General features: G+C 36.5%; 4 protein-coding genes and 1 long non-coding RNA gene across 8 annotated transcripts in view; 2 read left to right on the top strand and 3 right to left on the bottom strand.

Moving 5' to 3' along the window:
• Positions 1–8,790, top strand: part of LOC114539554 — a 13,138-nt gene extending 4,348 nt beyond the window's left edge. The window contains exons 2-3 of the long non-coding RNA XR_003688900.1: positions 7,228–7,315; positions 7,406–8,790. This is a non-coding gene — a long non-coding RNA (uncharacterized LOC114539554). The remainder of the gene's footprint in view (positions 1–7,227; positions 7,316–7,405) is intronic.
• Positions 8,791–15,072: 6,282 nt separating this feature from the next.
• Positions 15,073–27,291, bottom strand: LOC114539552 (hemicentin-1-like). 4 transcript variants are annotated; one of them, XM_028560187.1, is made up of 10 exons: positions 27,042–27,291; positions 23,052–23,085; positions 22,250–22,755; positions 21,131–21,166; positions 20,568–20,809; positions 19,993–20,169; positions 19,096–19,272; positions 18,644–18,820; positions 18,321–18,425; positions 15,073–17,431 (listed from the first exon to the last, which is right to left on the bottom strand). In XM_028560187.1, the coding sequence occupies exons 5-10, from the start codon at positions 20,704–20,706 to the stop codon at positions 17,022–17,024; spliced, it is 1,185 nt and encodes a 394-aa protein (XP_028415988.1). In that variant the 5' UTR covers positions 20,707–20,809; positions 21,131–21,166; positions 22,250–22,755; positions 23,052–23,085; positions 27,042–27,291; the 3' UTR covers positions 15,073–17,021. The 4 variants fall into 4 exon arrangements, with proteins under 4 accessions (XP_028415988.1, XP_028415989.1, XP_028415991.1 ...); XM_028560188.1 differs by lacking the exon at positions 27,042–27,291 and having other exon boundaries at positions 20,568–21,166; positions 22,250–23,866; XM_028560190.1 differs by lacking the exons at positions 22,250–22,755; positions 23,052–23,085; positions 27,042–27,291 and having other exon boundaries at positions 21,131–21,227.
• Positions 27,292–40,133: 12,842 nt separating this feature from the next.
• On the bottom strand, positions 40,134–41,334 carry LOC114539556. The gene has a single exon (XM_028560192.1). The coding sequence runs from the start codon at positions 41,299–41,301 to the stop codon at positions 40,219–40,221; it is 1,083 nt and encodes a 360-aa protein (XP_028415993.1). The 5' UTR covers positions 41,302–41,334; the 3' UTR covers positions 40,134–40,218.
• Positions 41,335–42,861: 1,527 nt separating this feature from the next.
• LOC114539566 lies at positions 42,862–46,670 on the top strand. The gene is made up of 7 exons (XM_028560209.1): positions 42,862–43,047; positions 44,058–44,231; positions 44,358–44,499; positions 44,705–44,838; positions 44,978–45,494; positions 45,714–45,855; positions 46,042–46,670. Exons 1-7 carry the CDS (start codon positions 42,862–42,864, stop codon positions 46,325–46,327), a joined length of 1,581 nt encoding a protein of 526 aa, XP_028416010.1. The 3' UTR covers positions 46,328–46,670.
• Positions 46,671–53,763: 7,093 nt separating this feature from the next.
• LOC114539567 lies at positions 53,764–57,114 on the bottom strand. The gene is made up of 9 exons (XM_028560210.1): positions 57,060–57,114; positions 56,801–56,863; positions 56,589–56,660; positions 56,256–56,331; positions 55,885–55,974; positions 55,189–55,308; positions 54,482–55,113; positions 54,221–54,390; positions 53,764–53,932 (listed from the first exon to the last, which is right to left on the bottom strand). The coding sequence occupies exons 1-9, from the start codon at positions 57,069–57,071 to the stop codon at positions 53,764–53,766; spliced, it is 1,404 nt and encodes a 467-aa protein (XP_028416011.1). The 5' UTR covers positions 57,072–57,114.
• Between the last annotated feature and the right edge of the window lie 14,975 nt (positions 57,115–72,089).

The following is a 72,089-nucleotide window of genomic DNA, read 5'->3' on the forward strand; positions in this document are numbered from 1 at the left end:
GTGTTTAATTAATGAGCGGGCAAGCCACTCAAAAGAGGTACTGGTAAAAGGCGGAATCCACCTTACACAGCAGCAGAACTGCATCAACATAAATGTATACATGTCTTGAATATTGTCTTTGCAATTCTCACTGATGGGCAACACAAGATGTGCTGCCCAAGTGAGCTGATGGTTAAAGGCGGTCTAAACCACCTTACACAAAAGCTGTAAAACAGCAATGCCAGGGGCAATATTCAAAACAATAAACTGCAATGTCACTTAATTCAAAATTTGCCAAACACAATCTCTAGTAAAATTATTTAACATGGTTACCCTTAAATGTGACAGTAATTTGACTGTAATGTTTCATGCTCTTTTTATATGCCTTTATTGTTTATGTTGTCCAATGAAAATGAAAAACCAAAGCTATTACATATCTAAAAGCATGTGTGCTCAAAAAATCAATATATTATACTAGCTGTGAGACCTTTGTTCTGCGGTCATTAGGTAAATAAGGTAATAGGTGCTATGTATAAGACCTTTCATGAAGCCAATATATGTAACTGACACTTTATGTGCAACCTGATTACCTGAATGATCTATTGGTCAAAGGTATAAAATAATAATCTTTTGTGAATTGGTGTTTTGAAAACCATAAGTAAATTACTATTAGTGCTCCAAAATATATAATTTTATATTATTAACTGAACACATTTTTAGTGGCCTCTCAATTGAAATTAAATTTTTGATATGAGTTACTCAATACAAATTCATGCAAGATCAAACAAGGAGACTGCTTACAATCAAAATATCATTTTTTACAGTATATAACACAGGGCCGGATTAACCATATGGCTGAAGGGGCGTCCGCCCATGGGCCCCGCGCTTTAGGGGCCCCGCGCTTTACTCGGTTATAATTTTTTTTGCGCGTGAGTCGACGCCGTCACGCCGAAAGGGCCCCAACCAAAGCCGCATGGCCACAAAATAAAATAACGTTATTCCAAAAAGTAGGTATTTACTAAAAGTTCGTTTAAGGAATTCATTTTAGAATCTTGCATAAACTGCAGTTTAGACATGACTCATTGCCTATTTGTGTTACCGGAGTGCAGGTGTCATTTGACACGACGTCTCATTTTACAAACAACAAGACGCCGGCTTAGGCGTACACTCGTGCTCTAGGGATGGTGTTCTAGGGATTTAATAGCATTACTTGACTGTCTTGAGGGACACAATGACAGCGTGTTGTGGGAACCTATAGCGTAAGTTAAGGCTTTGTGGTTACCCTTGGCCTGGGAGGACTTACACGACAAAAATGTATCACATGCACAAGTATAAAATAACACATTTACATTATCATCACAATTCACAAAAGCCGATTATAGGTAGCCTAACAATCCGCACGGCGTGACATATTACTGTGTCAATGCTTCTATATTGACTGCAGACTGCAGTGTTTAAGTTCCGACAAAAGCTTTCAAAAAACTAGTTGTAATAGTATTGATTCGTATTGTTCGTAATGTCAGTCGACGGTTCAAACATTTAGCCGATTTAGGTATTAATAAGTATAATTTATAAGCATTTGTACGTCTAACACTGCGAAAACATCGATCATATATCTTGCTTTCATACAGGAACTTAGAAATATACATCGCACCAAGGAATATGCATGTAAATGTTGCACCGTAGTAATGTCTTCTGTGCATATATATTTTGCCGTATTGTTTGTAAAATGTGGCTTGTATTGTCGGATAACAAGACGCCTGCTCAAGGCGTTCACTCGTCCTCTACGGATTGTGTTCCAGGGATTTAATAGCATTACTGGAGGAACACAATCATGGCGTGTTGTAGGAACCTATAGCGTAATAGTAGGTTACCCGAGCGTAATGGTGCGCAATGCATTCTGGGTCATCGAGGTACAAAACGCGACCGACACACGACGAAACCTAGACTCGTGCTCTCCTAGAGCACGAGTAACAAGATTACAGTCGACTAGTCGAGACATTCAAATATATATCAACGTTTTTAGTCAATATTTTTATTTTATAAGCGCCCTCCAACAACCCAATGAGGGCATAGCCATCTCCACAGGGTCTGAATACCTGCAACTACATATAAAATAAAATATTGACTAAAAACGATGTCATAGAGTTATTTTTGCACATCATGGTATACATATTATTTTTTGATTTCACGACAATCTGAATTTCGGCCCGCCGGGGGGGGGGTTGAGGGGCCCCGCGCTGAAAAAATGCTACGGGCCCCGCGATAGGTTAATCCGGCCCTGTATAAACAGTATATAAGCTGCCTAAGTCTCACGAGCGAAAATAAGACAAGGCTCCAGAGTTGTTTGCCCCAAATAAGCCGCACTCGAAATTCTCATAGAAACCATTAAACAATTATGGTGTCCAACATTTACGTTCTGTCGTATCTATATGCAATGTCCCTAAAGGCTAAATCCCGCCAATGTCATGACGATTTTTCGGGGATTTACAATTAAGGGTAGTGCAGGCATATGCTATCTTTTATGTAGTGATGAAATTTGAAATATCTACATTTTGTGCGCGATTGTACTTTGGATTTGACAAGAAGAATAAATTACAGAGTATTTGCACACCACATCTCCCGCTATAAACAACAAGCTCAAAAACATACCTTAAACGTCTGGCCAAAGCCAACTGCAATAAGCCATGAGTGAACGTCCTCCACTGTGAACATTTTTTCTCTGTTCACCGGAATTATAGAGCAAAGAAATATTTGAATATACCAAGACACAAAGACAAGCTTATACCGCACGTTGAAGCTCATGGTGATTTGAAACTGACAATGAAATTGGAGTCATTTGAATCGTCGCGCCAAAGGAAACGCAAAACATGATTGGCTCATTATAATTAATTATATCCGTCCGCTTGTATTAGCATTTACCTCCAAAGAAAACGCAAAACATGATTGGCTCATTATAATTAATTATATCCGTCCGCTTTTATTAGCATTCCAAAGGAAACGCAAAACATGATTGGCTTATATATAATATATATATATATATTATATAATATATATATATATATATATTTAAGGGTTAGAGACTGTTGTGAGTGTTTTTTTACAAATAAACGCACGCACTGGCCATACAATGAACGAGAAATTTTGAGTTCATTGTATGATCAGCAAGTGCGTTATTTGTAAACAAAACACGAACATAAAGTCTCTAACACTTTTAATATACAATCTGAGTTCACTGATTGCTGCAATGATGATCCAAGGCAAGGACTATATTTATATGAGAAATTGAGATTGAAAAGACAAATATAAAAGGAAGGGAATTCAAACAGTTCAACAATTTATTATCAAATTATCTGACAAGCATAGTTTAACACAATAAAACATTTTAAATAAGCTAAGAATTAACAAAACAAAGTTTTACCAATGGGGGACTCACCGCGGGAAGCCCGCTTAGTGCAGCATGTCATTTTTTTTGTCCCTGCTTGCCATTGTAAGTAAACGTAAAATTGCAGTTTTCGAAACTTGCACTTCCAAAGTCAACAAATTTGGGGGATGTTGTCTTGGCAAAGGTGTTTTTGTAACTTATTTCATTTCTGTTGTTGCATTCGTTTTGCTGCAATGGTTGGTCCTTTGAGCCAAGTGAAGCCACTGGATTGCCCAAAATTTCCGAGCATTCCTTTTGTTGTTGTATCGTTTGTCTTTCGCAGTACACCTTAATACTTCCCTCGTTTCTGTGGCCGGAAACTTGCATTATACGATGGACAGAAATTCCAGCGCTATCCAGTAAAGTGACTGAAGTTGCCCTTATACAATGGTTTGTGTACACCTGGCTCAGTTTTGCTGCTGTTGATATTTCTTTCATCATATTTCCTAACGTGTTGACGCCAAGAGGCGCTCGATCAAACCAGATTTTTTCACTAGCAGAAAATGCATGTTCTCTTTGGCCTCTGAAAAAGTGCTTCTTCTCCTGGATTAAGTACCTCAATCAACCTCTTTAAATATTGAGCAGGACAATGGCTGTCACCAGTCGAAAACATTTTAGGATCCGCTTCGTCCGCCTTGTCGCTAAGACCGCCAGGATGATTCTTAGTTTTCTCTTGCTCGGCCATTTCAACATACTCTAAATCATTGGCGTCTGTTTTGAAAACAAAACTGTTCTTTGTCAATTTCCTTTGGTTTTCTCGACCTCTTCTACAGAAATATAAGTTTATGTTGAACCAGTTCACTCGCAATAATGATATAGGCGAATCGCTCCCAAAAACACCACTGTCATAACATTTTTGTATGTCTTCGGGTTGAATACTTGAGTGATGTTTCACTTTGGACGACCCATTTTCCTTAATTTTCTTTAGCTTTGCGTTTAAAGACCTATTTGCTGTTTTAAAAACAGGATCAGTTATGATTGAAAACGTCTTTCCTACTGTCTCTGAGGATAAATATCGGTTGATTCCTGCTCTCACAGCGACATGAGCAGAACGACTATAGTCTTTCACGTCGCTTTGTTTCAGTTCTTGATAAAACTTGGTTAGTCGTTCTGCCAGTGTCTCTTTGCTTAAACATTCCAAGTACTCAGTAGGATATCTTACTTGCAGCCATTCTTCAAATAAAAAACGCCATAAATAAGTTTTTCACAAACGTAAATGTGAATTGTCAAAATGTTCAGGGCAAACAAGAAGCAATTATTGTGTTTTACAATTACCTTTTAAGATGGATACACTCCATTTTGTTTGATTTTTGGTACTACCCGGTATAGAATCATCGATAATTTGCTGAATTTCTTCGTCGTTCACTTCGGAAAATCTTGGCGTTGAACCAGCTTCGTTCATGCGGGCTGCCATTTTTGAATAAAATCAATAAACCACGATTATCGTGGGTTATTGCGAATAAACCACGATTTTCATGGGTTATTGCCAATAAATTAGGATTTCCATGATCTGTCGCTAGGCAACAAGAAACCACGTGATCGATTTTGACCAATCGCGTGCTTAGATTTAGGCCAGTGCACGAAGATTGTATATTAAATATATATATATATATATATATATATATATATATATATATATATATATATATATATATATATTTAATTTGTGGTATGATGTGATATTAATGTATGAACCAATAATGCTCTTGGCCTTGTTAATAGCTTAGCCGTCAAAATAAGGCCCAAATACTGGAAAGACATATGTGGCCGGCATAGTTTCGTAGTAAAAGTAAAATTTACTCTTTTTTTTCAGTAAAGAATACGTAATTTTTTTAGTAACTGATACACGTTGTATTTACTCAAAATTTTAAGTAAATTTTACACATTGTGCATAACTCATGATTTGAGTAAATGCTGCGTTTACTCAGGAAAAGAGTAAAACTTTACATTTACAGTCAAATTTTGTGAGTATTTGAATCTCCTGCGTAAGCTTGAGTAAATTTTACTCATCAATTTACTCATAGTTGAGTAAATAGTGCGCAAAAATTCGAGTAAAAGTTATTCTAACACTTTACTCAACATTTTGAGTTTTCGTTTACTCGCAAGAGAGAGTAAAGTTTCTCTTTACCGAATGAGGAGTAAAATTTACTCAAATTATTGAGTAATCGGTAAAATTACTCAAAAATTGAGTAATATTTACTCAAATGAGAAAATGTAAGCTTCGACAAATAATTCCCTTACCTGGGCAGGGTTTAGCTAAACAAGGCCTGTATACGATTGATTCTCCGATGTTACTACAGTTTTTTCCATCAAACTTTGGCTCAGGATTGTTGCAAACTCGTTGCCATGTTTCAAAACCTTCACCGCAACTTACATTACAACTATTTATTAATGACAGGTTGCCAAAATTACCGTCAACTAAACAAAATAAGATAACGTATTGGTGTTGAATACGAACAACTTTTTATACCCTAAAAAAAAAACGTGACACATTGTTATACCGCTACTTCTTTCGGAAGTTTAATCCGTACGTTGAAAAAAAAGTGTATTGAAAACAACACATCTATATTTCCACCTTTCACATGTGCATGGGAAACGAAGATGAACTTCTTCAAACACGTGAAACAAACCCACAATACCTGGTGTACACATAGGGATATCACAGTACTCCCATCTCTTGCTCCTCTCGGCAGTAAAACACCAAGGTCGTTGTCCTGAGTTTTTGGGATTACGACAGTAATTCTTGGCGTTATTTAATTCTGGATATGTGGTGTTCATGGTATGACGATGTGGACATTGTTCCGTCCATGACTGACACGGAATACCGGAGGCTGTCACTGATATATTGCCATTGTAATTGCTTCCACTTAAGTAAAGGCAATCTGGGTAAAAGGATACACATATGCAAAAGTGTTCAGGTTCAATTGGGCACAAGCCGCTTGAACGGTACAGATCAACAAAAAGTGTACTAACACCACTGTATAAGAATGGATGGCATCAAATTAGAATCAGGTATTTTATGTTAACAATGAGTTTAATAAGCTAAAACAACTGGCGTCTTTAAGCAAAGTGAAAATCTGCTAATGATTCAGCGTAGAATATAATATACCAGAAGTGCTCTTGGAACAACATTCCGCTAATAATGTGTTGTATTGTGCTTATAGTACTTCTGCACAGACGTCAGAAATTTCCGCGTTTGGGAAACGAAATATTAAATTATATCTGTTCCATTTGGTGAAGTAAAATGAAAATAATTATTGCATACATTTTTCCACACTTACCCAAATTTCCTGTCGATTCAACTTCTCTGGGTGTATCTACGGAATGTGCAATTTAGAAAAATTGAGAATACTTGCCGCAGAGTCATTGAGTAAGTAAAATTTTGCTCTGGCTTGAAAATGATTAAGTTTCAAAGGCCCTGTTACATGGTGCATTTTTTTTTGCAATTTGAAACGCAATTCTACTTTTGAATGATGTAGACGCTTCATTAGTTTACATCCCTCAAAAGTTGAACTGCATTGCAAGTTTCAAGAGGGTTTGCGCCGTATAACAGGGCAATAAGTGAAAATTAAAAATCGGCTGTACATATAAGAAAAGATTCGTCCACAGACTTTTTCATTTTTAAAAGACGGTTTGTAACATTTAATAGGCTTTATTATAATAAAAGCTTTACAAGCATATTTAATGCAACAGTCTGGTGGAAGCTTCCACAAAGCTTCCTTCGAGCAAGGACCAGGTTTGTAACAATAACTTAATTAGCACTATAGGTAATAATCAAAGCTTTGATTACATAATTTTTTAAAAAATTATAATGAACTTTTTAGGAGCTGAAACAACTGTTTCTAATGTGGGTATCGAGGAGTATATGGGAGCAGTTGACAATGAAATTACTGGCCAAACCAAAGTTATTGTGTAAGTATTTTAGTTTGCATTTTATACCCAAACAGTTGAATTGTCCTTAGATGCACTTTTTAACACATTAGTATTCCAACTTTCTTGCAGCTTATCATGGGTCAAGGTATTTGGCACCCGCTATGCTGAAGGATGTGTCATAGTCACTTCTTTAAATTATGGACAACCATCCTTTGGTAGGATTGATAAGGTTTTTTTGTTTTGGGGACAGTAATATTCCAGTACCATTGTCTCCAGCTGATGGAATATTCAGAACATTTGAATGCCTATGAGGTTTTGCCACTATATGATAAACAATTTATAAAACAGAGAGATTTACAAGATTATCATCCCCTCGGTATTCATCAAGGTTTTGGAAAAAATGCAAGAAAATGTTTTGTCATCTTGCGTTATAGGGTAGACATCTTACAGTAATTTAGGAACTGGATTTAGAACAATTGTGTAAATATGCATATATTCAAATTTGTTAATGTGTTAAAAGTGCAACCTAAAAAGAAAAATTCCATGCATGACCAAATTGTGTATTGAATATTATTCCATTCAGTAAGAACATCTAACCCTCTACCATCCCCAGACAAGGTAAATTTATAGAAGACTGATAGGGCACACACACAAGTAGACACATCAAATCAGCTGAACAGTATCTTTTGATGTTTAGCAAGCGCAAATACTATAGCATGAGATAATTTTTAATACTTTTCTTTTAATTTTGGTGTTAATTTGTTTACATACTCCTGACATAAACCTGCTGTTGCATATGTACGCTCCAGTCTTGGATCTTAATTGATTCTATTGCACTGACAATGTCAATTTTCTTTTCTTCAGTCTCAGTCTCATTAGCAACGGTGTCACTTGTGTCATACCCATCCATCTGATCATATTCCTCAACCACTCTCCTCCTTTTGTTTGTTTTTTTTTCTTTTTTTCTTTTTCTGCTCACATGTTTCCTCTTTAAAGATGCATTTGCTTCTGAAATATTTGCAATCATTCAGTTCAGATGAGCTCATGCTCAGGAGTATTTAAGAAAATTTTATATTAACTTTAATAATACATTGTCATTGTCTGAAGTTTGGTTTTTTAATTAAATATATTTTATAAGCTTAAGCAACCCATATATATTAAAAACATATATATGGGTTGCTTCCTTAACTGGAAGCGCTTGATAATTCAGAATTACATTACAGCCTGAGCCTGGCCTAGGCCTGGAAAATGAGTTGGCTGAAATTCTTCCCCTAAAAAATGAAACAGCTGCTGACCTTGTACGTTGGCGTCTTCAACGTTTAGTAAACACTCTTCGTTTGACTATAAAAAAACCAAAAGACTATAATGGACGCCATAATAAGAGAAAAGATTAATAATTCATGAACTCACCTCTGATTTGTTCGCCATCTTTGAATAACAATACCACGTGTTCAGATTCAGGTCATGTTGACAAATTGCCGAAAAATTTCTCGCGTACAAATTACACGAAAATTGAGCCGCATCAATCTTTCTTACTCATTAGAAGAGTAAAAAAATCCTTTTTACGCGCAATATTGAGTAAAGATATTTTACTTAAACTTTGAGTAAACAAAAGTTTCGCCGCTACTCCTTATAATGAGTAGAAATTACTCCAACAAGATAAGTCGAATTTTTGAGTTATTCTTACTCAAATAAAGGAGTAAAATTCATCTTACTCAAGCAGTGAGTATATTTAACTCAAATATTTGCGTAATATTAGCAAATACTCAATAATGAGTGAGATTTACTCATGAAGCTATAGCTTCTGACTAGAGAAAAATCATGCAGAAAAATATTTTCGTTGAGTTGAACAAAATAAAGAAGAAAGGAAAAAGATAAAAGTTTTAAAGCACAAAATTGATTGGTTTTTCTTACTTTACGCGCCTATGTAACTTCGTATTTCAAAGAGTTACGTTTTAGAATTCACGTAAATAATCAAACACTTTATAATGACGTGCACTGTACAATATAAATTACCTGTTAAGTTTTCAAAATCTTCGTACAGGCATTCTGGGGAGTCACCAGCATTCCTGTATGGTTATAGCTCCCCCCGGAGCAGTTTCTTCTTTTTCGGTGAGCGAATTATCTCATATGTTATAATTTTTTCCGCTATTTCATGACATAAATGTTAGCAGCATTATACGATTCGCGGCAAACTTTCTGCTCTTGATATTGCGCTCTGCGTTCGGTCACAAATCGGAAAATTGAAATGACAATAGATTACACTAAGGACGTACATTTTCGTATTTCGTTGATATTGATATTAAGAAAAATTCTAATTTTGAGGTCGCCCAGCCTTTTGATATCATCTTCAAGCCCAATAATATTGTCGTTTTTACGAATTTGATAAGACGGAGTACTATAGACGTACTTTGGTAACAAGATACCATGATTTTCACAATAAGGCCGGGTAAAATTTACCAAAGGGTAACAGGAACTTGAATTGAGTAATCGGCTCAGCTTCGGCAGGAATACACGTTCTAAACAACAAACAATCGATCTTTGAATATTTTTCTTGGACATATAGCTCTGACTTATAACACGGTTTGCATAATCAGCAGTTAGGGTGTAGAAATGTCAACAAGACTAGTATAAACTGGCTTCTTTCAATAAAACTGGCCTTTACGTTTATGTTACCATTAACATGCACTTACAGTAAGTTGGAAAAAACAAAATAACTTTTACCTGTTGCTAACGCTCTTCCTGACAAACGATGTTGAACTACAATTAGTAGATATAGAAACATAACCGTATTGCATGATTTCTCTGCAATTCAAGCCAGGTAAAAGTACTAATAAGCATTTTATAAGAAAAAGAATTCTGGCAAAATCATGGGTATGAAGATGTAATCTATAGTAACGGTTTATGGAACCATGTTAGATATGCTAGTTTTTATTTTTGCAATCACGGATTCTCTTGGTGATGTGCATATCATGCAAAGGCAGCTTTCAACACTATTTATAACATGGGCTATCTTTAAAACCAGGAACAGGGAATCGAGGAAGGAAACGGGGAAGTGAATGGGGAGCGATAACAACAAGGAATGGAAAAGCTGAAACTTTAAACAAGGAATGACAAAGGCGGAATCTTTAAAAGAGGAATGAAAAAACGGAGTCTTTAAAACAAGGAACGAGAAAAGCCAGAATCTTTAAAACAAGGAACGAGAAAAGCCGGAAGCTTTAAAACAGGGAATGAGAAAAGCGGAATCTTCAGTTAAAACAAAGAATGAGAAAAGCCGGAACCTTAAAAACAAGGAATGGGAAAAGCAGTAATCTTTAAAACAAGGAACGAGAAAAATCGGAATCTTTAAAGCAAGGAATGAGAAATTTTCGATTTTTGTATGCGTTTGTATTACGGCTGGAAGTTTGTAACTAACGTAACAGGGTTTGTAATACGGTTTGCAAATTACTTTTACCTGTTTCTCGGACCAGTTTTATCGAAAGAGAGCCAGTTTATACTTGCCGACGATTACATATACACTCTAACCTGCTGCTATCATGTGCAAACGGGTTACAAACCATGTTGCATTAGTTACAAACTTCCGGCCGTAAAACAAAAGCATACAAATTAGTTACACAATTTCCGCGCGTAATACAAAATATGCCAATCTAGCATGACTATATTATCCGTATTTTACCCAATTTCGCAGCCAAACTTAGCATTTGCACTAATTCAAGTACGCCCTATTCTTTTATCTGGCATATGGAACATAAACTGAATTATTTTGGGGGGGAAGGAATATATAATACATATATAATTATGCAAACGATGAAACGAACACAAGGTTCATAAATCCGCTCCGGTGCTGTGTAAACGTATAGCTCCGTTTTGATACTTTTTTGCACCGTTTTCAGACCGATACGGAGTAGTGTATGTAGTGTACTGATATTGTACGTATTTAAGTCACGTGGTTAATCTAGTAACCCGGATGACCACGAGGGATTTAGGGTCTTTGGGAACGAGCTGACTAGGCGTGTAGCATAGATATGTACTAAATAAAGACTAAGGAAAACCTCTAGAGTGTAAACGTAGCCTAAAGGCTGTTTCACACTTAGTACGCGTTTTTTATACGCACTTACACGTACAGATAATTTTAAATGCTTTAAAATGTTATTATTTAACATCTATCGCAACTAATGCATACTAAAATATGTAGAAAACTAAGTTATTTGTGATGATGCCGTGAATAAATCCTGGGAGGCGGGAATTCAGGACACCTGGCACATCAGACGACGGGAGTAATGGAGATTTATGTCACGAATACAACAAGGATATAAAGCAACATGTCATCAGCCTCGTACCCGGGCGCTTTATTGGAAAACATAAAGGCTGCATTCAGCGTAATATAGAGATCTGTGGCTGAGATGTGCGAGCGCGCAGGAGCCACAGATCTCTATATTACGCTGAATGCAGCCTTTATGTTTCCCAATAAAGCGCCTGGGTACGAGGCTGACATGTCATTCAAACATTGAATTAGCAACGAAACTTGTAGAACTCAGAGGAGCTCGGGACAAATTCGACAAAACGGAAAAATATTAATGGCGGCGAAAGAGCTTGCGATTAAGAGACATGTCGAGACATTGAGAGAGATAGTAAACGAAGCCAACAAGCTAGTACGAAAAATCGAGGCAGAGAAAATTACAGCCAAACAAGGAAGCGACGAGACTGATGCATGGATCGAGGAAATTGAAAGAGAGCTTAACGAGGGCGATGAGAAAATAAGTATTTTGGAACAGTGGTTGAATGAAACGCGAGAGAAACGAGAATATAGCGATCACAAAAAGAAAATGGATTTTGAAATTGAACTTCACGATGGCAAGATGAAATTACAAGCTCAGCAGATTGACGAACCGTCAAAGAACAGACGTCAGATGAGATTTCTACCCCAAAAATGCAAAACTGCGGAAACTGACAATCACAGTATTTAATTGATCGTATAGAGACTGGCAGAGATTTGGGGGGCAGTTTTCGGATAGAATTGACAAAACTAATATATCCCCTGTTGCAAAACTCACTTATTTGAGGGAGTTCTTATGCGACAAATTCAAACGTGCGATCGAGGCTCTTCCATTTAATGTGGAGGGCTACAACAGAGTGGTTTCAATTCTCAAGGATAGACTTGACAAGGAAAGCGAGATAGTAAAAACGTATGTAAAAGAGATCCTTGAGCTTCCACGTACAGCAACATCAAGTCCTGAAGGGATGTATGAATTCTATAAGAAGTTACCATATTGTTTACATTCACTTGAGACTATGAAAAAGTTGGACGCTGTGAATGGAACTGTTGCCATGGCATTGGATAAACTACCAAACATACGGGATGACCTAGTAGAGGTGATTCTGGTTGGGAAAACTGGACCTATGTTCAACTCACGAAGCATGACTTTGGACTCGAAGGAATCCTGTCAGTGAAGCACAGAAACCAGATGATTGGAAGAAGATTGTGGTGTAACCAAATCAGATGGTCATGAGATAAAGAAGACAGCTCATGCTGGGGGGGATAATTGAATTATCTATCCAATAGTGCTAGTGGACGTGGATGGGATTATAACACACGCACTGCTCGATACTGCAGCTGGAAGCAGTCATGCCTCAGGCTGTTAAAATAAAACGAATTGAAATGATGTTAGGATCTACCACCATTAGAGTAGAAGTTTATGCAGCCCGCATAAAATCATTAGATCAGAAATTTGAGCTTGATATTGAAATGTCGAAAGTCAATAAGCCTGAACTAATGAAACTCAATCCAAATTATGCCCGCTTGTTAGAGAGATGCAAACATTTGAATGGTTCAAAATTTGAAGTGTTACCTGCAATGCTTGAATTGAAGATCGTTGCAAGAATCAGTACAGTACAACTGCCATAATACAACGGCGCATGGCGTACATCAAAACCATTTAGTTCCCGTTTATCAGTTTATTTATCTTCACCGATATAGCCAGGCAATTAAACTTCACAACAAGTCCGCGAGTACAACCCTTTTCAGCCAAGTTGGGTCTACTATACAATATGTTGTAGGCTTACTTTTCGACCGTTGTATGCGTCTACCGCAATAGTTTTCTCTCTATAATTGGGCATGATTTCCGGTGGGGATTTTTTTATTTACACTTGAATGACGTATATTTGATAAAGATTATTATAGTTGACACAAGTCGGCGAGGCTACTTCCATGTGCAAATATTCAATCTCTTCGAACTACAGGGGCGAAGACTGTAATCTGCAAAGTTTTTAAAGCAAATTCCCATGCAAGTGAAATGTCAGATAGGCTCGTGAATTACCTAAATTTAAACTGCGATCAGTTTCTCTTGGTTTGCTGATGCGGTTCTAGTTGGCAAGTGTAGTGTTACTCCATGATAACATATCATATGTCACGTCCTGTCAAATCTGGACCACAGGATCTTTTCGTTGTTACGCAACTTGGGCCGGTTGTATGAAAGCCGGTTAGCGCTATTCACTGGATAGTTTTTTTTCAATAGCTTTAAAATTGCCTGTTGCTGGGTATAACTCGGATTATTATATTTTCATATCACATTTCATAAAGCAAAGTTTCCGCATTCCACGAATAAATAATAAGATGCGGAATGCGGAGATATTCCTGCCTGCATGTACTTGTGTTTATACACAGCTGCATGTCGATATGTCCACCATGTTGCAAAGTAATTTAGTCCGTTCTGTGCAGTGGTTATGCGAATGAATATATCCATTTCATATACCTGAGTCTTACGCAATATTAATAGTAGCTCAGTTGGAAGAGCATTGGACTGGCAAAAAAAATTTCGCGTGTTCGATTCCCATTGTTGTCAAGCTAATTTTTTTAGCTTTCCTGGTGAGTGACTCAGAGCAACTTTATAGTTCATCACAATATTCATTTTTGCACAATTGGTCTTTTGTACAATTACAGTACTGTCAATTAATGCAAACCCTCTGGTGTAAAAATCGCCCTAAATTTGCATGTTTTTAATTTTTCAGAACATAAGCTTTGTTCATACTATTATACTGTCAATGTCTAGACAGTGTGTGTATTTTAAGTGTAACACTATATAACACAATAAAGTAAAACTCCGTAACGTTTTCTCCCGGCAAGTCGAGTAACTCGGTTAGCCGGGTAACTCGGCTCCATGTAAACAGATCCAAAGTTATATTTTCAGCGATGTAGCCAGGCTAATAAATTATTTTACACCAACTCTCGGCAAGTACAAATCGTATTAGCCAAAGTTGGATATGCGTATAAACTGCTGTAGAATTACTTTTCAACCGCTGTAAGCGTTTCTACGGCAAATGTTTGCTCTGATTTCCGGCGGAGGTTTTTCATTTTCATTTTGATCACGTATGTCAGCAGGCTACTTCAGTATAAATATCAAATCTCCTCAAACATCAGAGGCTAAATTAAACGTCAAATAGGCTTGTAAATTAAAAAATAAACTTATTATTTCTTAAATTTAGACTGCCATAAATTCCCAACGCTTCAGTTGAGGAGAAGTGACACGACGCTTGCATTGTTTTGGATCAAATGCAAACACGAATAATTCATGCTTTACGGTTAATAAATTATCATGAATAATAAATTACAAAGATATTAAAATAATTCTATAAATGACAGCTTATTTCAGATAAATTAAGAAAATCTCAATTCCCAAGATGATTCAAAACAATGAATGGATTTCACCGAACCTGAGGCGAATACATGTTTTAGTATAAATTTCGAGGTGTTTACAAATAATAAAAAACACAATTTCAAAAAAATTCATAATTGCTTCAATTTTTAATTTGAAAAAATTATATAAAAAATCTGCACTCACTGACCAGTGACTATCACTTCAGAGACGGTGAATTTTGACCAATCAGAATGCAGGAAAACCACTAGTCACCTCGAAATTTATACTAAAACTAGGTCACCTGCAAGGTAGTGATTGCTGCGAGCATTTTAGGGTCCAAGTGAATTGTTATATGAAATGTTAGTAAACTAAATCCGTTTTAACTAATAGCAATAGCAGGCTTAAAAAACGCAAAGCGAGCCTCTATTGAGCGTTAACTCGCTGGGGCTGTTGATGAATTAACACCTATTAGCGAGAACACTGTCAATGACGTCAATATTTAGGTCAATATATGCTATATCAATGCTGTCTTGCGAGTTGCAGCTCGTTTAATCAAAGTCTTTAGAAGCAGCTAGTTTTAAAAATATTTTAACACACGAATCACAACAGGAGTATTAACAATAATAGTAATATTAAGTAGAATTTTGCGCGCGTAGCGACATTTTCCCCGCAACAAAGCGAAAATACAGGCCCAGTAGCACATGTTTAACAAAATAGAACATTTTTTGGTAACATGGATATTTGTTTTTTAAATATGCTATTTGTCTTTGTTGTGTCCATGTAAATGTTTGGCTTCATGTGAAGAGTAACAAAACATCACTTAATACTTTGAACTTTGAACGCGCTCGAGAAGACGTGTAATCAGAAACCACGTGAAGATCCGGTAAAAGCACTAAATAACAAAAACATTTAGCTCATTGTAAAATAGGAATAAAAACATATGCCTATGCTTACAGTAACCTAATTTTAAATGAGTCAAACATTTCACGAATCTGAACGATTCAGTCAGGCAATTTAGACGATCAATTGCATATTTTATCTGCGACTCTGTCATGTTATTAAACACGACTCGCAAGCGACAAGCCGCATACTTGAAACATCATTTGACGCAAAATATGGAAATCAGCAAAAGAATACAAATGTCAATGGATAAAAAAGACTTTAAGGCATCTGTATGTATAAGACTTGATTTGCTTCACAGCACTGACAGCTCAACTGCTCAAACAAAGCGAATTAGAAAATTGTATATAGTACACCCTAATATTCTAGAATAATTTATATAGTGCGTATATAAACAGCATGAATCTAGCTGTGATCGAGTGTATGCTTTTGGCGTTTCATAAATATACAAGTTAAAATTGTAAACAACTGTAAACGTAACATATGAACAAAAGATGAAAATATCTTACCTTGAATAGTCAAATAGAACAGAAGCTTTAAAGTTTAACAAAAATTTGAAGATCCTGTCCATCGAAATGAAAAAGCACATGGATATGAGCGAGTTTAAAATTTGTCTTCTACGCATAAAAACGCGCACGACCACAATTCCTTGCGCTAAATAAAATTTAGTTCAGAACCCCCTCTCTGCACAAATTAGACTGCTGCTACGCTCGCTCGCTTCAGGCTCGCTCGCTCCGCAGCAATAAGTTATAGAATTATCAGCCAATTATTTTTCGCAAAATTACTTTCCAGTAACGCGTTATTCGTAATATCGGTGAGGCGTTTTCTCCTCATGTAAGGATCGTTTGCTCTATTTCCTTACTATTACGATAACTTATACAAAACTTGCAGGTTTCTTAAAGTTTCATTGCTAAAGGTTTTTGATTTTACTAATTTTCGGATGCTCTATCCAGCTGTGCATGTCGCGATGTTGCGTTGCATGAATAACCTTATTTTAACATAAAATAGACCCGAAGTACGATAATAAAATCTCATTGAATTTGCTTGGTAATGTTGCTGAAGATGTGCTGCATGAGAAATGAATTCTGGAAATTTTCCCAAGCTTGGGGAAAATGCAAAAATGAATACCAAACTACTAACGCTGTAAAGAGAGAGTTCTTCGATAAAAAAAAACTAGACGACTTCTAGGGAAGAGAGACAGATGTTAATTATTAAGCAATCTGGGTTGTGGGATAGTTAGCAATTTCTGTGGGTAATATGACTGCTGAGGATCTTTCTGGAGTGTCGTAAAGTTCTGTCCCATTTCCCTCTTGCACCGTATTTGTTTTGAAACACAAATCGTCGTAAGGAACGAAGACATTTCTGACATGACGTCCCAGGACGTCATATACATGGTTGCCAGACTCATCAAAATTTCCCCACGCGTTTCGAAGCCAATCAACAGCCAATGGTGGAAAAAGCTGGAGTCTGTCATACCAAGAGCTCTGCGAACAACGTGTGTTGACATAATCTCTTCTCCACAGCACAACACCACGTGAATAGTGTGGAATCGGATTTCCATCAGGTGTAAGATTACCGTACTCTCGAGGACGGTTTTCCGGAGTTGCTGAATGTGAAGAGTCTATAAGAATGAAAATTTCTGCTATAATTATACCATGATTATTAACTCTCTGATTGTTTACAACCTGCTTGGTGATTGGAACAGTGGCGTCGCTAGACCTCGCGGAACGTAGGGCGGGGACAAAACAATGATGTAATGACTTCTTCTTAATTATCTGTAGCAAAATATGCAGCGACATAAAAATGACCCTAACTGCAGGAAATATAGTAAAATCGAATACAAAGTGAGAGAACACAATTTACTTTGTATAATATTAAGTTTAGCAGATTTTGGTTCGGGGCACATCGGAGTTTTATTCTATTGGAACTGTATGCTCTACATGCGGGCCATTATCTTAAAGGGTAGAAACTGAACATGCATGATAGGATGAGCGTTGAATGAAAAACGAGGGTAAATAATGTAGTGAATCCATGTTAGATATGCAGTCTGTGACTATAATTAAATTTTTAGCTCCTACATTATATATATTATTCCTTAGTATTTTGGACACTTAGAGATTAGCTTGTTAATGTGTTTTCGTAACACTATTTTATCGCACATAACATTAGTCCAGTTTTTGCTTGGCCCCTGGTCTCAGGTCCCGGGTAGCTAACCCATTCTCCCACGCTCTAGACGTTACTGTTCGTAAACTTCATTCTTTTTCAGCGGAGTGAAGATCATCTCAGCTTAAAATAAAACTAAGAGGCACGTCCCCTGGTTTTCTTTCTGGGGATGCCATTTGAATCGATAATTGAACAATGTGCTTATAGCCAATTCAAGGCGATTATTTTATGCATGCACTATTATATTAACATTCCCTGCAGTTGAAACGACAATGTGCTGGGTTGTTGTTCAGAATGAATCAGTAAATTAAATCAGTATGAATCAGTAAATTAAATCAGTATTTCACCTTCTTTGGGTTTTTGTTTTCGAACGATCAAAACAAAAACTACGACGAGAAACACAGAAACAACAGTAGCAATGATAATAGAAATCGTCCGGGTTTTGGAAAGATCTAAAAATGTACAAGTGATGTTGTCAAAAAGAAACCAGAAAAATTAAGTTGTAGGCGATATATACGTAACAAAAAAGGTATATTTGGAGACACTCCTACATGAGGCGCGCGTGTCTCATCGGAAGGAACGCATGAAATTGTGCATGTTATAAAAAGATTGTTAGTATATTTTTGTCTTAAGAGAAATATTGCGATTTACTGAAACAAATAATGGTTACCTGAGCAATGTTTCATCTCACATACTTGAAACCGATAAGCTGCTCCCAGCTTACTACAATTCTCACTGAAATCAGCTCCAGGCGGTATATTACACAGTCGCATCCATATTTCAACACCTTGACCACACGTGACACTGCAGGGAGACGCCTTTGTCCAGTTGCCATAACTACCAGCAACTGCAAAATGAAAATTAGAATGAGGCACTTCCTCCCGGGTTGTAATGCAGCTAAAAATTGAAGTATTTTGTAAAGAAGCTACTCCAGTTCTGTTGGCACATGATTAACAATAATTAGTGACCTCCACTGGCGGTCTAAAGTGGAACAATTTTTGGTTTTGATTGATAGAGCTGAACATTGTAAACGAATTGAATATTTCATTGCCAGAAGCACAGAGAGCAAAAAACAATATCATGTAGTTACTCTTCAGCACGTATAGTTGGTTTAATTCTTACTGTGACAAGTTTTTCTTTTGCATTTCCTTAATTCAATCGAGTTTCCCTGCCCACTGCAGTTACTGCCGCTGTAATTTGGTTCTTGATTATCACAATTACGTTGCCATATTTCAACTCCTTCACCGCACGAAACATTGCAAGGAATAATGACACTCCAGTTGCCATAACCGCTGTTGACTAGAATTACCCACAATATAAAATTCAGTGAATAACGTGAACATTTATGAGTGTCATAACAAGTTTGAAAAATTTTCCCGTCATTTTCTTTGTTGTTGCTGTATAAATGCATATGGTCTTTGGTTCGTATTTAAAACGAACTTTACGCTGGGACGAATCGAGAGCACTTAAAAGTCATTTTTAGATAAGTAAAATTTATTCCACTATACGCTATAATTACAGAAATATCAAAAAACCGCGGTTAACCTAGGTCAAACCTCGGTGATCATGGTTGAACTCGGTCAGACCAAGGTCGAACCGCGGTGAGACGGAGGTTTATAAATGTCGGCCTAACTCGGTCTGACAGACATTTCTTAAGATGTTTTCGATATGATTATTGTGTTGTCGTTCTGTTCATAACATTCCGTTCGAAAGCGATCCGCAACTATGCACAGTGTTAGGTTATTTCTGGACTGTACTGTAATTTTCATAAGTCTTAACTACCTTCTGCACGTGTTGATTTCAAGTGCTTCATCTTTTATTAACTTCGAAAGCTTATAAATTTTCCGGGGCACAACCTACTCATTTGCAGTTGTAATTGCAACCAATGAAATTCTGCTTACGCTTAAGCTGTCCAGTTTCAGCTATGTTAAAACAACAAGATAATTTCCAGGGCGTTACAGCACTTGGCAACAATGTCAGCGGCTCATTTTTTGCATGCATGCTAGGTAATTTCCTTACCTGGACAGGGTTTTGCCCTACACGGTCTGTATTCAACTGGTTCTCCGATTTTACTACAGTTTCTTCCACCAAACTTTGGCTCAGGATTTTTACAATCTCGCAGCCATGTTTCAAAACCTTCGCCGCAACTCACATTACACTTTTCTTTTAATGACCAATTGCCATAATTACCGTGAACTAAATAAAACAAACAACTTTTCATACTTCAATTGTTAGTAAGGCATTGCGATGCAAACTTCTGTACTTCTTCCGTTGTGTATTTCAAGCCGTAGATCAACCTCCTCCAGACATGCATCTCTTCCTCGCACTAATTATTGTTGCGTATTAAGCATGACCATGCAGTAAAGGGGTAAACAGAAATTACAACATATAGATTTCCGCCCGGCACATGGGCGCGCAAGAACGATAATTGGGGGCAGATATTCACGTATTTTAGTTAGCTAACATGCTTTAAGAAAAATTGATCTCAACATAGTTGATCTCAATATAGTTGATCTCAACATAGTTGATCTCAACATAGTTGATTTCAATTGATCATCATCAGGGCTCCCCTCATGTGTATTGAAAACGAGTACCTGGTGAACACTTAGGGATATCACAGTACTCCCATCTTTTGTTTCTATCTGTAGTAAAACACCAAGGTCTTTTTCCCGAGTTCTTGGGATTGCGGCAGTAATTCTTGGCGTTATTTAATTCTGGATATGTGGTGTTCATGGTATGACGATGTGGACATTGTTCTGTCCATGACTGACATAAATATCCGAGGCTGTCACAGATATGTTGCCATGGTAACTGCTTCCGTTTAAGTAAAGACAATCTGTGTGGGAAAAGCACAGCTCAGCTTAGCAGGTTAGGCCACTCGCGTGTTAAAATAGCGTCATGAGGTGCGTAGTGAAAATAGACACAAGTTGCCCCTCAGCCAGCGTAATGGCGCTTGTATATTTACACCTATAATGCTGCAAATGCGAATCCAAAGTTATCACGCAAAGGCAAAACGCACAAGTTTATAAAAAAGTCGGGAAAAAAGTTGGTAAAAGTTTGTTAGCATATATCCTTGCAAGTTTGTTTGACAACTATGACATAGTAAAGGAAAAAATAAATTGACAATATGTGTGCATGCTCATGTATGCATGCTTACCCAGAATGGCTGCCGATCCAACTTCCGGAGATGTATCTAGAATCAGAGATTCAGAAAAAATTGTAACTCATCTCAGAGTCGTAGAGCAGATGAAATATTACCAGGGCCGAAACTAGAACGATAATTGGGGGGTTGTTTATTCATATATTCAGTTCTGCCCTGCGGATTTCTTTTGTAAGTGCAAAAGCTCACAATGGAAATCCGTCGGGCAGAACTGAATATATGAATAAACACCCCCCCAATTATCGTTCTAGTTTCGGCCCTGAATATTACTGTTCATTGTTGCAATAAATATATATGACCACGCATGTTCTAACAACTTTACATTTAATGTTGTGTAACGATTATATAAACTGACTGACAAAAAAAAATTTCATTGTTGATTATACTTGGGTATTTTCCTCGGAGGTGAAATAGAGGGAAATATATTTCCTCAAAATTAACGCTGGTTGGAAACTGAAAAAAATCGAAAAGTGAGAAATCGTATTTCAAGGCTAACATTAACTACTAAACTCAACTTTCACTAAACTCAACTTTCACTAGACTCAACCTGCAACTTTTACTAAACTCAACATTCACTAAACTCAACTTTCACTAAACTCAACTTTCACTAAACTCAACTTTCACTAAACTCAACTTTCACCAAACTCAACTTTCACTAAACTCAACTTTCACTAGACTCAACCTGCAACTTTTACTAAACTCAACCTTCACTAAACTCAACTTTCACTAAACTCAACTTTCACTAAACTCAACATTCACTAAACTCAACTTTCACTAAACTCAACTTTCACTAAACTCAACTTTCACTAAACTCAACTTTTACGAAATAGGATCAGTGGCCGGCGCCGTTAGAAAAAATTCTGTGGCTTCGATCAACCGGCCTAGGATTATTTCAGCTTTGAACCAACGGAAATTTTTCTGTAAAGTATTTCGTTTGAATTAAACGAAATTATGAACAGACTGAGCGGTAAAAAGTGAAAAAATGAGTTTTCCTTGACCTTTCTGGCGGTTGTAACGTCGCATATGTGAAAGTGTTTTGTTTTTCAATTCACGTCAATGAACAAATCACTTTAATTTAAACTTGTGCACTCTTAAATCTTGTTGTAATCAAATTACCTGTCAAGTCTTCAAAATCTTCGTACCAGCATTCTGGCGAGTCACCAGCATTCCTGTATGGTTGCAGCTCCCCCCGGGTCAATTTCTTTCTCTCGGGATAGCGATTTATATCATATTTTATAAATAATTCCACAATGTCATGGCATATGCGTTTAATGTTAAAATACGTTTCGCGGCAAATTTTTTGCTCTTGATAGACGCTTTGCGTTTGGTCGCAAATCGGATAAATGAAATGACAGAGAGATATACTAAGAATGCGAAAACATTGTTGCATTTTACTGATATTGATATTGAACCAACTTCGAATCTTTGACTCGCCCAGCCTTTTAGCTCTTTTTTCAGCTCTATTCATTTCCTCGTTTTTATCAATTTGATAATCCGGAGTTCTATAAACGTACTTTGGTAACATAATACCATGATTTTCACAAAAAGGCCGGGTGAAATTGACCAAAGGGTAACACGAACTTGAGTTCAGTATCGGCTCAGCTTCAGCAGGAATACATGTTCTAAATAAGAAGTAATCTATTGAGGGGGGGGGACTTATTCATATATTATATGACCCCCCCCCCCTCAGTTATATAGTGCTTCCTCTACGCCACTGCTACTAATGCCTGGTTTCCACATCCGGACTAATTCTAATCGGTGAAAATGACCTGTTCATGACATTTACGACTAGGCTTAAGATAAACGGGATTCTTCACGAGACGTGATTTTCAACAAGTATGCTTTCTCTCTATAAACAATTCAGTTAAATGCATGCACTTACAATGAATGCTGGAAATAAGAACGAAACTACTTTTACCTGTTGCTATCGCTGTCTTGAAGACGATGTCTATCTACAAAAAATGGAGTGAACAGTGAAGGATGAGTTGTTGCATTATCTTCGATACAGCTAATTTCCTCTGGTGTCGAATTGGAAAATTGTTTTAAATGGAATTAATACAAAAAACGTATTTCACGACCTATTGATAGTGTATTGCATCATATTCGAATTTTCGACTTTTACAGAGGCCAGTCGCTTTGTATTGCTATAAATATTAGCTTTTAGACTATAGTCTTTTCATTTGCCTTCCATTTTCATATTGTGCGAGCCTGGCATAAGTAAAGCCACAATGCGCGCGCCATCCGTGGTCACTCGTAGCCATTAGTGGTCCATCCGTGGTCACTCGTGGTCCATCCGTGGTCACTCGTGATCCATCCGTTGTCACTCGTGGTCACTTGTGGTTCACTCGTATGTACTTTTTAGAACTACTAATTTTTGTGTAAAAGTAAATACGAGTGACCACCGATGACCACGGATGACCACGAGTGAGCACGAATGATTTTTTTAGGACTGGATATCTATAAAATCGAGGAACAGTAAAAACGAAAAACAGGGAAGTCAGGGAAAAGCTTGCTTGGTTTAAAATTTTGTTTCACGTTTTGTGGAATTTTTCTATCCTGTTCCCTCTGCTTTCCGTCTCCCCGATTCCATTGTTCCATAAAAAAAGCTTTTTATCTGAGGTATTGCATCGGGGTCATTTCTCCCTCCAGGTGAAGTGTCACAAAACAAAGATGGCGGAAAGTCTTCAGCGACTAGCGACTAAATGAAGAACGTGCTCCGAGGCAAAAATTCAATACAATGCAGGGTGTATCAGAAAAAACTAGAAGATTTTAAAATGTTCAGAAAACTATCATTTTATCAAGATATCTCAAAAATATATTTACGTCTAAGTATTTTAGCATCTTCTGGCTTATCTAAGAGTAAAAACTAGCAGAAAAATTAACCTCGAAAAGCGGGAGAACGGTTCAGTTAAAGAGATGAAAGTTTGGAATCTTTTGTGCAATGTATCACAATTTCAAAAAATATGATAAACATTAGGTCCGCCGATTTTTTTCCCCGTTTACTCCGCTCTCTCGTAACTTTTTACACGCAAGAATGATTACATGCATGAGTGATAGTTGGAATGACGTAATTACGAGCACTCTTTGTTAAATGAAAACAATAAAACAAGAGTATTCATTGTTTGTTATGTTTAAGTACGTCATTCCAACTATCACTCATGCATGTAATCATTCTTGCGTGTAAAAAGTTACGAGAGAGCAGAGTAAACGGGGAAAAAAATCCAATTTTGAAACGTTTCGCGGCGGACCTAATGTTTATCAAATTTTTTGAAATTGCGATACATTCCACAAAAGATTCCAAACTTTCACCTCTTTAACTGAACTTGGATTTTGAACGTCTCATTTTCTTTGCACAAGCGGTTAAAAATGAAGCTTTTACAAACCGTTCTCCCGCTTTTCGAGGTTAATTTTTCTGCTAGTTTTTACTCTTAGATAAGCCAGAAGATGCTAAAATACTTAGACGTAAATATATTTTTGAGATATCTTGATAAAATGATAGTTTTCTGAACATTTTAAAATCTTCTAGTTTTTTCTGATACACCCTGTATTTGATTACTTCATGCATCAACGGTTACTCGTCTCTCACGCGCTAATGCTTGTGCGCGCACCTAAAACTTCCGGCATTAAACTTGTTCCTATGGCAGCATTTTAAAAACAGTTAAGAGCGCTTGTTTAAACATTTATTTTCATCTGCACGTATTATGCACAGTTTTTCCGCAAAGTATAAACCACATCGTGGAGCTCCAGGAGATCTTAGGATGGCTTGTTTCAATATTGACCATTTCACACACACTTTTCTTTCGCTTCTTTTCAGTTTCCAAACATACTTAGAAAGTTCCGTTTCAGTTGTGTACAGTTCGTTTTTAATTGACTTCTTATGGTTTCTGTAGCGCAAAGACGAACTGTACGCGACTGAAACGGAACTTTTAAGTATGTCAGAAAAAAAAAAAAAAAATATATATATATATATATATATATATAATATATATATATATATATACATATATACATACATATATATATATATATATATATATATATATATATATATATATATATATATATATATATATATTTTAATATGTATTTAGAAACATATATGAGTAGAGTGCTCGATATACCAAAGTATAGAGTTAGTATAAAGATAAATTAAAATAAACTTGGTTTACTTCATAAGATTTTTAGTGAATAATATATAAATATATATATATAATATATATATATGAGAGTGAAACAAAAAGAAACTTCTACAGGAACAGTTAAAATTCTTTAATATACAATTAAATACTCCAGACGTTTCGCCAGTTATGGCTTCTTCAGTGGACTAATAACATATCAGATAATCTATCCCCCATTTATACACAAAATATCCCGTAATACTAAATAAACTAATTTGAAAAGCAATGTTATATGCAAATCGTTCTTCCAATGCATCCTTGCTTTATCAAATTGCCTATATGTTTCTTGATTTCTAATGCTTCAATGATTTCGTTCATCATGTTGTTGTTCATATATATAAAAAATATGAACAAGTATAACCAACCGGGCAAGCAGAAAATTCTACTTGACCGCGGTGGGAATCGAACCCGCGACCTTCGCATTTCTAGAACGATGCTCTACCGTCTGAGCTACAAGGCCAAGTTGGGAACGACTGTTACTTAAGTTGTTATTGACATTACGGAGTTTCGTCCTTACGTGTCGTTATCCAGTTACTTCTGCAAATGTTGATATATTTGTACTTTGCTCTTAATTGAGCCATGTGTTCACTTGTGGGGTTATATGTGATCTGTGTTTTATATGTTCTTTCTACACAAGTATAAGTGCATACTTGTGTAGAAAGAACATATACACAAGTATAACTGCATAACGACACGTAGGGACAAAACTCCGTAATGTGAATAACAACTTAAGTAACAGTCGTTCCCAACTTGGCCTTGTAGCTCAGACGGTAGAGCATCGTTCTAGAAATGCGAAGGTCGCGGGTTCGATTCCCACCGCGGTCAAGTAGAATTTTCTGCTTGATATATATATATATATATACATACATATATAATATATATATATATATATATATAATATATATATATATATATATATATATTTATACACATGCACCTATTTGCAAAAACGTTGGCCGCAAATAGATATAGATAGATACTCGAAATCAAATTAGAATTGCTTATGATTGCATTTGCATGGGATTTCAATCATATTACACAACATATGCAATTTTAATTAGATTTTGAGTATCTATATATGTGTGTTTTTACTCTATTTGTGTTCACTTGTGGGTATATTTATGCATGTGGACATATAAAACACACACCTGACATATATATCCACAAGTGAACACATGCATGGCTCAAATAGAATAAAAACACACATATATGAACATTTGCAGAATTAACTGCACAACGACATTTAAGGACGAAACTCCGTAATGCAATAACAACTTAAGTAAAAATCAAGTGTCGTTCCCAACTTGGTCTTGTAGCTCAGACGGTAGAGCATCATTCTAAAAATTTGAAGGTCGCGCGTTCGATTCCCACCGCGGTCAAGTAGAATTATATTGATATGAAGTATATATAAATCCTTCCTGCCGGAGGACCTATATAGTTGACGCATTATTCCATCAACTGTTCCTAGCTTGAATTTGAATATATATAAAACAATCACATCGTTCGACAAACGTCATAAGCGTCTTTAAAAGCCTCATTCTAGGTGCATGCTCTTTCACGGCCCTTTTCGTGAAACTTTCCACAACTCAGTCCAAAAGGCATAACGCACAACGCTGAACCGATAGCGACACATCAAAGCCTGGGCCACAGCGAGCGTTATAATTATACATGTGTAAATTAAGCTGCCAGAAAACACAGTATAACAGAAATTAGAAACTCCCTGATGTTACCTGCAATACTTGAGTTGAAGATCGTTGCAAGAATCATTACAGTACAACTGGCATCAAAATAACGCTGCCAAGCGTACATCAAAGCCATGTTGTTCTCGTTTATCCGTTAATTATATTTTTACTGATGTTGCTCGGTTATTAAATTTCACAACAACTCCGCACGTAAATCTCTTTTCAACCAAATTGGATATTTACAACTGTTGCAGAATTATTTCACAACCGTTGTAACTTGTAAGCGTTTGTACCGCAATAGTTTTCTCCGTAAAAGCTGATTTCTACGTGGGGATTTTCAATTGTACTTGAATGACGCATGTTTCCAAAATTAAGTATACTTGACACAAGCCGGGAGGTCTTGTGTGTGGCACTTCCGTGTACAAATATTAAATCACCTCGAACATCTAATACTGTAATCCGCGAAGTTTTTAAGGTAGAAATGCCCACGTTATTATTTCCTAAATTTAGACAAGAATAAGTTCACAGCGCCTGATCTGCTGATGAGGTTTCAGTTCGCAAGCGATATGTTACTCCTTCAAAACTTCTCATATGTCACGTCACGTCCTGTAAAATATTGGCTGTTACATATTTTGTGAATTATTTTTAACCCATTTATCAACTCAACATTTAGCCTAGACAATTGATACTTTTGTACTGACGCCGAGGGAAACAGTGTGTTTTGCTAACCCGAGACCGCTGTTGCTAACAGCATAGCGGTCTCGGGGCAACAAAACACACTGCGTTTTCTAGGTGTCAGTAAGTAAGTGCTGTCAAAGTAAGTAAGTGCTGTCAGTCAGTAACTGCTGTCAAAATGAAAATAAACTGGAGGCCAAAGAAGAGCCAATCCCTGGACATTACCTGTATAGATTAGAATATGAAGCAATATCGGCAGGGTGGATCTCTTGGCCAATAGGAAAGCAGAAAAGAGAAATTTTGACACTAGGTAAATAACAAATTATTTATATTGTTATCTTTAGCACATATTATCAGGTATATGCTAAATTAGACTGTTGACATACATGCACAAAGCTTTGGATCAAATGTAAATACGAACTCATATGCAAACATTGGATGCAGACGGATATATAGAGATGATTTGTGAAAGATTGTGAATAAAATGCTGATGAAAATGAAGTATTTATTAAGGGCTGTTCACATGAGCCCGTTTCCGGAAGCGTAAAATGGATTCTCAGGTATTGAAATGAGTACATAACATGATCCTGGTAGTCGTGTAGTTATCCTAACAATAATTATAGCATGTGCCTGTTTTGTTTCAAAAAGACATATTTCAATACCTCAAAGAACATTTTACGCTTCACTAAATAACCTCAGTAACCGGACTCACGTAGCAGCCCTTTAGTGACTTAGTCTTATATTCGGAAACGTTCCTATATCACAAAGGAGCGATGGCAGCGTTTGCTGCATTGCCGTAAATGCATGGAGGGTTAATAACTTATAATATTATATCTCAACTGTAAATCATCCAATCAGAAAGTTCGATTTGTACCACGTGATCAGTAAATTAATCATGGAGTCCATCGAATTTTTTCACATTATGCTATAAAAGTCGAATACCCCGCTGCAGCGGGGTATTCGAGTTTGCGTGTACCACGCGTGGATGCCTCGCACACGACTCGAGGTTGTCAACAATTTCAAAAATAGAGGCAAAAGAAGCCATTTCACCCACACGTTGTTGCGATATAATATATAATTTATAGACCTTCCGCTCGGGGAATTCGACGAAATATTACCCCCTCGGGAAGATATATCCCTCGGGCGAAGCCCTCGGGTACAAGAGCGGCCTCGTACCCGGGTGCTTTAGTGGAAAAACATATACCTCCATAAAAGGTAGATAAATCATTATGGCGGGCAGATCGATATTTGCGGGATTTTTTTCTTTTTTAGCATATTTTTCTTCGTTTTTTTGTCCGAAACAAGTATTTTTCAGTGCTTTAACATTATACGGAGAGTCGATATTAGAGAGCTTTAGATTGGACTAGGACTCCCGCTACGGCTACGAGATTCGTCTCATTGACGTGATATTCGTGAAACTTCGTACTGACGCCAGAGGCACGTAGCCCTCGCTCATCTGACTACGGCATTTTAACAAAACTTCGTAGTCCTGACTACGTGATTTAAAAAGCAATAAAAGTTGACATTTTTTCGGTTTTTTCCAGAAAAAAAAATTAGAGAAATGTTTTTGAATACGTGCATATGGCCTTTGAATACGTGTATTTTTGGAAATGGTGAGGATAAAATTTCCGAAATATTTGACGGGATAAACATGCGTTTATTATTGTGTTTGCAGAGGTTTATCATGCCAGCACAAAGTGGCGTATGCATACAACGTTTGTTTCGCGCCACGGTAACGAATCTCGTAGCCGTAGTCAAATCTAAAGCTCTCTATTACTTCAAGCAATGTGCTAGTTAAATTCTCTGAGCTTATTCTATTTCAACATATTAAAATGTCTATCGAGGGCGTATACCTTCTACAAAGTCGAATTTGTCCTTCGCTATAGTCAGCCAACAAAGTGGGGAGTAATGAGTTAACAATCTATATGGATATGGCGCCAAATTCTGGTCCGAATAACGAGCAGCATACACGCAGCCGAAGGACTCAAGTTGTGAATACACAACATCGAGTACATTTGAATGTAAGATCTTTAAAGAACAGACAACATTACACTCTTGTGAAGGATTTTACTTCAGAGAATGACTTTCCTCTTAAAATTAGAAGAACAGCAGTAATTTTTACAATCAGAGAAGCAAAAATACCACATGTAATTTTGGTAACTTGTCAGCGCTTCAATAAATTATGACTTTAATCAGTTAAAGACTGACAATGATAGACATTGTATCACCCGAAGAAAATAACCAGGCCACAAATGAAAAAAATTAGCGGGTCCATACCTTCGCACGTTACCATGTTGCAAGGCTTATTTCTTGTGTCTTTCCCATATTTGGAATAATCACCCCATATTTGGGACGTAGATTATCATGCTTCCTGGGCCACACTTCATAACCTGCACTACATATTACATTGCATAGCTTTTATGTCGTTGAAGTTTCTACTTCAATATATTCATTTTCCTTCATATCGTGACGTAGTCATCATGATCATGGAAATTTGTGTTTAATGGCCGGGAGATTTACGATCCCCGAGAAATTCGTGCGGAAATCGTGAGTCGCTGCAGTAGGAACAAGTGCCGCAGCAACTAACCACCCCGGGGGATTAGTGAAGACAATTCGGAACTCTGGTGATTGTCAACAAGGAATGTCAAAGAGACTTCATGTCAGTTACAGTGTCGTATAAAGATACATCCAAACATATTAATATCCCAAAATACCTTTATCTTCCACGTTCTCTTTCGTAGCATACACAATGCATTCCACATTGTCTCCAGCAGTAACGGATTTTCCGGATGGCTTTCCTGAACATTGAGAGATTTCAAGAGTACTTTTTACATGAGATTCTCTCGCCATGTTATCACCGTTTGTTCTGTTTCCATGCCCATGCAAATAAAAATGTTTCATAGCATTTATATACACACTACATTCATTCAAAACCCGCAGACAGGTTTCCTTGCAAATCTGCTTAAGTGTGATTGCATTCGTGGTGAGGTCAAAACTTGGGAAAAATAATAGCAGGCAATCAGGCAAATTTTCATCATGCACTCGGCTGAAATATTACTTGGTTTTAAGTTTTTTGCACAGTATACCCCTTTGTACATATTTTCTTGTACATCAACAAAAAACCATTCAACCGTTGCATATCGCCATAATATCCACAAAGCGTTTCGGCCACTACAGTGAAAGGAAGTGAAATGATTTTCTTATTATCAGAAAAAAGAGCAAGAGAGTTGGTTAATTAAATGAAATCAAATTAATTTATCTTCCTGAGATATAACTACAAAAATGCACATGCAATATCCGGCATGCACATGATAAACAATGAGCTCAGCAACATCGTAAATGGGCCATAGACTTAAGTCAGAAACCGGCTTCTAAATATTTTTTTGTTTTAAATTGTTCTTGTAAACATTTCTGTTAAAACAATTCGGCAATACCTAAATCTAAAAGCGCTAAACGCGTTGCATCAGGTATGGGTAGTGAAGTGGTATGATTTAATAGGTTTAAAACTTGCATCCGTTTTGGACTTTCTTAGAGACGTCATGACTAAACGTTCATTTGCGCATGATCAGCCGAAACTTCCGGGCTGAATTAATTAGAAAATGTTAAAAAAATTATGCATTTAGTTCAGCGCATGAGCGGAGCAACGTATAGTCCAATGTCAGATAATGCATCAACCGTACCGATGTCGCTCCAACGCTGTTTAGCGTCGCTTCAAATTGATTTTGCTTGACTTTGCCCGAACCAAACGTCACTCTCGTGGGAAAACTAATTCGATAACTAAGTTCGGCCATAGTTAATTGGCGCATGAAAAGAGCGACGTGATTAATAAAAAATCAGTGATAGCAGAACCTTTTTTTTAGGTCAATTGTATATATATTTAAAAATTATGCACACATTTCAAAATTGCGCGTTAATTTTGAGAAATTTTCGTTAAAAATATTCGTTTTTATAAACAGATTTGATTTCCTGGATGGAATTTTGCTGTAAATTTGCCCCACAAAAAAGCCTGGAAAGATTTTTGTTTCTTGTAAAAACGGTGAGAATGTCCTGCCTGCATCACTTTAACCTAAAATCATTCCAGATATCACCACCGCACAAATGCTTTTTTTGTATAATCGTGCTAGACGCCATTCACTGTAGCAAGCCGTTTAGAAAGCACCACTTTGCTGACATGTTCCTGGTCGAATATATTAGTTCGTCCAACTAAGCTGCGAGTCACGAAAAACTTTTTACAAAGTCTACGCACTTGCTTCGGCAAAGAAAATCATAATAATTTCTTCATTTATCGTAATTTTCTTTACTATGGGGTGCATTCTTTTGTATATTTTTTAAACAAACATCTGACATATCTTGCTTGGTCACATTAATCATAGTTATGCTTGTTCTTGCCATACACTTGCAATTCTGGGGCATTCTAGCGAGAACGCTGTTTACCCAGCCTATCATTATATCGACTAGTTTACGTTTTCATCGAATTATAGATGTCATGTCATGTCATGCCATGTCATGTCGTGGTTGGGTGGAACTTATGGCAATTGCACTTTGTGTCTGAGTTGTTCTCTTTCGCTATCAAAAGGCTTTTGATCTTGATAATCATAAGACCCTAGTATGTAAATTAAAGAATCTCAGTTTGCCAACCGCTACCCTAAATTGGATCGTCGATTTCCTCCCTACAAGGCAACAACGAGTTAAACTAAGCAATGATTGCTACTCTGCATGGCGGAAGGTGCCCGCTGGTGTTGCACAGGACACAAAACTTGGACCCTGGCTCTTCATCTTAATGCCAAATAACCAAATAAAATCCATGGATGACCTCACGACTTCGGAAGTAGTCTTAAAGCAAGCTGTTAGTTCTACTGTACAGATCTAGTGAATGATGATGAAAATTGTATAGAACTTAGAATCGATTATAAACGGAAAACCGTGAATGGGAAACCAATTGAAATTGTCCAAGAATTAGAATTACTTGGCTTAACTATCTCACACACGACTTGAAATGGAACAAGTACGTAAATAAGATGATATCGAAGTGTACAAGGGGCCTATACCTGTTAGTCCAATTGAAGCGAGCCAAAGCGCCAGATAATGATAAAATACAATTCTATAAGACTTGCATACGACCTGTTCTAGAATAGGCATCCGTTTTTTTCTATTACTCCTCACCAAACTATCTGTGTAAGGACATCGAATGAATGAATCCAAAGAGAGCCTTTTCAACTGTATTCAGTCAGAGATATGAACTATGAGGATTCCCTAATCCAATGTGGAGAGCTCTCGTTGCGAGATCGAATGATACAAAACTGTGAAAAGCTTTTTAATGAAATTTTAAAAGAAAATTTTATCCTAAGCCGAGAATCCTCTTTAATAATTGTTGGTTCCAAATCTGAAATTTCATTCCTTTTTAAGCATTTTTAGAACGGTTAAAAAAAAATCAGTATCTGTTGGATCTCGCTGCCCCCTGTCCAGCCTTCGTCCAACCCGCCCCTGGACTTCATTTAACCAAACTCCTAGCATAAGAGTTAACTTTCCCCTCATGTAACTACAAAATAAAAAAACTCAATCCGCTCTAATAAATGCAATTTCAAAATGGCTTAATTACTCAACAACTCAAATTACATAACGTTATAATAACGTCATTTCTAAGATTAATAAATAAATAATATCAACAAAGAAAACCTGTAACTTTGAAATCAGTTTTAAATATTAAAGTGATTGTTTCAGTGTTTTTGAACAATTAAACTTCAATGTTCATCAGTCTTAATATTATATCACTACTTCTCCAGACCTGATCATTTCCAAAACAGAACTCCCTGTCACACCTCGTTCACAATCTTCAAGAAATTTGTTAATGAAACTTTGCATTGTCGAAAAACCTTCTCATAGTCGGCTTTAGTCCCACAATATGGGTCCTTGACAATTTCTTGTGCCGGATCGTAAAGGCGAAGCAACTCCAGTTTTGCCTTACAATCATTTGGTTTTTGTTTAGCCAACTTATCCATGACAGCTTCGTCCAGCGTAAGTATGTAATCGAAGTCATCAAAATCGCTTTGTCGTATTTTCCTTGCACGGTGTTCCCCCACAGGAATTGAATTCTCCGACAAGACAATTTCAACGAGTTCTTCAGGGAAGCAACCCTCATTCCAGTCGACATAACCTGCGCTGTCTATCCTCCAAGATACTTGTTGTGAAGAAGTCCTCACCATTTCTTTAAATAGAAATTCTGCCATCGGGGAACGGCATATATTGCCAAGACAGACAAATAAAACCGATTTTGTTTTGGTGGCCATGTTTGTTTCAATCAAAGCGCTAGAGGATAACAATCGTCCGCAGAAACACTGAGCCCTATATAACTGGAGAGAGGTTTTGGCAAAGTAAGGAACTTAAATCTACATTGTATACGTTTTCTACGCCTTACATTTTTTTCCACCAAAAGTATAATTAATGCACATTTTCGGGTAACCTATGGCTAAACGTATAAAATTCCCTCGTCTACATTTTTTTTTACGTTTTAATTTTTTTTTCTGGCATTAGCAAAACACGACTTGTAACTGAAATAAACGCCTTACTGCAAGCCTTTGTAGCCCAAAAATAAGTCGAAAATACAAAACAACAAGGCTTCACGGCAAAAACAAAAATATTGATAGAAAAGCAGGGGGGAATATTGTTGTTTAGATAAACGATGGGGGAGCAACTCTTGTAGCAGGTTCAGATTTCAACCTGGTCAGTGGTAATTACCATGGGCAAAGGAGACCATATGGCGTTTATGGCGTCAGCAAAACTTCTGCAGAAGGCGAGGTCCGCCATGTTTTTTGCTTCAAAAACATGGCGGACAAGTGGGACAAAGTTACTGAAATCATAATGAAATGGAGGAGCAAGTTTTTCAGGAATGATAATATAGCTGAGTGAAGTTATCATTCCAGATATATAAATATATGCAGTTCACTGGGAGGTCTATGGATGGCTATGTAGTGTTATGGAGGGCTATGGTTGGATATGGAGTGTTATGGAGCTTGGTAAAATTAGGAATCACGATACACTTCAAAGTTCAAGAGGGGTCACTCAAAGTAACTACCTATATTTGTTTACTTGCGAACACGTTTTTTGTAATTTCGAGGTTATTTCGGCATTTTTTTGGCGGATTCTTTTGCTCATTGTCATCCTTCTCATTGCCATTGGTATTTCGTGAATTAAAGATACTTGAAGATTGACCCACTAACCGACCCTCACAGAATCATGGAAGGTATGTGTGCATTTTTGCGGATTTTTCATACTTTACTGTCATCAATCACAATGAATCATAGCTTGCAATATTACTTTGACATTCTAGTTTTGATTGAAGGCATCTTATATGAACTTTAGCGTGGTCATTGCGATGTAAATATTGCGGAGCAATTATAGAATGCCTGGCCAACGGCCAACAAAATTCTTAGCACCAGTGAATACCATATACAACTACCTTGTTTATTACTTGATGCATGAATTGGACTTTCACAGAACAAGAATAAACACTATTTTCAAATTTACTAGCGATTTAAATTTTGAATTTCCACCAAATGCAGTCATATATAATCCATATTAATTTTGCTCTTATCTTTCGAGCTATTAAGTGTTCATATTATAATTTATGACACTTAAATGTTTAACTAAGATATATTTTGTTCCGACAATTGCTCCAATCCTAAAATCTAGGCATGAAATTTACTTAAAAAGTTATTAATATCTCAGTCTTAATTAAGTATAAAAAGTCTATTGTAAAACTGTTGTTCATCACTTGTAAATTACTCTAGAGCTGTTTCAGATCAACCTAAGGCATATTTCATGATTTGCCCTAGGTATGCTAGTTTACAAAAACCATCATTTTATTAAAGTTGGTTGGATGGCCATGGGTAGTTTTTCAACATTTTTAAAATGAACCAGATTTGCTGTATTCACAACCTGTATGCATTGAACATGCAACCTCGTACCCAGGGCTCTTTTGTTGTTTTTACTTGCTGCGGAGGGAAGGGAAAAAGGGAAGAGCCCACTGAGCTATATAATAATTCTTGGAGGACTTGCTCCTAATGTTTTGGCCTAAAAAAGTGAATTAAGCAATAAACATGGCGGATTTTGGCAGCTGTGACGTCATTTTCACGTCATTTTGATGGTACTTTGCCCATGGTAATTACCACTGACGATGCTCAATTCTGAGCCTGTCACTAAACAGCATTTCCCCCTGGTTTTTATGAATATTTGTTTCTTAATTCTGCCCTGAAGCCTTGTTGTTTTGTTTTTTGATATATTTTTTTACCTATCATCAGTAACCTGTAATAAAGCGTTTATTTCAGTTATGTATACGTCATAGTTGCTGTTTTCGCCAATGATGAAACAAACAAATATTCGCATACCAAAAAATGTAGACGAAAGCCAAAAAATTTACACTATTTTAGCTGACAGCTTTATATTTTATTTTATTTATATGTTTTCAATTTTCAATATACATTACTGTATAAAGTTTTTCAAATGCTTGAGTTTTTTTTGTATTGTTGTAATTTTTTAGTGTCTTTTATGGATACCAATCTGACTTTTCTTAAACCCTGAAATATAAAAGGATTGCAGGAAGTATGCAGTTTAATATGTTGCCCTGTGTCCATGTTTGTGCATAATCCAAGGAAACAAAGGCCAAAGCTCGTGCTAAATACTGGGCAGCAGATTAGCTATTGTACTAAGTAGGGGGATACAATAATTATAACCAGAAGTGATATTTACATAATGGCATATATTTATTTATGTCATACCTTGTGCCTCAATGAGCTATGTTCAGGCAATGTTTATATATGCTTCTTGAAATGTACCTTAAAATAGTTTAAACCTGTGTGACCTAAGAAATGTCATTGAATCTTTGCATTTGATATGGGAATTATACCTGGTAGCAGAAGTAGTACAAATATGATAGTACAAATATGATAGTCTTATGAATTAACAAAAATGCAATTGGGCTTATCCCTCCATTAGTCCAAAAATCCCTGATCAGCCCAATAATTATAGCCCTTTAATGGTGGGGGGTGATAAACTGCATTATCAGGAATTGATAAAATTTGTTGCAAATTGAAGATGCCCTACTCAATGCATGTTTTTATGTATTTATTATTATTCCCCATCGAAAAACCATTGTAAAAAATGTCAGCCAACCACAAAGTTCATATAATCAAATTAAAAATACAGTGTTCCAGTAATTTGCATAACAAGCCATCTCTTGCTAAATTCTATAGCATGTTCATCCTGAAAAATTGAAAAATTAAACGAGACTTACCTGTAAGTCGAAGTTTGATTGTGATTCTGCCGAATCACCCAGAGCGCTTAGGGATTACGTGAGAAGCATAGCGACCTCGCGACATTAATCAGACTTTAACGAAGAGATTGCGTGTATTGCAAACCACCAAACCATCGGGTGGGAGAAATATCCTAAGAGGAGGGCACGTAATCCCTAAGCGCTCTGGGTGATTCGGCAGAATCACAATCAAACTTCGACTTACAGGTAAGTCTCGTTTAATTTTTCAATTCTACCTCATCACCCGCTGCGCTTAGTGATCACGTGAGACTTTAAAGCATGCAAACACGCAATCTCGGTATATGAAAATACAAGCTCTCGAAAAAATAACGCGAACGTTACGATAATGAAAATCACATTTGTTACATCAAGTTGACAAAATAGTATCGGCATAGCCTGAAGTTGGCTTAATTGGCTTGTTATAAAATTTGGCAAAAGTACAATCGGACCTCCAGCCCGCTACGTTAAGAATCTCACTAATTGGCTGTTCCGCCTGTGTTGCAGCAGACGTTGATGCTGCTCGAGTGCTATGAGGTTTAAAAATGTTTATATCTATGCCAGACAATAGCATAACGTGTTTGAGCCAACGTCGTATTGTTTCCCGACTGACTTTCTTGTACGGCTTAATATAGCTGATAAAGAGCTGTCCATCATCGGACCGCAAAGTACCTGTGCGTTGTATATACTCTTTCAAACAGTCATAAACACATAAACACCTATCTGGGGCAAATGCCATCAACTTTATGACCTTGGCGGGATCCCCTGGTCTGCTTGTTTTTGTCAGTTCCGGTATTGTGAACGAGAAGGAGGAATCATTTTCCGTCATGTTGTGAGTATTCAGTAAATGGATAGTTTGTCCTCTTTGAGCGGACACCAAAGCAATCAACATGACAAGTTTATAAGTTAGATCTTTTAATGACAGGGATGAATTGGGCGACATTTCTTTTAATTTGTCCAACACGATACGGACATCCCAAATCTCAGTATATCGAGGTAAACTTGGTCTCGAGTTATACACCCCGCGCATGAAACGAATGACTAATGGATGAGAGCCAAATGAATCAAATTCCGTAGAAATTAGAACCGAGGACAAAGCTGATCTGGCAGTGTTCAATGCGCTATAACCCAGGCCATTCTTGTTGTACAAAGCCGTCAAAAAATCTAACGCCTGCGCTAAAGGCGCTCGAACTGGATCAATCTTCCTTTCACCACAAAATTGAATCCATCGTTTAAGATAGCCTCGGTACTGCTTCCTGCTCCCATCTCGCCAAGAGTTGAGAATGATGGCGATAGCGTCAGGCGAAAGGCCTCTTGTTCGGAAAGATTGCTCGATAACTTTAAAGCCATCAGTCGCATTTTCTTGGCAAGAGGATGACGAGTTTGACTGCTCGAAAGGCGGAGAAGGTCGATGCGTTGGGGTAGGAGCAATGGTTTGGCTACTAGCATTTGCAGCGCACGCGAAAACCAAGGTTGGGTTGGCCACAGAGGGAGAACAAATATGCCCGTGGTCGCGTTCAGATCCAGTTTTTGTAAACAGTTGGCTATCATGCTAAACGGTGGAAATGCATAGAGTAATTCAAATTGATGCCAATTGATAGAAAGTGCATCAATAAACTTAGCATTAGGGTCGGGCTGCCAGGAAGCGTACGGAGTAAGCTGGGCTGTAAGGCGCGAGGCAAATAAGTCGATGCTAGGCATGCCAAAATAAGTTGTAATAGTTTGGAATACAATTGGATCAAGCATCCATTCAGTGTTATCGCTAAAATTACGCGACTTTCTGTCGGCGATAACATTTTGCGCGCCCGGTAAATGTGTCGCGCTGAGCCAGATATTGCGGTCAATTGCCCATAGCCAAATCTGTTTAGCGATTTCATTGCATGGGGGAGATTTACTGCCTCCCATTGACTGAATATAAGCAACAGCAGTTGTGTTATCAAGTTGCATTTGAATATGAATATTAGCATCAGTTTTACATAAGGACTGCAAAGCAAATAAAGCTGCTTTCAGTTCTAGCACATTAATGTGGAGCGTACTTTCCACCTCAGACCAGCGACCCCCGGTGGTAACACCCTCACATACGGCGCCCCAGCCAAGAAGAGAGGCGTCAGATTGAACACACTTGTGTGGAGGGTCACGATTTATAGGATTGATGGCTGATTCTACATTAACAACCCACCATTGTAATTCTTGTTTTGCCTCAGGAGGCAGGGCAATTTTAAATGAATAGTTTCCCTTGGCGGCTCGAAGCCCAGCGCTCTTAGCTGATTCAAGAGCGCGATAATATAAAGGGCCGTACATTACGCCCGGAAAACTGGACACTATTAGACCAATAACTTCAGCAAGTTCCTGAAGGGACGGAAAAGTGGTTGAAATTAGTTTCAAACACATATCTTTGACTTTAGTTGCTTTTTTGGGTGTGAGACGCACAAGCATGAGCAATGAGTCTAGTATAAACCCGAGAAATACCAGCCTCTGTACTGGCTGTAAGACGGATTTGTCTGGGTGTGTAATGAACCCAACTTTTGTGAATAATGCTACCGTAGCCTCAATCGTACTAGAGCATTCAGTGATAGTATCTCCCTGAAGATACGTATCATCGATATAACCAAAGCACAAATGGCCGAGTTTCCTTAGGGTTGCAAATAAAGGTTTTAACAACTTGGTAAAAACTCTTGGCGCGCAAGCTAACCCATTGGCAAGCACGTAAATTTATACATTCCATCACGCCAAAAGAATTTCAAAAATTTTTGGTGCTCTGGAGCAATGGCACAGTATAATAGGCATCTTTCAAGTCGACAGATGCCATATAACAGCCCGGTCTCATCATTTTAATTGCCGTTGTTAATGTGTCCATCTTAAAATGGTGGTATTCAACAAAGCTATTAAGCCTTTTTAAATTGAGGATCATGCGGTAAGTTCCGTCTTTCTTAGGACGCAAAAAGACAGTAGAAATGAATTCGCCCAATTCAGGCACACAGGGTTCTATGACCCCTTTCGCCAACAATTTCGACACTTCAGTGTCAATTACCCGCCGTTCAGGCTCAGAGAACGAAATCTGATTCGGAACGGTATGTTGGATAGGAGATACATTGTCAATAAGATCAATATGATAATGCGCGGCACAATCTAAAATCGTTTTATCTGAGGTGAGCTTGGCCCATTCGGGCAAAAAATATTTTAGCCTGCCAGCAATTTTTGCGGCGCAGACCTGAGATAAAGGTAATGATGAAGGATTACTCACGGTTACTGACGTGGTAGCAAGGGTTTGGAATTCCCTCTCTTCCTGTGCTGATGGTGGCGGCGCCGGTCGAAAAAATTATTCTGGCCGTGACGACCCCCTCTTGGAGCCTTTGACTTGTAGCTAAAAGTCGACGTTTTCTCTTGAAACCGACTTTGGGCCACGCGCTGACCAACTTTGTTGACCTCAGTCATGTCTTTGACTTGTTTCGACAAGTCATCCCCAAAAAGCCACGTAGTGACAGGATTCGAGGTTGAGCACAGGGGCCGAAAATCTTGGTGTAGCTCCGGTTTGATACACTCGCGGCGCTTGTTGTTCAATTCGTGGTTGGCGTATGTCGCAAAAGCCACGGCGTCCATCATTTTTCGGACCAGATCTTCTGTATTAGGGAGATTCGTTTTCTCCGCAGAGGCCGCGAGTGAGTTGGTCAGGCAATCTGTAACCTGAACCATGGCAATTAAACTTTTGTTTAACGCCGTTTGAATTTTTTGAAACCTCAAGTCACTAGACCTGGTTTCGGACTTCAGTTTGTCCCATATAGGGGGGTTAACTTTGACCGGCACCAGCGCACCGCAATTTTCCGGTCGATCGTACAGTTTGTACTTCGTTGCAACTGTATCGTCAGGCAATCTCTCGCGCGCCAAATTATTGACGATCGTCGCGAGTTGATCGTGGACCCGTGGAGCACATGGTTCCTCCATTTGGAGTTCCTGTGCAATGTTGTCGAGGATCGATGATGTGCTCGGTTGTGCTTGAGCGCTTTCGACCGTCATAGGTTGCCCGCTTTCGGCAGAAGTGGAGGGACCGTCGTTCGTAACTGCGGACGAAAGTAATTGCGAAACCGAGGTTTCCAGACATGGTCTCTTAGCTTGTGGTTCACCACCATCATCCACTTCGTCGTCAAGCCACGAGTCGTCGTCGTCTTGCTGCGACTTTTTGAATGCCTGCGACATTTCAGTCATGCCCTTTAGCAATGCTTGCATTGTGGACAAAAGAACATTATTTGTCTCAGCGTCCGTGATAACACTGGAACGCTGAGAATTATCTGAATCTTGAGACACAGTAATCTCAGGAGTTTCTGAACTCATTTTTTCTACAACTTGAATGAAAAAATCACAAATTTCGAGAGCTGCGATAAAGACGTGTTAGTCGCAAAAAGGATCGTTATACACTGATTAATGTCGCGAGGTCGCTATGCTTCTCACGTGATCACTAAGCGCAGCGGGTGATGAGGTAGAATGGAGATCTTATCAGGATTAACTGTACTCAATATTGTACACCCAGAAAGAACAACAATAATACTAATAAACATCAACAGCAAGTTAAATGTATAATGATTAAACTATGATAAATTGACTTTGGATTAGACAAGGCAAAGAAGATAACATATTATTAGCCCTTTAACAGGCTGATTATAATAACAGCCACTACCAGAGGTTGAAATCTTACAGTGAGATATTTTGTATCAGTACTTCAAAACTCAAAAGATTAGCTATTGATTAACTTTCGCTTGACATAAATAAAATAATAAAGTTTTCCTATCGTAATTAAGTCATGTACCAAAGATCAAAAAGGCTAAAGCATATAACTTTTTCCCAGACGCTTTTCCAATTCTTTATACTATAGTCCAAAGGCAAAAAACGAAACTATTTTGAAAACCGGCTCACCTGAGGCTGAGGCGAAAATGGCTTTCCCGATAAGTGAATTAAGCCAATCTCAACGTCATATGCAAAGCAAGAAGCCGCTACTCCATATACTTTTTGAACAGGGAAAAAGAGAAAGAATTTTATCTTTTTTAGCATAAATACGAAAAACTATATTCCAAAAATCAAAAATATTTTCGTAAAAGCCAAGAGGGAGACGGCATGGTTTCTCGAATTCGGATCGCGGTATGTCAGTTGTAATTACCATGGGAAAGGGGACCAGGTGACGGTGTTGTAGCTATATATAAATAATAATATTCTTGTACGTTTCGATAAGTAATTAAGCTTGTAGGTACACCACGTAAGTATATATTACTGTAAAGCTTTCGGTCCGTTAACCCGGGCCTTCATCAGTGCATGCAATCACAGTTTAATGTAGACATGTAGTCCTCTGTGGTGCAATTACCTGAATACACATTCACACGTCATCCAGGGAAGTCATCCGTTTACCTGCTGCATTACGTTGCATGCAGTTATAGACTTTCACAGTTTAAGGGCAATTAATACTTCACTATAACTAGACCATCAAAGCAGCACAAATGATTTTATTCCCCAAGGCAAGGACATGCAAGCACCAGCCTTGCGACATGAAATGAAATAATTGTGATCCCGAACTGTCTGTAATACAACGCGCTAATGTCGCATATCATTAACATTCCAAAAGTTGCTTCCCCACTGATGGAATGTGTTGCTGCGCAGAATATATGCGCAGAACGGACTTACATCATCTTTAAATAGGTAAATGTTTTAGCTTTGAGATAATAGAATTTCAAGTTGGTTTGATAAAATACTTGATAAAATCGAAATTATCTGCGTGCGTCGTTTATAACGAGGTATATCCGTGGCTAAAATGCCGTTTTCAACCACGGAAAACAACCATGGATTGCGCATGTCCATTGTAGTTTCTATCCCCTATTATCCCCTATCTCACTTTTGAAAACAAAGATGGCGGAAAAAATACAGTGGCAGAAGGAGGGAGAGCCGAAACACCATACTTTCGCTAAGAGGAAAAGGAAATATAAAGGGAAATTACCGCAGCAAAGAGCCCAAGAGGACATATTGCCAGATATTCGCGAAGAAGGAAGATGGGATAATTCGTCACCATCAACAAACCTGGTTGACAACATGCAAGTATGGTTGATATATTTAAATATAAAAAGTTTATCTCGTATAAATTATGTTGGATATAAACTTACGGCACTATATTTTTAGTAATAATAAATATATAATTTTAAGATACTTTTCCGTCACTAAATTATGCAAGGTTGTTCATTTTGGTCGTTTGGTAATGGGCAAAGTGGAAACTGGAAAGATTTAATATAGATAATAATATTTTAATAAAGTAAAGACTTTAAGTATATAAGAAGATCTGTAGACATATTTGTCTTATAGAACAACATGGTGGTGATGGTGGGTTTTTCTGGTTTGTTTTATGTCTTCATTTGATTAAATTTGCATATGCACAGGATAAGGAAGCCCATGCATGATCCTAATATATGCTCTAAAGTTATTGTTTATCATCTTAACATTGGTGGGTATGCTGCCATGCAAGATTCTGAGATTCCCTTTTGACAACAAGCCATTATATGTTCAAAATGTATTGAAACGGACTTTGTCTTGTTCAGTTGTTTGATGATTGTATTTACCCCTCTTACTTAAGCTATTACAGGTCATTTGAATGCCTGGAGGGAGTATGTTTTTGTTGTAATTCCCTTTAATGCTATTCCCTGTGAGAACATGTCTGCAGTAATTTCAGATGCAAACAAAGTCAGAGCAATGGAACTCCATTTCCATAAATTATGCAGAAATAGACTTAAGGTGCACATTCAAGGCTATATTTGCATCCTTTGTATGTATGATTTATGAATTTGATTCTATAATATTTGATCATTCTCTAAAAAATATCTGGCATTAATAGCAAAAAAAAAACGAAGAAAAAAACACTGGCCATGAATTCTTTTCCTTTTCAACAAACCCTAGGATTTAGTCCAAATTTGACTACATTGGCCAAAGAATTTCATTCACAATGAAAAATAATTCCAAACTTCAGTAAATAGTCTGAATATTGGAATTATTTTATGATTATACATCCATAAATCTTTATATACATGACCCAATTATACATATATACTAATTATAAGGAAACCGATGACGTTGGCTCTGATCATGAATCATCAGGCATTGTGGTTGGATCATCAGCTGTTGGCGACATCGATTCTTATTGCATGGAACTAATTGGGCAAAATGCCATCACAACATTGAGCATTGTTTGTTTTCTTCTGCGTGATTATTCTTTGAAGGAAAAGACATTTCTGGTAATGTACCATCAAGTGTGACATGTTTATTTTTACTACTACAGACAAAATTGATAAAACATACTGGTACATATAACTATAATATTGTACATATGCTTTTTTGTGTTATTTTACTTTTTACTATAGAGTAAAAAGTTTGTTTTAGTAACAAGGAGACCACACAAATTTTCATGTGGAACAAAATGGTGCTATGCATGCTCTTGTAATAAAAGGATCACAGAGTTCTTGACATCTGGAGTGGCCTTTCTTGTTGAAATGAATTATCCTGGTAAGTTTACTTTACATGCCTGAGTCCTTGTTAATATTTCTTTTTCTAATAATTCGCTATTATTATGGGACCATATCCTATGTTGAAGTAATTAATATGATCAGAAAGAATGCATACCACCAGAATTTTACAAACTAAACAAAATATTGAATTAATAAAATATCAATATAACAGTAAAAGACTATCCCTAATCATTGTATTTTAGATTTTGTTGAGCAATATGAATCATGTTTTCATGTGAAGTCTTTGAAGAAAATATTGTGTGGTTTTGACAACCAAAATGACATTGATGCTACTCAGTTTGCCATTAGTGAAGTTGTTCAACGCAGCACTGATCAGGTATAAAGAACATGATTTCTGTTCTATGAGCTATGTTTTTTTCATAATTCAATTTTAATATGTATACCATATGCATAGATACATGCAGAACATGTACTCTTAATTTTGTGTGTTGTGGAAATTGTATCTTTCAATTTAGCTGCCATTGACTGTTCATTCAGTATCAGGATCCCCTTCCCTCTTATGTGTCGTTCTGGAGAGCAGTTTTGGAGTTGTATGTTGGGAGCGAAGTGAGTTACAATGTTGTTTGTGTTCTGGTATTTTATCTGCTTCATGTGAACATGTGAAGGAAGTGAGCAAGCTCTTGGAAGATGATGACGAAATGCCTGATTTTGTTGAATTGTTCAATGAGTGCAGGGATGATCATGTGGGTGTACGTGCAAAGGCTTCGTGGTATTTGCGTTCCAAATCATATATGGCTATACCATTTGTTTTACCGAAGCAGCTTAAACAGGTAATGTTTGAAACGTCAGAATGCCAAATCCTTATGGATGATGGAGGAGCACGTTTAACCCCTACTTTACCGGACGTCGATAGTAAATTTACTGCCTGTCCATCGTGCGGTTCGGCGTGGCGAGCAGACTCACCAATTGCCTATGAGTGGTTATCTGAAACCTGCAACCTTATTTTAAGAAGGTTCATTCTGAAATGCTTTGGTGAGTACATAATTAATCACAGTAAGTACTCTAGTACATTCAGTCATTCAACTTCATAGCACCGTATGTTCCTAAAAAAACAAAACTGACATATTGGTAGAAATGGAGATATAATCATTCCTTATTGAGCTGATTGAGATTGAATTGTGCGACTTACATAAGGCCAAAATGCTTTATGCATGGAAGTTTACATCTTTGTATATATTTTATGCTTTTCAGTGTATTACCGTCCCTGTTCCAACACTTTGTGTGGCCAACGTCTTGAATACGATGGCAGTGATGTTGCCCTTTTGAACATGGGTAAATTTGTCATTTCGTATGACGTTTTACGCGACTTCATGTTTCACTTTTTGATGGGGAGGTATGTTTTAATGGTTACTTGCTTTTTAAAATGTATATCATTTATCAACATATATTACCATTGTTTTCATTTTTGTCGTTATTAACGAAGGTTGAGTCGAATCAGTAGATGCGAAGTTATGTTTCAATGATATCGAATATAACATATTAATTACTTGTGTATGCCTTTCTGTATCTTTTATTGTAGATGTACAATGTATACCTACTATAACGTTTGGTCTGAAGTGATGAATGATGGCGGAAAGGCTGATTTGCGAGAGATCATTTCTCTGAAGCAATGGCAAGCAAGTTGGTACTCGTTTCTGCAACTGTTAGATATCGACTATAACGAGGGTTTTTGTTGTCCAATATGTGGGACCGATTCTCTGGATGTCATTGTTTGTGATGGAACCTCGCTTGCCTTCAGACAGGCATTTATCACGGGTCTCGCTCAAGACTATAGTAATTCTATTGATAGAAGAACTGGAAGATAAGTATATTGGCTTATACAGAACTAGTTTTACTAAGTTGGCGACTAATAAAATAGATCAACTTTTTTTCAATAGACCTTATGCATAATGACGTCAAGCGCTTCTGTGTGACCACAAAGACTAGCATTTCTTGTGAGACTTACGTTGTTTTTTTTGTTAATTCTCACCGGTTTTTGTGGTCATTGCAAAAGTATTTGACGTCATTATGCACATGGTCTATAAGTCACATAATTTCCTTTTTACCTCTTATACTAGCCACCGTGAGCGAGTTTACGTGCTGGACAAGAATCTTCGAGAAGCTATAAAAAGTGTTGCGAGAAATCCTAGCCTAGAAGCACTTGAACTAGCATATACATTAATCGAGTCTCTTGGAGAAAGATACGATGAGCTGAAAACATTATTAGTTTGGTGTGCAGCGACGTATGGGGGAGAATGGCCACTCGGAATTCGTGAATTCATTGCCGCGATTTCTAAGAATTCACCAGTTTGCGCTATTTTCCACAGCAATAACGAATTACTTCATTTGTGCGAAAGGTTAACCGAAGGATTTCAAATCAAAAGATACCCAAATGAGTTACAGATTCTGCACAACAATTGTCCTTTGCTCTTTAAACTTCTTTGCGCTGTGAATGGTGATAGTTTGCCTGAAGATGTAATCCCCATTATCACTAAACTCCTCAAAATGGCTGTTCAACCGTTTCAAGATCAACCTTTCGTCCATGATAACGTAACACCTCGGGACAACCATTACTCCCAGTTATCATTTTTCCCGCATCATCCAATAATTCGAGGTCGTGGAAACTACATGCTTGACCACGAAAAGAATGACGAAAGCAGCCGCATATGCACCAAACGTCACGGGCGACACCCAACCCTCCTTCCTGGTATTTTTCTTATTCAGTGCCGGCATGGTAAGGTGTACAGAGATAATTAAATTATGGACAGTAATTGTGATAAAATGTGCATGTAAGACGATTGTTTCTCAGATTGTGCATGTCCTATGCTAGTTCACAATAGTATCACAGGAAATGTGGACGAATTAATGTTTATCCCCGTAAAAGTGAGTAAACGCTTACTTTATGAACATTGCATTTACCAAAAAAGTTTTTGATTTCTGTCTATACAAGGATTTCCTTTACCGCTTCGTATTTGTTTTGCAGGCATAACATATGGGTTCTCTATTATGACGTCATGTGAGTCCCCAAATATACCTTTTACCGTCTTTCGATCCCGATTTCTCCAAGGTATGTTGATTGTTTTATGTTTAGTATTTTGTCTAATCTTGGTGGGGCCACTTGCGTGTAGGGCTAGGAATAATACCGCACGCATTCTGCTAGTACAGTAAACAATATAGCCAGTATATTGATATTGTCATTTATTTCATTGATATTAGCACCAGCAATTGTTGTTTACGACAACGCTTGTAATCTTCACACGTATTGCCTTAATCGGGACCCAAGTTTCTTTGAAAGAACAAGATTTCTTGTTGACAGATTGCATTGGCGAGACCACACAGGTTTTATTTTGTTTTTTTATGTATAGGTTATATATATATATATATATATATATATATATATATAAATATATATATATATATATATATAAATAATATATATATATATATATTATATATATATATATATATATATATATATATATATATATATCTGACTTGCTGTGTTTTGTAGGTTGCTCTCCAGCTTACGATCTTGCATCTTATCCAGATTTGGACTTCCCTTTCTTGAATAGCCAAGGGGCGGAACAACGGAATTCTTCCCTGAAGCGAATTCAGGCGTCCTTGTCATACATGAACGACAAGAATTTTATGCACCATACCAAGTTCTTTTTGCATTTTCACAATAAAAGATTGGTAGAGAAACTACAGAACTCCCAATCACAAGTACATTAAAAGTGCACGTGAATTTCAATTTATGGCGGCCTTGTGTGGATGGCATTCTAAAGTTTCCCTAATAAGTAGTTTATAGACGTTAGATTAGAACGGTCAGGCTGGTTTATTTACCAAAGCATGGGCCGGTTGTATCAACCCCTTTAGCTTAAACGGTGGATAAGTTCAAAATGGAAACCAAGTCTATCGTTTATTCAACAAGCAAACTGAATGTTTTTAACCTTAATACAAAGATACTGTTTTCAACTACATATTCAGTGCATAATATTCAAGTTGACCCGTTCAAGAGAGATGTTAGAGTGTTATTTAATTTTGACTTATCCGCCGTTTAAGCTAAACGGGCTTGATACAAAAAATTAAGATTTTTTCATCATGAAATCACCATTTTATTGGATTGGAATTTTTCAAGTGTGTAATTGACACATAGCCGCAACAAATGCATAATACTAAGGATAGAGAGAAGTTTTATGTTAAGTTAATTTGTTATGCATTGTTTCCCGGGAAATTGCTAATTATATCATTTTAAGATAGAGCTTTCATATATAATATAATATTATAATATAATTATAATTATATATATATATATATATATATATATATATATATAAGCTTTTCAGTATAAATTATGTTTATATGTAAGGTGTTGTATTCAACAAATTCATAAATGAATGAAACCATATTAATTTATAGATGACATGTATATATGATGGGAAGGGAAGTTGCACAAATATTCTCAGTATATATGGTGGGAAGGGAAGTTGCACAAATATTCTCAATGTAATCTCAATGTAAGAAATATGCAAAGGCACAGGGACAGAGGGACTTTCTGATTATATGCAGTCTGCTAACAAATGTATAGTAAAATTAAAATAGATCTACTTATCCAGTTGTAACATGCAGAGTTCAATGGTTTGCTCTAAAGTACGCTGGTTCGATTCCAGTGGGACTCTATTGCAGCGGAACGCTAGCTATATTATGAACTGCATGAAACCCTATATAATAAATTTATCTTTATTTAATTTAACACATTAGATATAATTTATTAAAATAAAAAACCGAACAGTTTTAATGCACGCCATCTATTTATATATACCCGGTATATCCTACGGACGTATAACGTTGTTTGGTAGCATTCATTGGAACATTATTGCATCTGCTCGACCATGCATGGTTGTTTCAGAACCATTTTATCATGGTTGAATTGTACAATGACAAAACCCATGCAATCAATGTAAGATTGGTCGTTAATTATCAAAGGATATCAAAATCTATATAGACTATATAATATAGACTGTGTAATATTGCATCATTGATATATATAAGAAACGTTTCATATTTATTTATCTAAAGAAGTTGCTCGACCATGCATGGTTTTTTAAGAACCATTTTATCATGGTTGAATTGAAAATAACAAAACCCATGCAATCAATGTAAGATTGGTCGTTAATTATTAGAAGATATCACGATCTGTATAGACTATATAATATAGGCTGCATCATTGATATATAAAAGAAACTATTTCATATTTATTTATCGAAAGAAGTTACTCGACCATAACCATTTTATCATGGTTGAATTGTACAATAACAAAGCCCATGCAATCAATGTAAGATTGGTCGTTAATTATCAAAAGCTATCAAGATCTGTATAGACTATTATAGACTATATAATATAGGCTGTGTATTATTGCATCATAGATATATATAAGAAACCAATTCATACTTATTTAACTAAAGACGTTGCTCGACCATGCATGGTTGTTTAAGAACCGTTTTATTATGGTTGAATTGTACAATGACAAAACCCATGCAATCAATGTAAGATTGGTCGTTAATTATCAAAGGATATCAAAATCTATATAGACTATATAATATAGACTGTGTAATATTGCATCATTGATATATATAAGAAACGTTTCATATTTATTTATCTAAAGAAGTTGCTCGACCATGCATGGTTGTTTAAGAACCATTTTATCATGGTTGAATTGAAAATAACAAAACCCATGCAATCAATGCAAGATTGGTCGTTAATTATCAAAGGATATCAAAATCTATATAGACCATATAATATACAGGGTGTCCCCAAAAAACCGAAAACTATTGAAATCACTCATTGTTAAAATTTGAATGCCGTGTTCACGAATTTCAGCCCGTGGGGGTTTAATGCAATTTATAAAATGCTAAATGCTTTGTGTTGCTAGAGAAAGGGGACATGTCGAAGGTCATGGTCATAGTCGTAGTGCGTGAAATATTGATATTGTGCATGCATACATTAGAAAAGGAGACCTTTAGAAAAAGAATTGACGTTTGTACACAATATTGTCTGCTCCTGGGAATTTGAAAATAACTTTAATAGCATAAAGAAAAATAACGACCCAAAAATATTCAAATGACTAAGCACAAATGACTAAGCACAAAAGCGATAACAGTATGCATGGTAGATTGTTTTAGCTGTTCCTTCAAAACATGAAGAAATCTTTGCCATTAACTTTTAACACTGCGTGCGAGGATTGGAGCATTTCATACCTTCCAGAGCATCGCTGGAATCGAACCAGCATACCAATTCACATGGTAAACCGTTCTACTCTGATAAAGGAAGGTGGTATTATTTAATTTCATTAATAGTAGCAATCAATTACTGGTACATGAGGCCATTGTTTACATAGTATGATATAACAGTAACAAAAGCATGTTTACAAATTAATGATATAGTTACTGTATATACAATATATATTAATTATTTTTATATCTAATCTGGATACAGTACAATTACAAATAATAATTATATACTGTATAATATCTATATATGTATATATGTATAATGTATATATGTATATATGTGTGTATATATATATATATATATATAATTATATATTATTATATATATATATTTATGTATTGGCTACAGCATTTTAACAATACTTTTGAGGGAAAACGATTGAAACCAATATTCATAATCCATAAGCTGTATATAATATGCGAAAAAACCTGAAAAATACAAGATAATCACATTTATTTTTTGTGAAAAAAGCTACAAATATATATATAGTTTTATGTATAGCTATATATACACCTACCTAGACATTCGAAAGCGGGCACAACGAAATAGAATTTTCAAAGAACCACTCGGCCACAAAGCGACTCACTTTTAAATGGTTTTGAATAATAAGGATTAAAGCCTTAAAAGTAAATGTTGATAAATATGATTACAAATATGGAAATAGAGCTTGACATATGCGATAACATTATAGGACCGGACTGGTTCTGGGTTTATGTTAAATTATCATCATCATTTGTATGGCTGGCCCCTCTGTCCTTAACATACTGCAATCACAGCTAATTGAGAAAAAAATGGAGTATAATCTATACCTCAGGTATCAACACATCATACACCAATCGTTCAAAAATGTACGACTCATTCTTATACATCAAAGAGAGTTCCGTGTCCTTCCGCACATATTTTAATAAATGCATTGACAACTGCTCCACCTGTGTTAATTATAAAAAATACGGTGTGCAGTAACAAGCATGTTGAATGTTAAGATAACTCTGATGCCTATAGCTTAAAGTTACTAAATACTCACGCCTTCCTCTTCAAACGAACCACGATAAAAACTGTCCTCTTTGATCGATTGGGAGTTTCGTTCCTGTTGAAACATCAAATATCTTTGCGAGGCGTACTGCCCAAGAAGGATTTGTTTCACAACACCCTAAATATAGCGCGTTGATCCATATACATATATATATATATATATATTATATATATTATATAATATATATATTATATATATATTATAATATATATATATATATACACCCATTTGCAAAAACGTTGGCCGCAGATAGATAGATAGATAGATAGATACTCGAAGTCTAATTAGAATTGCATATGATTCCATTTGCATGGGATTTCAATATTACACAACATATGCAATTCTAATTAGATTTCGGGTATCTATCTATATATCTATCTGCGGCCAACGTTTTTGCAAACGGGTGTATAAATATATATATATATATATATTATATATATATATATATATATATTATATATTATATAATATATATATATATTATATATGTTTCCCAAAAACTATCTGTTGAATACTTACAAGTATTATCTGAACTTTAGGCTGTTTCAACCACGACTGCAGAAAGTTGGCTTGAAACATGTGTCGACTACAACAAAATTTAACCATGCAAGAGAAAAAATGTTTACTGCCCACCTCAAAAATGAATGTGAAACATATAGGTATGATTTCTGCCGGAGGACCGATAGTTTTTCTCAACTGCTTCTGGCTTGAATTTGACTTTTGATTCCACTTGAAATTAAGAACCTTTTGAACCTTTATACAGAATTTCTGCATCGAGTGAAGTGCCACAAAATTGTAATAGCCTTATATTGGTAATACATCGAATGCACATGCATGCAGTACACGGTTAGCTACAAATTATTTTATATCACAAACCTAACTGCTAGGAATCCACATTGCATCCACATGACTTCCACTCGCGCTGACATTGCTGATCCACAGAACCTAAGACACACTCAGGATGAAAACACTGCAAACAGTACGAACACTTTATTAAATTCTCATCACCGCCACGTTGAAGTTGACAGAATCTATAAGCATTGCACGTGTTTTCACAGTTGAATTCTATAAAATATAAAATGACCGCATGTATATGTACGTTCATTTATGTATATCGCTTCGTCGAATGTATGCGTGACCATGGAAGTTAAATAACGCGTATTTGACACGTCCAATATTTATACAGATGAACGCCGCATATGTTTAGCCTACCGTCGTCTCGTGTTTTGATGAGTGGCACGAGGTGGTTAGCTGTATCAGGCACACTATTCCCTTGCGTTCCACTCAAATCGACCCAAAGAATATGGATTTCTCGGTCCCAAAGACGAGCTCCTACATTGTGGTCGTATATATCATGACCGGGGATGCGACAATGCATGCAAATCCGCGTCTCAAGTGAATCTGCAAGCCAAGCTACTTGTAATATTCCTGGAACAATATAAACGTTAAGACTTGCCCACGAATATTTTAAGAACTCCAAAATTACGCTTACCGGAATAATTTCCATCAATTGCAGTGGCCTTTACCTCCTCCATATATACAACTTTAAAGAAGGTACGTTCATCAGACAATTCCTGAATGGAAACCTTTCGCAAAGTGTCCTCCGTTGTGACAGTGTGAGCAAGATTTTGAAGCTGGCCAGGCTGGCAAAATTTCTTACACATCTGCAAGAAACAATGCCACTGCCTGAAGAGCATTCACGTACATAGAGAGGTTTCTAGCTTTAGCTGGATGAAACTGTAAATTATGCACATTGCCACAATGTTTACATCAGCACTCCAGTGTTTACATTTTATATGTTCAAATGCTTTGCTAAATAATGGTAGGTTCAGCCAGTGGTAAAAAAAATAAATGGTAAAAATGTTACTCATGACATGTTATAATGTATATATTATTGCAATACCCTTTCTACGAATCCATTCATTTTTGTGGCACCGTTCACAGTCGCATATAAGCGAAGTAGATTAGCCAGGTTGAGGACTGGTTAAGAGAATCTCCCAGAGTTATTGCCATTGCAACAGCATGAAAGAGGCAATTGCCATCACTCTTCACTTTTCCCGGCTCCAAGTGCTGATCGAGTAATTCTTGCGGAACTTGGTTTCGTAAACTACAAAAGATAAATATTTAAGGTATAACTAGTTGACCTTAAATGTTTTTAATGCCATTCCGTACTGAAGAAAACCAAAGTAATTGAATTACAATAAAATCATTACATTTTATAACATAGCTACATATACTGCGGTGTCTAATAAGAACTGAGCGTATCGCGGGATGCAGTACGCGTACCCCAGACTCCCGCTTTAGTAGTGGCAAAGAAGTGATTTACACATTGTCAATGCAAGTCGAAAAAAATATACGTACTTTAACAAAATGTTATGAAAAATAAATTACTAACCATTTATGGACAACGTCTTTTGTGATAAATCCAATATGACAAATTGCCAGGGGGCGCAGATGTGGGCAGATTATGTTACATATATCCAAAAATCCTTCCCAAGTCGATTGAGTCTTCAGGCAGTTTAGTAGCCCCAATGTGCTAGAGGGATCTTTACTTGTAGAAGCATGCTTAAAAAAAAGTTTGTTAGTAACAAGGTGACAAATACCATATCCACAAGCCAATGTTTGTCAATATCATGTTTGCATTCTTGGCACTAACCATAGCTTTTATCTGTAATTCTTTTCTTTGTATTGAGCTAAGAGGACTATGGATTCCAATTTCCATCACGTCAACATCTTCCTTTGCACCAGCAATTTCTGATGGACCTCCTCCTTCCACACACTCTTGGTTGCCAAGTGGACCACCACCACCAAATCCTCGACTACCATTATTAAAGTCAGCACAACCATCACCATCATCACTACCTCTTCTATCATCACCATCATAATTATCATCACCATCATCATCACTACCTCTTCTATCATCACCATCATAATTATCATCACCATCATCACTACCTCTTCTATCATCACCATCATAATTATCATCACCATTATCACTACCTCTTCTATCATCACCATAATTATTATCATCACCAGCATCACCTCCTCTATTATCATCATCACTACCACCACCATCACTTTGACCACTCTCTGAACCACTTTCAACTCTATGAATATTCCTACTACTACTACTGATGCAACAATAATCATCATTAAATGCTTCCATTATTTTGACTAACTCATCAAAATGCGGCTTGTCTTTTCCCCAGTTCACATTCCTGTATGCAACATCTTCTGGCCACCATGATGGCTTCATGGTTGGATCATTCCACTTAGATGTTTTCCGTCCTTAATAAAATTAAGACAACATAACTTGAATACCAATAGGTTGAATTATTAAACCTGGATAAATATATGACACACCATCCAACTTAATGGCTAATGACACCATTTTCCTTAATGCAGGCACAGTGAACTCCTCATAGTTGGTTTCTTCTCCAACAGGGAAATCGACATCTTTTTTCTGTGGCTTTTCTGCTTTTTCTAAATCAGTAAGGTGAAGATAAACAAGACAGGCTTACACGAAATGAATTTACATAGCCATACAGATTTCATTAATTTTATACGGAAAGTTTTTACAACAAATTAATATATACAAATTAATACTATCCTAAGAGAGACAAATTTATGGAAAATGTAAAAAGAGGAAAGATAATTTATGGAAAATGTAAATACGATTAATTCACCTATACAGGGAAGTAATGGGCACAGTTGCAAGGTCCATTTATATAAATCCTTATTATTGTTATTATTATTATTATTATTGTTATTATAACATATTCATGTATTAATATTTGTGTGTCTGCATGAAAGCATAATTTTGTCCCTAGTTTATGTCTGTATGTGTTTTGGTACACCATATTGCTATAATATAATGTGGAACATGTCAGGAAAATGGCTAATTAAATGGCATGGCACAGTGAATTAACTGCACTCCTCTCAACCAATTAGCATCAAGTAATTTTAGCAATTTTCATGCAAATTATATATTTATATTAAATCTTTTAGTGATCAAGGTACTGAAAATGTATCCTTATTATACTGTACAGTATTAATTACCTTGGTTTTTGTTCACTGTATTAATGCAGTGTCTGACAAATTCTTGCTGGACAATTGGACTTTTGGCAAATCTGTCAAGGCCTTTTGAACCTACAACATGAGTTATTGTATATATGTAAGAAACATATAACTAGAGGAAAATGTGTTTAATAAATTATTCCATGGCTAAACATGTTATTTGTACCTATACCACATAATTACACCTAGGCGCTAAAACAGGATTCTATTATCTGATTTACAAGTATATTATCCATTTCAAATAAACCAGTATATGCAATATAGTGCTTATACCTGGGTGAAGGATAACAATTAGGTCAACAATGAAGGCAAAAATTTATAAAAAAATTTACATTGTACAAGTTTGAACGTACAATCATACCACACCGCATTTTTTTTGAAAGTTAAAAGTAGAACTGGTATCTTTGTTCTAGTATGCCATTCTTTAACCTTTACCCCAAAAAAAAAATATAAAATATTGATAATTTAAATATATATATATATATATATATATATATATATATAAATATATATATATATATATATATATATTTATTTATATATATATATATTATATATATATATATATATATATGTATGTATATATATGTATATGTATATGTATATATATATATATATATATATATATATATATATTCTACAGGACATGGGCTACAATGCAATATTGGAAATGTAATCATAATTACCAAACGACTCATGCGCTTCTGGAAGTCCCTGTCAATGCGAGTCCTTCTTTTGGGATTTGGTTCATACGCCACCTATGTGTATTATTACTATTATCATCATCATCATCATCATCATCATCATCATCATTATTATTATTATTTATATAGGATGATAAACATTGATGGCACAAGCTTATTCTTTTTGGGATGCCTATGGATATTAATATAACTACCTTCTTCCCTTTACGATTTCGCAGATCTCCACTGCCAGTCGGCATAACCCCAGCTTCGTGACTCTGTGTATAACAGCATATTAAAACAGCATAAATTCAAACGCTTTTTAGTTAAATACAAAGCCTAGTCGAGTTACATTAACGATTTGGCGACAGTATAATCGATTATACAATATGTTTTTCATTTTCCCTCCTTGCCTTATCTGCTTATGCAAATTTATTCAAATGAACTAGACATAAAACAACCAGAAATACCCACCGTCGTCGCCATGTTGTTCTACTTGAGCCGAAATATGACGCAATGCCGAGAGCATGGACATGCGCAATCCATGGTTGTTTTCCGTGGTTGAAAACGGCATTTTAGCCACGGATATACCTCTTATAACCGGATAGCAACGAGTAAAACATATTAAATGTTTAGTTATGATAATGATCAAAGGAATACAATCATTACAACTTTATAGACCAAACCAAGAACGCTACTTGAAAATTTAAGTGGTTTTTTTTCAAAGACATCAGTCTGTCGTATAGTTTTGTCAGCACTGTTAGCCTTTTCCCCAGTCAACAAAAAGGCAGTTAATTCTGCCAACTGTTTTAAGCCTCCTGTATATATATCTTACCAACGGCAGAAGGGTTACAAGACATCGCCTCTCGCTAGGGTAGGATTTTTTAGGGTAGTAAGATGGACCAAACTGACAACGTTCCTTGACTAGGTTAGTTGACTAGTATTCTCACGAGGTTAGTTGACTAGTATTGTTTATAAGATTAGGCAAGATATTAGAGACACTTTGTAATTTTCTAAGTGAAAAGATCTCGTTTTATTTACTTTTTATCTCATACTTTCCTCTCCAACACACCTAGATTCAGTAAACATGGCTGAACTTACAAAATTAATCCGTGAGATTGCCAGCAGGAATGGAAGGAGCATAGATGACTGTTTTGACTTCGGTTGGATGCATGCTTTTGACCAAACTGATGAACAGTCAGTGATAAGAACTTTAGCCAGTTATGTCAACACACAGACCCCAGTTGAAGTAGCACATGTCTTAGCGGGGAGACTCCAGATGCTGACAGGACAGACCTATCAAAATGCAGTCACTGAAATTCTCGGGAATGTTAATTGTCGTGGCATGGCAGATTCCCGTTCATCCTCGGATTCCTCCTGTTCGTCTTCGGATTCCTCCAGTTCAGATGAAGATGATGAAAACACTGATGAATACTCAAATCCTGATACGGATCCAATTCGGAGTCCTGGTTCAAGCTCTGATTCAAGGTCTGATTCAGGCTGGATTGATCAGCTACTACCAAACATTCCTACAGAAATTTAGTTTTACCTGTGCTTACACGCGGAAAAGTGCATGCGCAGTGTGCGTAATACAACATGTGTAAAACAATGTGCCCTCCCTTATGGAACACTTCGAACACTGTTCAAGTTGCCTTGCATGCAGGTTATTTTTCATGAAATGGTTAAAGTTTCGTGCTGTATGTACATGTGATCACGCAATACTGTATTTAGTATAGCTATTGTTTTTTCGTGTTCTCTAGTTCGAACCTGTTATGTACTATTATCTACTACGTATCTACATTTCTGCTGCCTATCTACCAACTGTGATAACCCACCATACAACCTTTGCTACCACGCCGATCTGATATCAATTTGCATGGACAACCAATCATTTCGATATTAAAGTCATCATTTATTAACTGACTGTGTACGCATTTATTGCTTATTCTATTCTGTCGAGTTCGAAATATCAGCGCACCACCTACATCTCGCGCGACCCGTGACTGCAAACTATCGTTCTGTCCGTGAGAAGTACAGAGATCACTGAGTTATATGACAGGAACCGTCTCCGGATTGATTACCAATACGCCAGGATTTCGCAATCAAAGATGGCTGCCTTGTTATAATGGAATGATTCCTTCGGCTGGTCGAATAATATGTCTGATATCAATATATTGTACTGTCTTCACAGCTTAGCTAATGCACGGACAAATAGCTCACTCATTAATGTAAAAATTATCTCTCAGTAGTAAAAATGTTGTTTCGTAAATTTTTTAACCTTTTTGGCTGACATTTTTAATTAAATGCCGGACAGGACAGGAAGTCGCGAAACCTTTGGCTTTGTATATTATTGCAAAGTAGCTAATAATCGAACGTTGCTTGAAACTCCATATTAACTCGCATGTACTAAAATTAGTAAAATAAGCGAAGGGGGCATGCATCACACATAAATTAGGGGATATATCGCCGTCTCACCGCCCTATCATATACACGCTCTGACTTGATTCAGAAAAATCTAACACATAAGTAACGCTGGTAACGCTGCCTGAACCATAATGCAGGGCGAAACATCCGAAACTGACCACACCCAAAAACGCACATTCACTATCGTGCTATCTGCAAAACCAAATAAGCTTTGATTAATCTGAGCTGCTTATATATGGTTCAGAGATGGTGCTTTTTGTGGTGGTCACTGGTAAGTATAAAATTCCTGCACTAATACTTTACAAGAAAATGACCATGCATGCAATAATGATGCACAAGTTTCAAATTTTGGGTTATAACTTCAAATAAACAGTTGTCGGTCTACACTGCCTTTTCCCTTAAATCTTTTCTATATAAACATAATTCGTACCTTTTTAAATAATTATATTATCACTATTTGGTGTAAAAATGTTAATATTTTGTGACTGAAATATTAATTTGAAATTTACTTACTTCCTGCAAATGGACGCATTTCGCCAAATTCGCATGTTCACTCCCCCCAGTATAGCGAAAATCGTTTGAATCCTTCCGAATATGAAAGTCGGTCGAGACGTAATAATATGTCATGTACATTTTTAGAAGTTTTCAAGTAGATTTTAACCATCCAGAACGTAATTAAAAACCCAAACTTTGACCCGAAATACGGGGCCATTGTGTCATCCCGTGTCGGTTGTCAATAATTCCGCATTGTTATTTTTTCATTCAACGTCTTTTCAGCGATAACCAATATGAGTCATATTATCTTTATAAAGGACTTGAAATTAAAAACATAAATAAAATATGAAAAATACAGCATTTTACCAATTACCACTCCGTAAAATTTGCACATGAGTCTTTCAAAACAATCCGTACAGATCTCACGCGACGAACGTGATAAAGACATGCAAAAAGAGCTGCATGCAAAAACAAAGGCCTAATAACTGTAATTAAACAAAGACTAAAAACCAATGTATTAATAGAGTTACATCCTGAAACTTACTATTACTGTATATACTGGATAGCACCAAAGCGTTTTTATTCATATTCATTCATATTTTATGCATGTTTTTAATCTCAAACCCGTTATAAAGGTGATATTTGTTAATTCTGAAATTAAAAGGCCTTCAATGAAAGAATAACAATGCGGAATTGTCAATTGTTAACAACCGACACGGCATGACACAATGGCGCGCATTTGGTCAAAGTTGGGGTTCTATTGCGAAGGTATTTTTTTCCTTGCGATCGTCTGCGATTTCTATCGGTGAACGTAACCGCAACCGCAGTGTTAGGTTATTTTTGGACAGTACTGTATAGCACTATAGGGAATGTGCCGTTTTTGGGTGTGGTCAGTCTCGGATGTTTCGCCCTGCATTATGGTTCGGGCAGGGTTAACATGTTGACCGCCATGGCCAACCTACCCTAAAACTGTCGAGTTTACCTGTCCTAAATAAAATGCATACAAACTCATATACAGGTCCCTGACTATTGCTGCACGTTTCTGAAGTTTTAAAATTCTGTTCTATTCTTATTACATATGTGCCCCAGATAACGCTCACATAACTCATAACTGGCCAGATAATTGCATTGTAATATTGTAGGCGCTGGCTAAATGGCAGGTAGGCCCGAATTTTATTCAACATAAATTACAGATTTTTACACTAGCTCACAATCTATACAATACTAGCAAGAAAAATCTGGGTAACACGAATAAACAATACAACAAATGAGAATATGAATAGGCTCGAAATTCGATTTGACGGGGCGATTTGACTCTTGTAGGCATGTTCCAGGCCTCCGCGCTGAAATTTCGTAGGTAAATGACGGCATTTATGATTTTACCTTTGAAATTTCTACAAAAAGGCTTCATGATCCACCATCTTGGTTTCACTTATTAATGAGGGAAAGTCAGGGAGCTAGCGTTCCAGTCTTATTTGAGTTTATTGCCTCCAACCAACCTCCAAAACGATCACCACACCTCTAAAATAATCAGAATTTTTGTCTCCATAGAAACTACGATTCCGTACCAATCAGATTGATGCTAAAACGTCCCCAAACAACCTGCAGAACGATCATCACACCTCCAGAACGAGCAAACCAAAACCCCCAAACGATCATTACGTCGTAAATAAATAAACGAATAATCAAATAGACAAGTTTAAATTTGAATTCAAACGAACTAATAGGGCAAGTTTAAATTTGAATTCAAACGAACAATTCGCATGCGCCATGCAGTTCGTGTTAATGTATTTTAAATTAATTATTTTGAAATAGGTAATTAACTATTATGCAACTGCACGATTTTAAAACTTGACCGTGTTCTAAGATATATTTCCACTTATATTACTGACGAAATATTTATGTTGGTCGCGCGATCGCATTGACTAGCCTTAGCACCGCTCCTGGTGTGTTAATCCAGAACCAAAATACGCTGGTCGTAACTGCAGCGACCTTGGAAACTTTACAGCACTAAAGATGTGTAGCAAAACGCGATGCCCATGTAAGAGTCAGACACCAGCCTAAAGTAGCCATTATGAAGGGTTGAATAGATAACGTGCAAAAATTGAGTAAAAAATTTTGTATAGTTCATTAGAGTGAATATTTTCTTATCCAAACACGCCATGTAAAGCCCCGTTTACACTACACTCGATTTATTGGCACGGCACGGCTAAAATGGGCACCCGGGCTTTGTTTTGGTAGCCTGACCATTAGTGAAATTGGGCACGGGTACCCATTTTAGCCGTGCCGTGCCGATAAATTGACTGTAGTGTAAACGGGGCTTAAGTTATCATGTAGTGAAATGTACAGCGATGCTTAGACTCTGCATAGGCACATAATTTACGCACATTATTTTTCGTCCTTTTATTGGTTTGTTTTCCACGACACACTACAATCGTCGATAAATTATTCATATTTTTTCTTGACGGAAACTATGCCCAAGTGGATAAGTTGGTCTCCCTGCAGTGTCACGTGTGGTCAAGGTATTGAAATTTGGACATGACACTGCGATAATCCTCCTGGTAAATATGGTAGAAACTGTAGTAAACACAGCCCTACTCGTGAAAATCGATTGTGTGAGAAGGAACCTTATCCAGGTAATCTAAGATGGCAAATGATAACCAGTGGCGTAGCCAGCATCAATAATTTGGGGGTGCGGGGGCAATATTCATATATTCATGTTACTTGTTAAAGTGAATGTAAATCGTCTTCCCATAATTTTTTTTAAATAAGCGTTGTTTTACTTTACGGTCTGTACTCCACTCCATTTATTGAAAAAAAAACTACTTTTTTATCTGTCACTTGATGTTACGAAGCCCTTTTATGGACAAAGAATGGCTACAATTACTGTAGTTGTTGATTGTCAGGTTACTAGGGTGCAGAGTTTAACACCAATATTATAAATTATATGGGCAGCTGATTAATGAGATAATGAATAGTGTAACTTCATATTTTTGCTTTTTGTTTGTATGCATTGTATATGTCCATCATAAGAATTAAAATGAAGGCGCTTACTTTTAAAATGCTATTTTGTGCCGGCTATTGATTCGTTTTCTTATGTAAAAAAGATATGTCTACGAACTTTATAAGTTCCTACATTGACGAATTCTTGAATTTGTCCCCAAACAAAGTCGGGAAGACAGCGCTCAAGAAGAAGTAGACAATTTTGTATATTTTGTCCCCTTTAGAAGAGATTATATGAATACACGACCTTTTCGAAGTTAGTGGTATGATAGAATTACCGCCATATTTATGATGTCATGCAACGTAATGTTATGCACGTTTTTGTTCCATACGACAAATGAAGCAACGCATGCACAAGAAGGGTCAAGCGGGGTCAATTGGGTCAGCCAAAAATAATGGAGAAACGAGTAGTCACGTATATGATACACTTTAAAGTCCATCAGAGGTCATTTTGTCCAGCGCTAATGAAAGTGCTACCTTGACAGAAACTCTTTGAATTTTGATCTTTTAAACAGTGTCTGTTTCAGAACAAATAATAATAATAATGAATAATGAATACTAGGTCGAAAAAATTACAGAACATCTTTGGGGAATTTTGTAACTTGCTTTTGTTTTGAGATCACAAATCGTCACGCGAATGAAATACATAGGTTGGGAAGACAATACTGCGCTGTGATAAGCGAACCCGATAAATGGTCCAGATGAACGACAAAAGCTTTGCAGAAAAGGCCATACTTATTTATACTAAAAAACATATGTTGTTTCCTCGCTGGAAATAATTTGCTATCTAATTCGCTGAAAAATTGTATACTGATTAACATTTCGTTATGAAAAGATTAGGTGGAAACAAAAAATCCTTTCGCTACAAAAAGCTTACAAGTGTGGTTTGATTAGGTTTATTTCATTACCTTACCGTTAAGCAACCGATGCCGTTACTTGTGCAAATAAAATTGGACATTGGGCATTATTAGAGCTTTTTCAAAGGTGTGCATGAATAATTTGAACAAACTATACATTTAGACGTCGGGTTGAATTTGTAAACCGCTTGTAAAAAAAGCGCGCACGTGCACACATCGCTTGAACAAAGTGAATTTTTTCCGAGAGCAATGGCCATTTTCAGTATTCAAGAATGACATTTAAACAACTTTGCCAAAGTTCAGATAAATAATTAGAAGATAAATAATTAGAAGATAAATAATTAGAAGATAAACAATTAGAAGATAAATATCTTGTCCGTTATTCAATTTGTATCAATTGCCACACGGACATAAACTTACATTTGTTTATATATGGCCACACTGCTTAGCTTAGAGTGTAGATAATCAAATTCGGATCTTTAATTGTGTTTTACATGAATATGAAATGTTCAAGGCAAGAAATGTTTTTATACGTTTAACAGATACAAGAATTATCATTTTAAATTTTTTAAAACATTGAAATTTTTAAAACATTACCTGCATAATCCATTAGAATCTGGTCAGTATGTAGCAACAGATGTGTCAAGCGTATATATGTAGCTATGGCAACACACTCGGGCCGGTTGTATAAAACTATTTAACTACACTTGCGTAATTAACTCAGAAATACACAGCTCTGATTGGCCAATTCTGCCCTTAGCTATACAGGTAAAAGTTAACTAGCCTTTTACGACTGGCCCCTGACATGTAAAGCGTAATGCGCATCAGTGATAACTACATGGAACATTTAAGTCACACAAATCACCGTGCTCTTTTTGCAATATTTATATCCGTTTGTAGACGGTGAAGGAAATTCCAATTCTGAATCTCAGACAATTTTTTTTCAATATTCCAACAATCTTTTCTTATCTTTTGACTGATTTCGAATTCTTCTAGTTTACTTTCGTCAATTTACTTTCGAGAAGAATCAGCCGATATTTTTTTCAAACTATACATGCAATGCAATGTTTGAGGGTTCCTCAGCAAAGCTCTAAATTACTTGATTTTTCACAAAAAAAGGCTTGAGTCGGTTTTTCAATCGGTTGCGAAAATTGATATCCACTGAAAATTTGATGCAATGAAGGCTTTCTAGCCCACTCGCATAGGAATGCAGAGCATAACAAAAAATAGGTTTAAGATAATCAGCTTTACGCCCAAATTATGTATTTCTAAGTGGAATTACATCACGTTCACAGAATTTGATTTTTCTGAATTTCTGTATACTCAATTGCTTTTAAAATTCCGATGAAATAAAAAATTTCTATTTGCAACATGCCGTCTATTTAACGAAAGGTGGGGGAATCTGCCCTTCCCCCTCTCCACACAACTGGGATTTGAGCAACTGCTGTTCACACTAGTACGGTTTACATGCTTATATCTTACAGTAGATAGCTCCAATGAGTATAAATTGTTATTGATTGATTGGTCAGTTGCTTAGCTACAAAAAGCATCTGGTTTTCTAAATACATGCATTGAACGATTTGGCAGGAAAGAGGAAGGACTGCTGTTGAATTGTCGCGTATTTGTTGAATTGTATTAATCGCAACAAAGTTCACAACAAAACATCTTTTGAAACAATGAAAAAAGCTATAGCTACTGCTTACATATATTCTTCGATTTCAGTTGCTGCATCTGGAATTCTTGGCAACATTTTGGTTATCATTTCCATATTGAGGCAGAGGACATTGCTAAATAGTAACTACTACTTTCTTGTTTTACACCTTGCAACCTGCGATCTGGCATGTTTGGTCATCGTATTCTTCGATGACATTACCCGTTATTTTGTTAGAACTTTTCAACATAATAGCAACGCATATTGTGCAGTCATGAGCATAGATAGCGTCTTTGGAGCGACAGGAGTTTTCATGATGCTAATCATTTCACTTCTTCGTTATCGCGCTACTGTTCATCCCTTAAAGTCAGACATCAGTCGAAGAAAGTTGAAAATTGTTTGTGGTGCGTGTTATGGCATAGGCTTTGTTGCCGTTTATGGATGTTATATGCCGGCGTGTTTGGTGAGACGGAGCGATCCCCAATTTGAATACATATATAGTAAATTTCTACGCGTTTACCTCGTAACTTGCTTTTATTTCTTCCCAACTGTCTTTATGGCCGTTGTTTATTACAAAATTGGTCGAGCTCTCATGAAACAAAACAAACGCATGAAGCGTGTGTGTTCAAGCGTAGTAAAAAACAGATATATTCAGAATCGTCGAATATTTTTTGTTTGTCTCGGTACAGTTTTATGTTATGGAGTGAGTATCATTCCTAATTCAGTTTATTACACAGCATACGTCTTTGATAAGCAATATCCACCGTCAAAATATACATGGATTATATATTTTGGTTTCGTTCTGCGCTATGGTGGTTCAAACTCGGTAAATCCTCTTTTATATGGAATATTTGACAAAACATTGCTGGCATTCTGTAAACTTTCTTTCTACAGAAAGAAGGGCCGACGACATGATATAGTAGCTCTCGAACACCTCAAAAGGAAAGAAGAGGGTACATTGTCTTGAATGTCACTGCCTTGCAATAAAGTAGCTGAAATGTAAACTTAGTAGTTTTGCGTAGAATACTCTCGCTTAGTTGAACAGATTGATATAGTTATACATATATTCAGAGAAGTGAAGAGTTGTAATTGTGAAATCACCACCATTCAGGTCACGTGTTTAGTGACGTTACACGAATGGGGGATTTTTTCACAAAAAATGATAAGGATATAAGGGATACACGATATAGGGTTCAGATGAACAGCAAGAGTTTTGCAGAACAGGCCATACTTATTGTTTTTATGCTAAAAAAACATATGTTATTTGCTGGAATCAAATAATGTGGCGATGGAAAGATTAAGTGGCATCAAAAAATCCTTTCGCTAGTAAAAGCTTAAAGGTGTCTGGTTTGATTAGGTTTGTTTCATTACCTCATATATAGTTTGAACCGTTACCGTTACCTTACTTTTGAAACTAAAATTAGACATTATGAACATGTTTAGAGCTTTTTTCAAGAAGTTAATAATTAGAACAAATATTTTTCGAAATTTTGACAAAATTTTATCAAAACTATGCTGGGGTCCCCCAGCCTACCTTGTCGTCATCTTTTTGAATTTCAGACAAAAAGCTGATCGATTGGCTATCGTTTTTTCCGTTGGAAAAGAAGCTAATCAGCTTTCTATTTGCAATTCAAAAAGAGTACGACAAGGTAGGCTGGATGCCCCAGGCATAGTTTTGTTGACGAAATTTTGTCAAAAAATCGAATAACATTTGCCTTTTTAGCATCCTTAAAATTGACGTTTGAAGTAAAAACTTCGGACGAATCGGTAGTCAAATTACCGACGTTTAAACCGATGTAATTGTTTTATTATTTTCATTTGTAATTTGCGAGATATTCAGGTGGTAGCAAACTTTGTGGTATATTGTAGAAACTTGTAATAAAAGACCGAACTGGACCGAGTATACTCGCGTACACGCGCGAGCGCCACGAGAACGACAACATTTCTGGGCTGCATGCCTATGAACAAACTACATTTTAGACGTCAGTTTGAATTTGTAAACCGCATGCAAAAAAGGTCGCTTGAACAAAGTAAATTCAATTATAAATGGCCATTTTTAGTAATTCAAGAAGGAAATTTAAACAAATTTGTCAAAGTTGAAGATAAATATCTCATCTTATCCGTTATCTAATTTGCATCAATTGCCACACGGACATAAACTTACATTTTTTCCCATATGGTCACAAACATCGCATGGTCAGCTTAAAGTGTAGATAATGCTTTAGTGGACTTCTATACTGCAAGTTTGTAAATTACAATATTTTACATAGCCAGAATAATAATTTTAAAGCACAATTTTAATCTATTGTCCTAGTTTATACGAAGTTTACGAGTTAGATTAACAAATACTGTAGATTAATAATTTCAGTTTTTATTTATTGTTCCATGTAATTATAAATGTATCGGGTCTGTTGAATAGTGGCTAGGAAGGCCTGCGAAACGGTCGCAAACGGAGCCAAATAGAAGTATTGGCAAGTCTTAAACTCTAACACGCAGATTTTGTTACTGTAATAGCATGCATGTTCTTCTACAATTGTTGTTACGAGCGCTCTACCATCAAAGCCACAGATACGCCACATTTGTGCATGTAGCCTAGGTCTGTTATTTCCGCACGTAGCTATGCACAAGAAAACTCAAACTTCTTATAAAGCCTTTTTACAAAACTTATCTTCCTTATACTTCGCAACACATAAAAAATTATAAAATTTCTCTACGACGTGTGTGATCCGTTAACATCTGATAAAATATCTCATCTCTTGCAACAGATGTGTCATAACACCCTGACTTGTAAAGCGTAATGCGTTAGTGTATATCTGCATGGAACATTTAAGTCAAACAAATCATCATTCTTTTAACAAATAAAACTGTAGTGATAGAATTATGATTTAACCATAAATGTTCCACAAAAGTTTCAAAATGTGCGACAAGTTTTTAACGAAATTTCGGCTTCGGCTGTTGTTTAACGGATGAAACGTCTTTAAAATTCACATTTAAAGTTATAGGTTTTACCGTACAATTCAAATCTTTGTAGTTGGTAACATGTTCTTATATTATGATATTTTCAGTGTAATTGAATTATATTAATACATTAGTTCCACCGAAGATTTCAATTACACCACATCCAAAGTCGTAATTTTTTTTATATAGATAAGCGCACAAGGGCGAAATTAGAACGATAATTGAGGGGGGGGGATATTTGTTTTGTACGCATATTGTTCGGCGTTTTCAAAGAAAAATACAGTTTAAATTTTAAAAAATAAAAATTAAAATTTAGCAACAAAATCTATTAAGGTTCTCTACTTAATAAAAGGACAATCCAGTTGTACGGGAGGCCGAGTGCGAAGTCCTCGCGTGGTTAAAAAGGTTTCCTCGACCCTAGGATATTTTATGTGTAGTTCTCAGGGCGGTAAACGAAAGTTGTATGCGTAAAAACAGTGGCGTGGCCAGTTGGCTAACATTTACCAATTTGTAAACGCTATTACGACTACGTTGGACATCGGCCAAGGAGAACGCACTACTTAGGTAGTGGACAAGGAAACCTTGTGCAAATTCGCAGAGGTAGATGTTTTCTTTTTCACCTCTGTACGCAGGCTTGCTGCGCTACCGTTTATCGTATCAAAAAGCGTTTGTATGCAAAATTCAACATTTAATCCCGGTTTACACTACGGTGACTTGTTTTATTAGTGTTCAGGCTACCAATACAAAAGCCGAGCACAGATGAAAATAGTATACGGTTACCCATTTTAGTCGCGTTAGGTCGTTAAATAGAGTGTAGCGTTAAAGAGCTTTAGACCCTGTCTGCACGATGCCGGAAGAATTTGAAAACGCAAAAAATATTTATCCTTTAAAATGTCTATCCGCGTCCACACGTAAACACAAAAACCATCCGAAAGCGCTAAAGTTATTTGATCCTGCAAAACACCTTCATGTTTTCCACCCACGCGTCACAGGTTAGATGTCGAATTGAAAGCAAAAATCTGCCAAATCCAAAGCAAAAAACAAGAATGATAAATTTGCTTGGACAGACCACAAGCTCGAACTCATAAATATTGTTGTTGAGTGTCTATTAAATACATGTCGTGTATAAGAAATTGTGTATAACCATACTCCACATTTTGGACATGTTTCTCTCGTAAAATACTCCAGCAAATTCTAAAAGAATTGGCGATCATTTTACTCACCATGAAAATAACCTAAATAAGACTTATTTAAGGTTAATATAGCAATATAAAGTTGACCATAAGCCACCAGACTTAAAACAAGCCTCATTAATATGGAAACGACTTGATACGTGACGTCATCGTTTTCAAATTTATCCGACAAAGCTGTCCACACGTATCCGCTCAGCCGTCGTTTTCAAATTCTTCCACTTTGGAGTGCGTTTTCAGATTCTTCCGTTTCCAGTGGGCAAAAACGCCGGATACGTGTGGACGGTACGCGTAAGAATATTCTTGCGTTTTCAAGTTCGTCGGGGCCTTAGAAATCTTTGGCAGGCAAGTTGAGTATCGTCTGTTCGCGTGCTCAGTGATGGAAGGAAATTTCAAAAACATCATTGGGTTCCGTATGAAATTAACAGATCAGTGGCAGTCATATAATACAGAGTTTACGATTCATGACGCGGCCAGGAAGATGCGTTAGGAAGGCTTGTTCACAAGCGGCCGCGTCGTCCTATTTTGTTCCTTACGTCACGCTGGCGTAAACATGCATTAATTTTTGCGCAAAATTATAAGTTTATCAAAATCTTTGTTATGCTAGTTTTTTTAAGCGCAAATATAAATGGGAAATGAACTTCTGTTGTTTAATGCAGAAAATATAGTAAATTACGAAGAGTTTTTGCTTTTGTGAGAAGGAAACCGGCAGTCCAACTGTCCAAGTTTACCTCATTCCTCCCGTACTGGAAATACAAAAGGTTTAGCCCAGAAGAATTAGCAAATGATAAGTTTGTGGTTGAAATTCGTCGTTTATTTACCTCTGTAATCCCAGACATTTATAGGATGAAAGTATGGACGCTATTGATGTTTTTTAAAAATACAATGTGATAAACAAATTGATTTGTACGAAATTTAACGATTTAAATACCACAGGAAATGTAGTTTAAAGAATGAATTAATCAAACAAAAAAAATGTAAAACTTGAGTACAAGTTATTCATTTGAAGTTCGTAGCGCAGAATCGTAGAGTACGCCTCGGAATCACATTGGACGCATTGACCCATTGATTGACGCATTGGCCACAAGACTTCTTCACCAAGTCTTAAGGCCGTTTTCCACTTCAAGCGTATCGTAGCGAAACGTGGCGTATCTCATTGTTTTTATGCGGATGAAGTGGAAAACAGGCCTTAGAAAGGTCCTCGCGTACTCCCTGGCCGCGTCATGATTCGTGAACTCTCTATTCAGTTTTACTAAACGGATTTCTACTTTAAGATATTGCAATTACAAAAGAAATTGTAATTTGCCTGTTTTCTTTTAAAACCTGGTTGGAGATCGACTTTTAATACCAATGTCCCTGAGGACTAAAGTAGCATGTTCAGTCTCGTCACTCTGGCTATGTCTCTATAGGTCGTTTCACACTAATGTTATTAATTATTCATAATATTCATCTTGGTCTACATTTTCCAAATTTGAGTATTTTTTTGTCCCATATTCCATATATAAGGGGATTGAGCGAACATGATCCGGCAACTCTTAAAACGTCAGCTAAATATCCTATCCAAACATATTTCATCAGCAAGTGGGATTCACCAGCCATTCGCAAAACAAGGTAGATGGACATCGGAATATTTCCAAATCCATAGCAAAGAACGGTGCTGAGGGAGACGAAAATAGTTCGACGATTTCGAATATATTTAAGAATTTCAAAGGAGCTGGAGTTACATTGGGACACTGGATTTGGGCCAAGGTTTCTTCTGTATTTGTCTTGCTTATTAACTGATTGACATACTTTGAAGTAAAGCACTGCCATTGTTATTGTAGGAGCATAATACAAGAAGATAATTACGTAAACATAGTGGAAATTCTCGTAGATCTTGTAATCAATGCTTTTTTGCCCAATGAAACATAATGGAATGCTTGCTCCATAACCTACGACTAGGCCAACAATGTATCCAAAACCACAGATGTGCTTCAATTTCCTCCGATCTACTTCAGGTTTTAAGGGATGTACACCTGCGCGATAACGAAGCAACGAAATGATTAGCATCATATATACCCCTGCGACTTGAAAGAAAAATGTTGCATTACTGAAAAGGCAATGTACGATATGATAATCAAGGAGAACTGGCTTCTCTGCGAAATGCAAGTTAATGAACTGTAGAAGGATTGAAAAAAGCCATCCCAGATCGCAAATTGCCAGATGTAACACCAGGAAATAATAGTGATTTCGTAGCAAACGTCTTTGTCTGACAATGGAAATAATCACGAGCAGGTTTCCAAAAATTCCACAAAGAACAACACACGTCAGAATATATCGGTAGCTTTCATACGTTTGATTAGCCATCGATTCGTTTCTTTAACTTGCTTTGTTGTTTTACTTTATTCCAATTGGCAGAATACATTTGGCCAATTCGTGCAGTATATCATTACAGTGTTGAAATACATACCCAAATCAACATCACAAGTATATTGTACGAAAATAGCCGCAAGCAAGCGATGATATTCAAGTCATGAACCCTGTTTAAATAAACGATTGGCAAATGGCAATTGCAATTTTATTTATTCATTATTCATAATAAGCAAACCCACGCGCCGTTGGAAGGTTTTATTGAATAAGGAATTATAACAATATGACAATATTTTTTCTTTTTCTTTAAAAGAAACTCTGTCATTAATCTATATAGCTACAAGAAAAACCCAAACCAAAAATTCTCCTGACTGGGATGCGTAAAAATAAACATGAAGTTCAATAAAATTATTCAAGTAACTAAATTATGATTTTTGGCGCTTCACTCGATGTTCGTAAATCTCTAGAGGTGCAAGGAGTCTTAATTTGGAGTGGGATAATATACACTTCAAATTGAAGCCAGGAACAGTTGATGAAAAATGAGTTAACTATAGGTCTATCGGGCGGGAATCGAACC

Source organism: Dendronephthya gigantea, unplaced genomic scaffold (genome assembly GCF_004324835.1).
Source record: "Dendronephthya gigantea isolate DGI-Jeju-01 unplaced genomic scaffold, DenGig_1.0 000206F, whole genome shotgun sequence".
Lineage (NCBI taxonomy): Eukaryota > Metazoa > Cnidaria > Anthozoa > Malacalcyonacea > Nephtheidae > Dendronephthya > Dendronephthya gigantea.

Coding starts and splice junctions, on each gene's coding strand:
- LOC114539552 (XM_028560187.1), bottom strand. CDS start 20,706: ATGAACACCACATATCCAGAATTAAATAACGCCAAGAATTACTGCCGC. Junction 19,273..19,992: donor TAGGGCAAAACCCTGTCCAG/GTAAGGAAATTA, acceptor GGGTAATTCTAG/TCAACAGCGGTTATGGCAAC. Junction 18,821..19,095: donor CAAAAGAAAAACTTGTCACA/GTAAGAATTAAA, acceptor TTCATTTTGCAG/TTGCTGGTAGTTATGGCAAC.
- LOC114539566 (XM_028560209.1), top strand. CDS start 42,862: ATGGCGGAAAAAATACAGTGGCAGAAGGAGGGAGAGCCGAAACACCAT. Junction 44,500..44,704: donor TGTTGAAATGAATTATCCTG/GTAAGTTTACTT, acceptor ATTGTATTTTAG/ATTTTGTTGAGCAATATGAA. Junction 45,495..45,713: donor GTTCATTCTGAAATGCTTTG/GTGAGTACATAA, acceptor TATGCTTTTCAG/TGTATTACCGTCCCTGTTCC.
- LOC114539567 (XM_028560210.1), bottom strand. Junction 56,661..56,800: donor GAAATCGTAAAGGGAAGAAG/GTAGTTATATTA, acceptor TAATACACATAG/GTGGCGTATGAACCAAATCC. Junction 53,933..54,220: donor AAAGACGTTGTCCATAAATG/GTTAGTAATTTA, acceptor TATCTTTTGTAG/TTTACGAAACCAAGTTCCGC.
- LOC114539556 (XM_028560192.1), bottom strand. CDS start 41,301: ATGAGTTCAGAAACTCCTGAGATTACTGTGTCTCAAGATTCAGATAAT.